Below are 72,089 nucleotides of genomic sequence, written 5' to 3' on the forward strand. Positions count from 1 at the left end.
TGTGAAATCACTTTGTATGCATACCCAACAATTTTACCCATAGTTATATACCCAGGAGAAAGAAGTTCATGTGCCTATAAAAAAGAAATATGTAAGAATGTTTATATCAGTTTTATTCAAAATAGCTAAAAATTGAAGTAATCCAATATCCATCAATAGTAAAACGGGTAAAAAATAAATTGATATATATATATTCATGTAATGGAATGCTACACTAAAAAAAGTGAAATATTACTTCATGCAAGTTCATGGATGAAGCTCACAGACATAATGATTATCAAAAGAAGTCAGACACTAAAGAGTTCATACTGTATGATTTCAATGCATGTGAAGCTAAAGAACAGGAAAAATTAATCTATGGTGATAGACATTGGAATAACAGTTACCTCTGAGTAAGAGAGGGAACTGACTGGAAAGGGGCATGAGGGATCATTCTCAGGTGTTGAAAAAGTTGCGCCTCTTCATCAGAGTGGTGGTTACACAGGAGTATGTACATGCAAACATTCACTTGCCTAAGATTTAGGCATTTTATCCTGTGTAAATTATAATTCAATAAAAATTTTAAATATCTGTAAAATCCCTTATTTTGGCATTAATAAATACAAATTGTCACATCTGAGGGGAACTGATGAGCATCTGGCTTCATGTGTATGGTACTTCCTCTCTATAAAAAGCAAAAATGAGCTAGTTTTTAAGTAGGTAAAGCACTTTCTCCACCTCTACGGAGGTATCCAGAGCGTGAATGCAGTGCTGTATTCCCACTTCATATTCACTCACTTCCTAACTCCCCCAGATTCATTATCTAAGCTAATCATCCAGACTGCGTCCTCAAAGAAATTCAGTTGGGCCTAAAGGAAGTCAGTTTATAAGGAAAGATGAATCTGTCTAAAGTTAACATTTTAAAATACACAGAGAAAGAGAGAAAAGATAGAAAATGAGATTGGTGAAGATGAGTAAAAAGGCCTCCCTCTCTCAAAATAACACCTTTTTGCTGGTCTACCTGCAAAGCAGTAGAGTAGAGCAGTAGAAGCAGTAAGTAGTTCTTAAATTTGGGGGGATTATGGGCTCTTTTGATAATCTGGCAACAGCTCTCTGCTCACATACACTTATAAGGCACTTCCACAAAGTGTTGTGCCTACAATTTCAAGTGATTCATGGAACCCTTGAAACGAATCCATGTTCTCTGGCCCTCAGGTTCTAGTCTAGAGGTTTAGCATAGAGGGTGTTTTCCCAGCCTGCTTAAATTCAAAAACAGAATTCTAATTTTGAATAAAAACCCAAAAGAAAAGATACATTATTTCATTGAGGGATTCAAATACTTGTGACAGAAGAATTTTAAAAATAGCCATAGAAGAGCAAAGCCAAGATATATGGTGTTTATTTTGAAATAAAATTTTTAAATAAAGAGCTTATGCTTTACACATTTTTCATGATTTTTTTGGTAAATGTGAATTGGAGCAAAAAATAACTATTTTATTTTAAATAGACAAAATGTAGAAATGTAAAATATAAGAAAAAAAAGAGTCCATGGAATTATAAAAGTATAGAATTCTTTGGGAGTTAGGAAAGCACTTAGAAAAGATTTAGGCAAGTCATTTTATTTTATAGGTGAGGAAAAGGGAAAGTCAAAGAGCTTAAGAGCCTTGCCTAAAGTTACATAGCTAACAAGTATGGCATATATTATGGTTTGTTTACTTTTACATCTTAACCTTTTAAATCCTATAACTATCTTCCAAAATAAAAAATAAAAAAACTGCAATAAAGCTGAGTTTTTGATTTTTAGAAAAATTATTATTTGAAAAAAGCTACCAGAGCAAGACATGGGTCCTCTGAACCCTTGGGTGCCCTGTTTGTGTTGACATTCAGAGCCGTCTAAGCTGGGAAGACACTGTGTGAGTAGGCCTCAGGTCTATCCTCCCTCTGTCAGAAAGATATTCACCATGATGAAGGTCGTCTTTAGCATATGTTAAGGGCAATCAAATACAAAAATAGAATGAGAGGAAACTCATGAGGTTTCAAGAAGGCCTCAAGGGCACAATTAAGTCAGTGGCCAAGTGGGAGTTATCCCTCATCACATAATACAGGCTCTGGCCTTACAGGCCACTGTCACACAAAGTTAATTACAGCTACAGTAAGCTGTTTCGATTGCAACTTCACAATTCTAATCTTGAAATGGATTTTATTTTCTTAAGATTATTGAAATGGGATAGGTCTGCTGTGTAAGAACTTTTTATTAAAAGTCCCATTAAGCTGCTATAACTTGGAAGGAAAAACAAGCACTAGATGTTTGCCCACTTTGAGAAATGTTATGCTTGAAGGTGTCTGGTTTCTAATATATTTTTTTTAATGTTTGAGTTAACTTAACAAAAAAACCCAGCTCTTTATGTCTGTCTGCCTCACTAGAATGTAGACTCTTTAATAGCAGGAGGCATTTTTGTCTTGTTCACTGCTATATCCCCAGGACATAATACAGTAGCTTGTGTCAAGTACATGCTCAACAAAACTCTTTACATATTTGTAGAAGAAATATTTATAGTAGTTAACATCTATTAAATATCTGCTATAATGCATCACTCATTTAGTACCTACTAGGTACTAGGCACTTTAAATGTGCTATTCATAATTCTCACAATTTTGTGAAGAATTTTTATCCCACTTTACAGGTAACAATACTAAGGTTCAAAAGCAGGAGGCATAACCTTTCCAGACTTCAGACAGTACTACAAAGCTACAGTAATCAAAACAGCATGGTACTGGCATACGGACAGACTGTAAGGAGCAATGGAACAGAAAAGAGAGCCCAGAAATAAACCCACACACCTATGGTCCATTAATCTTCAACAAAGGAGGCAAGAATATACAATGGGAAAAATTCTCTTCAGTGAGTGGTGTTGGGAAACTTGGACAGCTGCATGTGAATCAATGAAGTTAGAACACACCCTCATACCATACACAAAAATAAACTCAAAACGGCCTAAAGACTTAAATATAAAACATGACACCATTAAACTTCTGGAAGAGAACACAGGCAAAACATTCTCTGACATAAATTGTACCAATGTTTTCTTAAGTCAGTCTCCCAAGACAAAAGAAATAAAAGCAAAAATAAACAAATGGGACCTAATCAAACTTAAAAGCTTCTGCTCAGCAAAAGAAACCATAAACAAAACAAAAAGACAACCTATGGAATGGAAGGAAATATTTGCAAATGATGCGACCAACAAGGGCTTAATTTCCAAAATATACAAACAACTCATACAACTCAACAACAAAAAAACTAACCCAATGGAAAAATGGGCAGAAGACCTAGATAGACATTTCTCCAAAAGAGACATAAGATGGCCAATGGGCACCTGAAAAGATGCTCAATATTGCTAATTATTAGAGAAATGCAAATCAAAACTACAATGAGATACCACATCACACCAGTCAGAATGGCCATCATGAAAGAGTCTACAAATAATAAATGTTGGAAGGGTGTGGAGAAAAGGGAACTCTCCTACACTATTGGTAGGAATGTAAGTCGGTGTAGCCACTATGGAGAACAGTATGGAGGTTCCTCAAAAAACTAAAAACAGAGTTGCCATATGATCCAGCAATCCTACTCCTGTGCATATATCCAGAGAGAACCATAATTTGAAAAGATACATGCACCCCAATGTTCATTGCAACACTGTTTACAATAGCCAAGACATGGAAGCAACCTAAATGCCCATCGACAGATGAATGGATAAAGAAGATGTGGTATATATATATATATATATATATATATATATATATATATATATATATAAAGGAATACTACTCAGCCATAAAAAAGAATGAAATAAGGCCATTTACAGTGGCATGGATGGACCTAGAGATTATCATACTAAGTGAACTAAGTCACAAAGAGAAAGACAAATACCATATGCTATCACTTATACGTCGAATCTAAAATATGACGCAAATGAACTTATCTACGAAACAGAAACAGACTCACAGACATAGAGAACAGAGTTGTGGTTGCCAAGAGGGAGGAGGTGGGGGAGGGATGGAGTGGGAGTTTGGAGTTAGTAGATGCAAACTAGTATATATAGAATGGATAAACAATAAGGTCCTACTGTATAGCACAGGGAACTATATTCAATATCCTGTGACAAATCATAATGGAAAAGAATATAAAAAAGAATGTATATACGTGTATAACTGAATCACTTTGCTGTACAGCAGAAATTAATACAACATTGTAAATCAGCCATCCTTCAAATAAAAAAAATTTATTTTTTAAAGAGCACTAAGGTTCGGAGAGGTCAAGATATTTTCCTAGTCTCACACACAAGAATATTAGATCCGGATTTCTGATTCAAACCTGCTTAATGCCACATTCCACATCATTTCAGTACACCCCACTGCCTTCTTAGGAAACATTTAATAAATATTTATCCATTTAATGTTTTTTAACCATTTCAGCTGATAATGAGTGTGAACATCTTGCTGAAATGTATCTACTTTTAAATATAGGTTCTATTTTTTCAAATATGTCTGGTACAATGAACTAATCTTCATTTAACAAAAAATGCATTACTATCTAAATGCTTTATACCCAAGATTCTCATGTTTCAAGGCAACTTTTTCAAAACTTTTATGTGGCATTTTAATGAAATATAGAAGCAAAGGTTGTGTTATTTTTGTAATCTGTTTGTCAAAGTAAATCATACTCATTGCTCTTAGGAAAAATCTTACCAGGTTGCATCTTTTAGATAATTTTGAAAAAATAGTTCTTCTTCTCCTCCCCCCTCCCAACTCCAGCAGTTTATTCAGAATTAATGTTAATTTCTCTTTTTTAAAGTAACTACCAACATTGGAAACAGTGATTATTATTTCACTAAGTTATTTCTATCAAACATTTCAAAGAATACCTTGACCTGATGAAACTGACACTCAAGATAAATCCATTACCAACTGAAATCAAGGCAATGCATGGTGTGCTTTATTTTAGAGTCAGGAAACTGAAATCTCAGGGTCACACAGTGAGTTATGGAAAGAGTCCAGATACTCAGACGCTTTCAACATCCATCCAAGAATGCTGTGGCTAATTCCATGTTGCTAATTCCATTCTTAGTTATTCCATTGCTTCAAGAGTGTTAGCTGTATAGTTTAGTGTATCAGTTAGTGTACAATTCATTCCTCAGCTCCCTTCCCAAGGCAGTTTCCCAATGAGATAACACTACATTAACATACCCAGATGATATAAGCATTGGTCTGAGACTCAGAAAACTCCAGAGTGGTTTGCCTTTTTTTTGATGACCTAAAATAACTGTCCTCATTTCTGGAGCTGCACCATTCCAAGATGTTTTTCTTTTACCTTGTACCTCTGAACACAAATTTTTAAAGTAACCAAAATAAGTACAATTAAGTGAAAAAAGTCAGAAATCCCTTCATATCATTCTTTATACTTAAAGAAGTGTAAAATTAGATATGCACTTTGGTATAATTTAGTATTGGGATTTAATAGTGACTGAGAATTAGATCAATAATTTGTATCCTGAGGTTAATGCCTGATAACCTCAATTGTTAATGCCACAATTCATTTTTCTAAATTGTGAACTGCTTGTTTATCTTGAAAGAACAAAAATCTATACACAAAAAGCATAAAATGTTTTCATATTTCTAACACCTCTCAAGTAAAAGATGTTGCAGAAAATCAATAAGGCAAAGGAAAAACTCAGTTAATCAGAAAGACTGCAGTCTCTAATTTGAAACAAAAAGGGGGTTGGATATTTGTTACTTCATTTCTCATTAGAAACATCGGACTTTTTTACAACATTAAATTTTGAAAGACACTCTTTGGATACTTCTCAAGTTTCTAAAAATGCATAAATCAGAAAAATTCTTATAATAAAATTGAAATTCCCTTTTCAAATCATTCAAATCTCATTTATCTCTAGAGAGTCCGCCAGGGCTGTCATGCTTAAACAGTTTGGCCCGTGCTATTTCACTTGTCAAAAGCCATCAAGACCTTAATGAACTGATTCCCAACTACATCAACAGACTCACCTCTCAAGCACATCCCACCAAGTACCCTACCTTCCTATCATGACAGTTTGCCCACACCCCCATTCTCTAACAAATTCCTTTCAGGAGTCAAAGCTCAGCTCAACTTCCTTGATAAAACATTCTCCTAATCAAAATTAAATAGTCCTTTCCCCACACCAGCAAAACACAATACCACTTCTTAAGAATTTGTTTCCTTCTGCCTTGATTGAATGCTTTTTCCCCCTTTCTGAGTTGCAAGTACCTTGAGATCAAAGATCATACTAATCTATCTACATACCCGCCCTGTACCTATCATTATGGTTATAACCTAAAAGCTAAAAATTCCCTAAACTCTGAATTGCTATGAAAAAGATTTAACATAGTTCAATTATTTTCAGACAATTTTTTAATTTACATTATACTTAACACTAAGATATGTAAAAGAAAGAAACTGTCCCTGTGTCAACAAATGAAATCAACTGATATTTACTGAAGATGTATTATTATTGTACCTGTTCAGTACCAGATGCTGGGAGGAAGCATACAAAGAAATATTAAAATGATTCCCGCATCCAAAGGATACTCAGTAACAGGCTCTTAAGGAAGGAAGACAAATTACACTTAAAGCGATCTGAGAAGGCTTTATGGAAGAGTGAGGTTTGATCTGGGATCTTGATAATGTAATTTTCTGACTACAGGAAACGCTATATTCAAGTAAAATGAACTATGTCAGCAGAGGTGTGGAGACCTCAAGAGAAATAACAGATAATTTTTGCAAAACTAAGAAAGAGAAATTAGGTTGGACCAGACTGTAGAAACGCTTGCAGATAGAGTTAATTTTGTGACCTTGATTATTATCTGAAAGCAAAGTTAATAGGGGAGTAAACCTAGCCAAGAGCAGAAAGTGCTCAAAACTTGAAAGACAGGAAGAACTGAGGGTATCAAAGATTCCAATACCCCTGCCTCATTCATTCTGGAATGGCTGAACAACTCAAAACAAGAGGACTTCTAGACCAGCAAATTGTTCAACCTAACAAACAAGGGAAAGGAAATTTTCTTCCCTTCATATCCAATGCCTAGAGCATAGAAAATACTCAATAAGTACTTATGGAAAGAAGGAGGAAAGGTAGGGAGGGATAGGGGAGGGAGGGAGGGAAGACTGGAAACAGCAACTTGAAAGGTGGTTTCTCAGAAAAAGAGATACTGTGAAAGACCCTAGAGTCTGAAACAATAATAATGTTATTTATCACTCTGTGCCAGGCACAGTTATAAACACTTTATATGTAATAATTCTTTTAATCCTCACCACAACCCAAGAAGTAGGTACAATTATTATAACAAATTTACGGATACAAGAACTGAGGATCAGAGCAACAGCAAGATGCATACAGACTGTAAGCAGTACAACCAGAATTTTAACTCAGACCTTTTGACTCCAGGCCCTGCACTTATAACCCTGAAAAGGAGGTCATTTTCCTCAGCCTTTGGAGAGTATATCAAACCACACCTTCAGAATGAGTCTAGTCAGTTTCACTGAGTCACCCAGTTGAAGACCTGTGTGGGTAATCTAAATTATGACTCACCACACTACTATTTTACAGAGTGACAGCAACAATGAGCATGTGTTGCCTCATCCTGAAAGTACAAATAAGAGTAACATACTTTCCTCTGCCTACTCTGGAGGAATAGTGAGGGTTAATCACATTTTAAAATATCAACTGTGCCTTATATTTATATATCACATGATATACTTATTACAAATTTAATACTATAAAAGGTACCCATCATTATAAAATGAGCTCTAAATCCAAGTGTGTTATTCACATTAGCCTTGCATATAACAGGAGCTGTGTACCAAATTAATTGCACCAAAAGTAACCATGCCACATTTAACTGTCAAATTAACCTGCTTAGACGTGAAAAGGAGCAATCCAAAAAACACTAATCTGTATTTTTCAAAATATATAATCTCAAATAAGTGAAGCAGACCAAGTGCCTTTTCACTCAGATACATCTTTCAGTGTTTCTAAATAGGAAATGTTTGTCTACAAAAGCCACAAATCCTACCCAGTCCCATAATCCTAATTTGGTAGCAAAGACATTGAATTTAGCTTGTTTCTCCACGAAAAAATAAGAGAGTCGGCCTAGTGGGCTGAAAACAAATTGTTTCATCTGCTATAATGGAAACTGTTTTATAGTCATATAGCTTGTATCTAGTATTTCAAATTATATTCAGACTCTATCACAAATACTGACAGAAAGCAAGCTTCAACATGAAGCAGATACAAACTGATTCACTCAAAAGTGGGGAAAGAACTTCTACACAAAATTCTTAGCATAAACCATGAAAAACTGGAATTTGATAGCATGACACAATGCTTTATTTAATGAAATATGGCATCTTGAGGAACATTCAAAGTGAAACAAATTGAAAGGTGAAAATGCAGTCTTATTTCCCTGTGCACAAACTTAAGATAGAGAACCAGGAATAAGGATAAATTAATCCTAGAAATCTTCTATAAAAGACTCCTCTAAAAAGGGGGAAACTATACATATCCATATTCTCTGGGGATAAAAGAAAACAAAATCAAGTAATGCATTCCAAAAGACTATCTTATAACCTGAATATATTCCAAGATATGAGAATTGAAATGCATGTAAAGAAAGTTGTGGATTGATTCCTTACACCAGTAAAATCTATTTTGGAAAAGAAAATCTTCAGCTGTAATAGATAGAATCACAGGGTTGACAAAACACTACCATCTAATATTTCAATTCCCCCCAACAAAATAATTATTTGATCATGTGTTCTCTACTTGAATACTTCTACTGATGAGGAACTCACTCCTTCTGAAGGTGCCTCTTCCAGTGAAGATAAACTGTTTCTCTGTAACAAGCACTCCCTGGCTCTAGTTGCATTCTCTAGCCCACACTGAATAAATCTAATTCTTCTACATGAAAGCCTTTCAGATAATTTCAAACAGTTATCATATCCTCTCTGAATTCTCCCCCATCTAGGCCAAATTTTCTTGATTCCTTCACCCATTCCTTAGTGGCATATTCAAGTTTCTTCCCCTCCTCCTCAACCCCTGCTGCTCTCCTCTTAAATACAAAACTCTAAGTACATAGACTAGAAGGGGGCTCGTGAAAATCTGATATTCCTTACTCTAACTAGTAGAATATTTAAAAGTTTGTAATCAGAATCATTTATTAGTCAACTAATGTATACATACTGTAACTACAAAGTTCCTGTTACCGAAGCAACATGTACCAGCATTGCTGCTCCAGTGCAGCATATTTTAATAATACCTCTTTTGAAACTGCCTTTAGAGTCAGTATACAAGTATAGAAGAAAACTAAACTCATTGCCTCATAGTCACACTTTTGTTTGACTGTTGTATCTGTTATTTTATGATTATTTTTAAACAAAAATAATTTTGCACTGTTATTTAACTACTGTATTTGACATATTTTGTTCTGGATAATTTCTGGTTCTTTTGGAAAACCAAATCTACCCTCAAAGTATGACAATCTGCTACTACAGTCAAAACAGTTTGCCATAGGCTCTGAACACAAGTCAAAAAGAAGAGCAGAAATAGTTTGAATGACGGCAATATTACTTGAATGTATTTTTTTCTTAAAGTAACTGACATCAAGTCATTGTAATAGTTATATTTTGATATGTTAAAAAATCCATATTAGCTTACGGTTATAGATTATACTGAACATATGCTGAAATAATAAGTAGGGATGTCACAATGTCTTCCTGTTCCACTTTGTGCAATGTCAAATTAGACATTTCTTTTTGTTGCTAAATCATAAATGGCTAAGTGTATGTACATAATATACATATTGGGTATTGCAATTATCTGTTAACTTGTCTTCTGCATTAGAGTCTAAGCTCCTTGAGGGCAGAGATGCTAATTTTCATCACTGTTTCACTAGCTCCTAGAACAGAACCTGGAACACAGTAATACTTGCTAATATTCTTAACATTTTCAAAAAATCATAAAATTAGACAACTTATCCATATTTTTCCACCTCTCTTTTTTTCAGTAGGTTGAAGAAAATGGGACGAAAATAGATCCTAGCATCCAGATATTACCTTAAGACAGGGTACTTAAAATTCTCAGGCCTATTATACCCCCAAATATAATGGTAAATGAAATGCTGCACATATATATGAATCCACAAACTATATGTCCATACAAATCAATAAAAATTATTATGAATACTCTTTCCAACTTCAACAGTTCAAAAAGTCTATTTTCTTAATGAAAGAAACATATTATTCACATCACAAAACTAAAAGACTTTGCAAACCAACCCAATAGTGTCAAAGTAACCAACTCTATTTACAGACTATAACTTATAAGCAGTTTTACTATTAAATGGTTCATTGAATTTTAAAAATCATTAGCATGAACAGACATATATTTACATAAATTACACTGTTTCTTTCAATCTATTATTAACTAGAACATGCATTTCAATAGATGCTGAAAAGAATTATATTCAAGTAAGTATATAGCAAATCTTTAAGAACTCCTTCCATATTAAATGTTTTGTATTCTTTATTATTTGTTATTTGAGAAATACTAGCTCATGAATTATTCATAATATCTAGCCAGATCTGTTACATCAGGTGTCAGATTAATCTAGGAGGTAGAAAGAGCTGAGTTTTACATGAAGTATTCATTAAACTTGGTGAACTCATTAAAGTATGTTAATTAGGTAGTAGACAAAGGAACTTGGTATTTGGTAGAGATTGGGCACTGTTAATACCTTGCTTTGTGTTAATACCTTGGCTGCAGTTTTTTCCCCCTTAATGAGCACAGGGAAAAGCTGATTATTCCAAATGCAGAAAAAAACATCACATGTGTTACGTGTTGGAAAAATTGCCCCAGGTGACAAAAGGAAACACATACCAAAGGAACTGGCACTCTGACAAAGAGAGTATCATTTCAAAGCTTCTAAAATTTTCTTTGGTACAATATTTGTCATGACAAAACTACATGTTAATTTTGATATTCTCAAAAATATTTCATTGTTAGCAACTATTATTTGACTAACACAGCTTTTATCTCAATTCAGATCTGCCAATAACACAAGGATATAATGCCTGCCCTTGTTTTATTACTTTGGATTTTTTTTCTTACACTGAAATTTAAAATATCTGAGAGACTGTGTGTTTATTTATAGGTAAGGACAAAAAAAAATCACAAATAGTGTCACTTCAATAGAATAATTTCCTATTAAATGATAGCATTTTGAAGGATATATTAAAAGTTCTCCAAAGAAAGACCTGAATTTGAACAAAGAAAGAGAAAATATTTGGATGCTCATGACACACCAACACATAAACTGTATGAAAAGATGGCCTCTGGGCTCTTTCTACTTTTTAACCTAGCTACCTCAAATATGACCATTTAAATTACAAAACCAATGTTCTTGGCTCAGTGTTATATGTGAAGGTTTGTGCATAATCCTTATTTTTTATACTAAAGTGAAGCTTATTCATGAAAATAAAAATTAATGTTTCTTTCCATCTGTTAAAGACCTTTGGATTTGGCCCTTTTTTGAGAAATAAGTGGTCCAAAGTGTCTACTACTATATATTTAGCCTTTAATTGAAATCCCCAGAGCCCAACATGAAAGGTGAAACCAATATTCACTTTTTCACAGGACATAACCTATCTTGTTTCATCTATTTCTTCTTTCTGTGAAAATCATTGCCACCTTACATACAGAATTTAACTACATAAAACAAAATGATTCAACTAAGATTAGAACATATGTGTCATACCTAGCTAGTGATAACAGAACACAACAGCTGGCTCCATTCAAAATATGAGTCTATCTAAAGGCAAAACAAAGAAGTAAACAAAACAAAATGAAAACAAGACTCATAGATACAGAGAAAAAAACGGCTGGTTGCCAGAGGGGAGGTAGGTGGAAGGTTGGGAAAAATAGGCAAAGGGGATTAAGAGGTACCAGCTTTCAGATATAAAATAACTAAGCCACAGGGATGTAATATACAAGCATAAAGAATATGGTCAATAATATTTGTATGTGGATATATGCTTACTAGACTCATCATGGTGATCATTAAATAATGTATGTAAATGTCAAATCACTATGCAGTACACCTGAAACTAATGTAATATTGTGAATCAACTATATTTCAATAAAAAATGACTCTATCCATGCCATAGGCCAGGCTAAAATATTAATCTTCTACCTTTGTCATCATTATACCACACAGCCTCTCAGACATAGGACCCTGAAAAGTAAAAGAAGATAAAATAAAATAACTTCACTGGAAAGGGGGAAATGTCCTCATTCTAAGGAATTACCACAGTAGCATTTATCAAAAGCTACTACTATTTTTAGATTAAACCTGTGTTTTGTAGGATATTTCAGTTACACTCCTGCAATTCTGTTTACAGAAATACACTCTTCAGTTTCTGAAATAATCTGCATATGAAATGTCATACAAGACTTTTCTAGGAATATATTTCAAACTTTAATTGTAGTATATTCATTTAAATGAAATAAATGGCAAGATATTAAATAGAATTTTTTGGTGCTGCCACTTCTTCTTAGACAATTTCTCAAAATTTCAAATTCTCAAACAAAAAAGTGTCCACTAAGAAAACCATATGTATATATAAAACCAAATGAATATGAAAAGCAGGTTAGCTAAGGCACCTAACTTTGCCCATAAAAGCAAGTATGGTACTATATAATTTTCTGATGTCATATTAACTCACTCCTCTAAAAAGTAGAAAGAGCAAAGGGAAAAAAATCCCTACTAAATTTAGATAATAAGATGTCCATGTTTCCCATTTATATTTTTATTCTCTTTTTAAATCCTTAATGTTCTACATAGTTCATTGTTAAAAGAGCAATATTGTTGGAAAAGGCTGTATTCAAAGATGACCTGCATATCTAAGTAATTTAATTTGGTCTAGCAATGGATATACTACCTTCTAAATGTACTAGAGAGAGTTTGTTTACACAAAGCCACTGTAATGGAATCTATAATAGCTCCTGTGTGGGTCATTATCTCTGATTACACTTCTAAAAATGCTTTCCTATTGGTTCATTCATTAGATATCAAATATCCAATTTATCAACATTCTACAATTTACCAAGGTTTAAACACAAATGCTGTTCTGATTATTTGCTAGCCCAGGTAACTTTTAAGTATTATTTCAATAACGCTGCACAAAAGTTTCAACTATTCTGTTCATTGCTTCATATCAACTTTTGTAACATGGTCATTGCAATAGACTGAATGTTTGTGTTCCCTCAAAATTCATATGTTAAAACCTAATCTTCAATGGCAGGGTATTTGGATGTGGCCTTTTTGGAGGCTATTAGGTCATGAAGGCAAAACACTCATGAATGGAATTCAGTGCTTTTGTAAACGATACTCTAGAGAGCTCTTTGCCCTCCTCCCCAAGTGAGGACACAGCAAAAAGCAGCGCTCTGTGAACTGTGAAATGGGCTCTCACCAGACACTGAATGTGCCAGCGCCTTGATCCTAGACTTCCTGGCCTACAGAACTGTGAGAAATAAATTCGTGTTGTTTATAAATGCCCAGTCTATGGTACTTTTGTTATAGCAGCCCAAATGGATTAAGACAGTCATAGATGCAGCCAGAACTCTGATATTTTATTAAGAAAATAGTATTACATATAAGATCAAAAAGGAAGAGTCAGAGTTAGAATCCCAGAGCTTCTTGCTTTCAGTTTCCCTAGTCCAACAATCAACAGCAACAATTAAAAATATTTCCTAATTGAAGCCTAACATTTCACTAGTGCAATAAAGCAAATCTAACTGCAAAATGCTCCCCAAGATCATGTTCCTTTGCTTCAGAGATTTTCTTGGTAGGTTGAAAAAAGTTATAAATATCTATTAACAGAAAACTCATTCAGTTGTGAAATACACAACTCCACATTTCTACATAAATATCAAGGTCTCTTACTAAACCAACAGCTATCAAGAAAATTCGTATTATAGAATAGAAATAATTTGAAAAATAATTTTAAATAGAAATAATTTGTTTTATCAACATCTCTGGAAACAACCTGAAACAAAAATAATGTACAGATAAAACAAATTTTTATTACTGCCCCAACTTTGTAATACCTTGCAACAGAGATAATGCAATCATATATTCAAAGAGAGTTTTCTGTTTCTCCTTCTATATCACCACCCTCACCCCACAGTTCACTGGTCTCCATCTTCTTTAACTAAATAGTTTTATAATTTACATTTTCCTCCACTTTATATCTTCTTTCTCCATTTCCTAAGGATTAAGTCTAGATTCAAATATGTTAAAAGGAAGTACTAGATAATATTACATTCTAATGGGATGCAATAATTACAATATCATATCAAAACTTAACATACAGTCTCTAAAAGGTAAATGAAGGACTCAAAGGACAAAAATGGTGGGAAATAGTGACCTAAAATAATTGTGTAGAGAAAATGGAACTCTAACACCAAGTCACCAAAGAAAAAGATGAGTGACTATAAGCACAAAATAAGCAAAGATAAACTTCTCATTCTTCACTTCAGTTTTCTGGGGGTTCTTTTGTGGAGGGGGGAATACTCCTATTTCTCTTAAATTGGTTTACTATGTGGGTGTTTTCCTCTGGAAAACTTAGCTCCAGTATTGTAAAACATTTTTTTAGTACCTTCAGAAATGAAATGAGATATAAATAAACTGACTTATAGAGAGATTTCTAAAAGGCAAATGAGGTACTGTGAGCAGTAGCATGATATTGTAGTCCTCATCTAATTTGCAACAGCAAATTATCAGATTAGCTACAGGAACCCCAACAAGGCCAGGTAGCTGAGCAGAGGAAGAAACACACTCTACCAAAACTACCAGGTTCCCACCTATCTTTCCTCTTGATTGGAAGTTAAAGAGAAATGTGTAGTCAACCTAAAAATAACAATCATCCTCACAACAAGTTACTTTTTCATAAATATCCACTTCAAGACACAATAGACACTTTCAAGAAGTTTTATTTAGAACATAAACAGGTAACAGTAGTTTGTCAGTTTAGGGACCAATAAGTTACTGTTACTGAGCATATATTCAACTGGTTCAGTTCCTGGGTAGAGACACCAGAATATAGAACAAATAATCCTAAAACTTATATGGAACCACAAAAGACCAAGAATTGCCAAAGCAGTCCTGAGGAAAAAGAACAAAGCTGGAGGCATAACCCTCCCAGACTTCAGACAATACTACAAAGCTACAGTAATCAAAAGAGCATGGTATTAGCATAAAAACAGACATAAGGATCAACGGAACAGAATAGACAGCCCAGAAAAACCCACACAACTATGGTCCATTAATCTTCAACAAAGGAGGCAAGAATATACAGTGGAGAAAAGACAGTCTCTTCAGCAGGTAGTGTTAGAAAAGTTGGACAGCTACATAAAATCAATAAATTAGAACACTCCCTCACACCTTCATACCATATACAAAAATAAACTCAAAATGGTTTAAAGACCTAAATATAAGACATGCCACCATAAAACTCCTAGAAGATAACATAGGCAAACCACTCTCTGAAATAAATCATAGCAATATTCCCTTAGACCAGTCTCCCAAGGCAATAGAAATAAAGCAAAAATAAACAAATGGGGAATTATCAAACTTAAAACTTTTGCACAGCGAAGGAAACCATAAACAAAATGAAAAGACAATCTATGGGCTGGGAGAAAATATTTGCAAATGATGCAACTGACAAGGGGCTAATTTCCAAACTATACAAACAGCTCATATAACTCAATATCAAAAAACCAAACAACCCAATTAAAAAATGGGCAAACCCTCCACTGATGGTGGGAATGTAAGCTGCTGCAGTCACTATGGGAAACATACAGAGGTTCCTTAAGAAATTTAAAATATAGCTACCATATGATCCTGCAATCCCACTCCTGGGCATATATCCAGAGAAAACTATAATTCAAAAAGATACATGCACCCCAATGTGCAATGCATAACTATTTACAATAGCCAAGACATAGAAGCAACCTAAATGACCATTGACAGATAAATGGATAAAGAAGATGTGGTACATGTGTATAATGGAATACTACTCAGGCATAAAAAGAATGAAATAATGCCATTTGCAGCAACATGGATGGACCTAGAGATTATCATACTAAGTGAAGTCAGAAAGAGAAAGACAAATACCGTATGACATCAATTATATGTGGAATCTAAAACAATGATACAAATGAACTTACTTACAAAACAGAAACAGACTCACAGACATAGAAAAAAAATTTAAGGTTACCAAAGGGGAAATGTAGGGGGGAGGGATAAATTAGGAGTTTGGGATTAACATATACACAGAATTATATATAAAATAGATAATCAACAAGGACCTACTATATAGCACAGGGAGCTCAATATTCTGTAATAACCTATATGAGAAAAGAATCTGAAAAAGAATAGATATATGTATATGTATAACTGAATCACTTTGCTGTACACCTGAAACTAACACAACATTGTAAATCAACTATACTCCAATAAAATTTTTTTTTAAAGATGTGGTATATATACACAATGGAATATTACTCAGCCATAAAAATGAATGAAATAATACCATTTGCAACAACATGGATGGACCTAGAGAATATCATACAAGTGAAGTCAGACAGGGAAAGACAAGTATTATATAATATTACTTATATATGGAATCTAAAAAATAGTACAAAACAGAAACAGTCTCACAGACAGAAAACAAACTTATGGTTACCAAAGGGGAAAGGCGTGGGGGGGGGGGGGGATAAATTAGAAATATGGGATTAACAGATACAAACTACAACAGAAAACAAACTTATGGTTACCAAAGGGGAAAGGCGTGGGGGGGGGGGAGATAAATTAGAAATATGGGATTAACAGATACATACTACTCTATATAAAATAGATAAACAACAAGGATTTACTATATAGCAAGGGAGCTATATTCACTATCATGTAATAACCTATAATGGAAAAGAATCTGAAAATAATATATATATAACTGAATCACTTTGCTGTATATCTGAAACTAACACACTATTGTAAATCAACTATACTTCAATTAAAAAAAAAAAAGAAACCAGAATATGGGTGTACTAAGGCCTAGAGCTAAATTTTTTTAATGCATTATGGCTTTGAAAGGTCCCACTGTGGCCAAGGCTGAAATGTACTGGTTTCAATATTAACTGTACAGATCTTCACCTGAGTAACAAATCATATGGAAATCTGATTAACCATGGGTCAAGATATCTGAGGGGCACAATGCAGGGAAACAACAAGGAAATTTGGAACAAGTGTAAAATAGTTGGTTTTTATTACTACTGTTATTGTTGTATTATGTTTTTAATACAGGCTAACTATTTCGATAGGATACAATAATTTCTAGTCACAGGGATTATTGGCAGATAATTTTTTTTTTAATTGCATCTCCTTTTAACTACAAACTAATTATAATAAATTATAATTTTAAAGAGGCTAGAGGGCCATTATTTGCCTCCTCAAAACAATGAATAAAGAGGTTTGGTTATTTCAGATACGGTTTTAAAAATGAACGCATCAGCAACGTTTTCTACTATAGAAAAAACAGTCTCTAAAACAATTGACGTAACCTACCAAGAGATAAGAAAAGAGCCTAGATGATCTCTCAGGGTCTCTTTAGCACTTGTCTATGATATCAAGAATGTACACACCACTTATCACACCATATTAGGTCATAGCATTGGGAAGAAATTAAAGACTCCATAGAGTCAAGATATTATTCACTTTAAAAATCATTATTAACAAGTAAAATATCTCCATAAAGTCTTCTTAAGACTACTATTTTTACTTTTTAAAAGTAACCGATATGAAGTCTTGGGTTTAGCTTAAGAATATTACAAGTTGAAATGAAATTCTGTTGCCTGAAGTAAAGTATCCTAATGTACTAAAATATGCATTTATAGTGAAAACACATAATTTGTTGCTGAAAGCTTATGTTTCAACACTTCTACTACCTACGCAATTTTGGACAAATCATTTTAACTATGCAGTTTGAATAATTCAATCTGCAAAATGGGAGTGAAACCAGGAAATAGAAAGCCTAAAAATATTATTGAATTCTTCAGAGATCCATAAACAAACAATGCTAAGAGGCAAAGCAGTACATTTCAGAGGCATTCTAAGAATATCTCTAAGAAATTTTCATAAAGCATTTACAAACAGAAGCTAAGTATCCAGACTGTCTTGAAGACTTCTACTCTGAATATAATCAGAAGAAAGACTTCCACCCATTCTGTTTCACCTATATTGTCATTAAACATTATTCTTGTTTGACTTTCTATGATTACACTAGTAGACAAACAAACTAAAGTATCCTACTGAGCAGCAGTGAGAAAAGAAAACTATACAATATAAATTAAAAACTGTTAAGACTACAATTTTAAATTGACAACATGTGATCTGGGGTATTCCTGAAATCTTATTCATATAATCAGAGCTTATATCTAAATTTAGTAGACATAGGTACTGAAGTATTTAATGAATATACAATGTAATGTTGTCCTTTATTTTCATCTAAGTGGATTGTACACTGATTTTGAGAAAATATGGTAAAAGTCCTGGACAACAATAATGCTCTCACATACTTCCACTGCTTCTTACTGAAAATTTGTTAATACAGAATTACATTTTTCCATTTTGTATACTCATGTCTTAGCAGATTGAACTTGCCACATAATAAAAGGCTCAGAACAAAGTCAGGAGAGGTAAAGATAGCATTAAATAATTTGGTTGCATCAAAATGCTAGAATGCCATGCAATTCCATGTTCTTTAGAGTTTTATTGAGACATAATTCACATACAGTACAATCCACACACTTAAGGTGTACAATCCAATAGTCTTTAGTATGTTCACAGAGTTGGGCAATGAACATCACAATTGATTTCAAAACCCTTTCATCACCTCAAAAAGAAACGCTGTGCCCATTATCAGTCACTTTTCTTCCCCTGCCAACCCTCTTCCCCTCACCAACCCTACCCCTCACCAAAACACTACCATGTTTTATTCTAAATGTTTTTATTCATCTGGATTTTTCTTTAAATTGATTTTTTTTTTTTTGCTTCTGGGCCAAGGTATCTAAAAGGTAATAGATTCAGTCTAAGCAACCAAACGATACTAATGCAAAAGTTTAATTGATTCACAAAGTAGAACTTCTCAAGTCATAGAAGTTATTGTTTGTTTATTAGCATTATTTACAACCAGAGACACAAATTTATATAACACTGCGGTAAGCAGAATTCTAAGATGGCCCTCATAATCCACACCCCCTGGTATTTACATCTTTGTGTAATCCCCTACCCTTGAGTGTTGGCAGGACCTATAATTGCTTCTAACCCTAAGAATATGGCAAAAATGAAGGTATGTAACTCCCAGAATTGTGTTACGTTATGTGGCAAAGGTGAAGGGATTTTGTACATATAATTAAGGTCCCTAATTAATAGTAAGTTAATCAAAAAGGAGGTTTTTCTGGGAAGGCCTGACCTAATCAAATGAAGCCTCTAAGAGGATCTAGAGATGACAGTCTTTTTTTTTTTTAATAAATGTATTTATTTATTTTTGGCTGCGTTGGGTCTTCATTGCTGTGAGCGGGCTTTCTCTAGTTGTGGCGAGTGGGGGCTACTCTTCTTTGCAGTGCGTAGGCTTCTCATTGCAGTGGCTTATTGCTCTCAGGCTTCAGTAGTTGTGGCTCACAGGCTCTAGAGCACAGGCTCAGTAGTTGTGGCACATGGGCTTAGTTGCTCCGCAGCATGTGGGATCTTCCCGGGCCAGGGCTCGAACCCATGTCCCCTGCATTGTAGGTGGATTCTTAACCACTGTGCCACCAGGGAAGTCCCAAGATGACAGTCTTGATGTAGTAACATTACAAAGATGCCCAGCAGCTACTCAAGTGTCAACTGAAGACAACTGCTTACATGTATGTGTATGAGGACAAAATCCAAAAGTAGATAAATAAATAAATGGTTGAATTTCTAAATAATCATCCTTATGTATTATAGTGTTAATCATTCTTCAGAGTCAAAGTGAAGACACTATCGAGCACAGAAGCTTCATTCGGAACCTAATAGTGACCCTTCCAATATAGAACATTTATTGACAAATTGCCTATGATTTATGTATGATGAAGAATATAAAGTGAACAAGATGGGTTCCCATCCTTCAGCAGCTTAGCATTTATTGGCAGAGTCAGAAATATACAGATAACTATATATAGTACATGGCATATAAGCTACAAGGAACATAAAAACAAAATACATCATAGTGTAAATGAGGTAGGTATAAATAATGAGTAAAGAAACAGAACCACACAAATTGACCAAAGGTCATGGAGCAAATGTCTAATGTCACTATGTAAAGGAAGGGGCTCACATTCATCACCTACTGTGTGCCAGGTACCCCACTAGATCCTTCACAAATAATGCCATATTTAAGTCTCACAATCTTGTAAGGTGGAGTTATTGTATCTATATTGCATAAATAAGAATATTTCTAATCAGAGAGATTAAATAACTAGACCAAAGGGGAGAAGGGAGTGTCAGGATTTACACTTAGGTCTCTAAGGTTCCCTAACATAATGCTTCCTTATACTAAAACACCGTAAGAGAGTAGTATAATTGTTATTATTATTTCCACTTTATAGCTATAGAAGCTACCATTCAGAGGTTGACTTGTCACTCAATTAGAGAAGAAGGACTAGATCTTGGCCTTCTGATGCCTGGCCTCCTACCTTTTTCACAATAATCTTTTCCACAATACTTCAGAGAGAAACCAAGGGCAGAAAAGGAAAATTAAATGTGCAGCTCCGATTGTAGCTGTCCTCTAACAGCGATGAAGCCCTATTTTCTACAATCAAGCATCTAGTTACTTCCATCAGCCACTAAATGCTCTCTATTCACAGTCTATGCTGTCCTTTCTTTTTTTTATAATCCTGAAAAAGTAGATTCACAGATACAGTGTCAACTAAAGGATCTACTGGCATATTCCTTTGCCTTTGTTATTCTTTATTCTGCAAAGATGACACACAAACCTGACTGCCATAGTTCCTCCACTCTCCTTATCCTTTCATATGCTGTTGCTAATTCCTGTACTATCCACAGCTGTCTTTAAACACTTCTTCTTCCTATTTGCTACACATTTCCCTCTAACTCCTCCTTCAAACCTCCTAAACCATTATCTTCTCCTTTTTCCCTATAGAGATTTAGATTGCTCTGTTATACTGCCTAGTTCTAGAAGTCCTCCTCAGATCTCTAGAAATTATATTATCTGTAATATAAGATTGAAATTTTTTTAACTGAATATTTTTTCTAAACCAAAAGGAGAAAGAAAAAGAAAGCAAAAGAGGCAAATGTTTTGATATTAAAAGCTAAATGGGTTTTAGGATGTTTCAAATTGAAATGATGTTTTTTTGATGCCTAAGTATCTACCAACTAAGATTTTATCAAATTATAATCATTTGCTAATCTTTTCTTTGTATGCCCTACTTGGTTCCCTACTTATTGGTCTCCATTGTAAGTACATAATGTACAGAAGTACTATGAGCAAGGCAACTGAAGCAATACTGAAACCCCTTCCTACCCAAAATACTGCTCACTAGCTTGCCTCTGCCGTATATAATCATGCGTAGAATCACTTCTGCTAATGAAAATAAGTGTTGCACTCAACACAAAATCCCACTGAAATCTAAATATATGCTAACCATGTGACCCAGGAGAGGGAACAAAGGAGCACAATGCTTGGCATTAAATGATGAAGTTATATTTAAAGATACTTTCCTTCTAAAAGCTAATGAATAGGATTCTCTCAAACATCAACTAAGGAAATATTTCCTTCACTCTTACTTATTGTTCCTATACCTACAAAAATTATAAAGTAAATAATAAGTTTTTTAATTTAAAAACTTAAATACACAACTAAATACATCTTTTCATAGCACTTTATCATAACTGACATTTTATTTACAATGTACATGGATGATTTCAGTCAAATGGAAGATGTAAAATCAAATTTTACACATTAGACAAGAACTAACCATTTAAATCTACTTACTAGACATAATCTAATTACTGTAATGTTATTCCCTGACACAACATTATTTCATCTTTTAAAAGTTTCAGAGCAAAAGAGATTTCAAATCTAACCCAAACTTTTGAACATGTGTTATAAATTTCATTTCTATCAAAACAGCATGGCCATCTACATACTCACTAATGCTTTACCTTAAAAGTTAATTATTGGGCTTCCCTGGTGGCGCAGTGGTTGAGAACCTGCCTGCCAATGCAGGGGACACGGGTTCGAGCCCTGGTCTGGGAAGATCCCACATGCCACGGAGCAACTGGGCCCGTGAGCCACAACTACTGAGCCTGCGCGTCTGGAGCCTGTGCTCTGCAACAAGAGAGGCTGCGATAGTGAGAGGCCCGCGCACCGCGATGAAGAGTGGCCCCAGCTCGCCACAACTAGAGAAAGCCCTCGGACAGAAACGAAGACCCAACGCAGCCAAAAAATAAATTAATTAATTAATTAAAAAAAAAAAAAGTTAATTATTTATCAGAAATATAGATTCCTGTAAAGCTTTAAATTTACATGTAGTCATCTACTCAGACATTCTGAGTAAGAATAGATCTCAAGTAGGACTGGCAAACAAGCAGCAAAAAACAGTCATGAGTACTTGTTTTTAATTTTCAATATAGAATAAAATTGTAATTCTATGTCCATACTTTCCTGCAAAGAGCGACCTACAGATATATTTTCAATTTCAATGTATACAGGCCTTACAGAGGGACTTGCACTTCTGGTAATAGTAGACTAGGTAATTCAAACCAACCCTCCCACTGATAACTGTAAAATCCTTTAAACAAACTTTAAAAAAATCCTTTTCAGCAAGGAACTAAAACTATAAAAAGGAGCGTTGCATTTTTATGAAAGAATCAACTAGAAAGAACTAAATATAGAACTAAAGCCTATCATAAATGAAACTAAGACCTCAATGACTGAGAGATAGGTCAGAAGAAAATATCTAGAAAAAAAAGAAGAAAGAGGCAAGAGATGGTCTAACTTAAATTGAACTGAAATTCCAGGAGGACAGGAGATAAAAATAAGAGAGGCAATATTCAAAAATATAGCTGCTAAGAATTTCCCAAAGCTAATGAAAAGCATCAAGTCACAGATTTAAGAAGCCCAGTTGACTTTGAATAAGAAAAAAAGAGCAAACAGCTAAGAACTGTAAATTCTTAGTTGCAGAGATGGTAAAGGAATCTGTAAACATATGTTGAAAACTGAAAAACAATAGAAAAGATCAACAATACTAACAGCTGGCTTTTTGAAAAGATAAACAAATTGACAAAACTTTAGCTAGACTAAGAAAAAAAGAGAAGACTCAAAAAAAATCAGAAATAAAACAACAGACATTACAACTGATACTACATAAATACATAGGATCATAAGACACTACTATAAATAATTATATGTCAACAAATCAGATAACCTAAAAGAAATGTAAACATATGTTGAGGACAGTGACCATCTCCTAAACTAACAAGTCAGTTAACATCTAAAAGCCACACATTGCTTGCAGGGAAAGAAAAAATATAATTATGGCATGAGCTCACCATAAATAGAAAAAAAAAAAGGAATGTTATTAACAAGTAAAATACTCTGTCACTTACTGTCATTGCCCAGAGGATTGCATCTTGGTCCCATGTCTATTATAATTTCCTATTTTAGTTTTTTAAGCTTGCTCTTTAATTTCATGGAAAAATCTTATTTGCTTCCCATGGTAATAATCTCCTAATAACAGAAAGTGCTTTAATAAATTTATCAAATCTACCATAAATGCCTATCTTCATATTGTCAACTGAGGAAAAAAATAAAACACACAACATGAGAGCTATGAGTTCAGTTTTATTTGGGGCTTACTGAGGACTATAGCCTGGGAGACAGCCTTTCATTTAGGCTGTTTCTCTGAGGAACTGCTCCAAAGAGGCAGTGGGGGAGGTCAGTGCACATATGATTTTGGTGAAGGGAATACGTGCAGTCAAGCACACATCTCAGTAGAAGGTTGCTGCTAGTCATGAGGAGCAGATGTCTCCATTACTGAGTTTTTCTAGTTATGAGAAGACATAAGAAATTGGGTTCATAAAATTTTCTCCCGAAAATATCTAACAATCTAAATGCCTGTTCTGCCAGCTTTTCCCAGAGCACAGAGTGCCTCATCCCTGATCTCCACCCTAAACTCCTTTCAGGGTGTGTTAAAGGTCAGCTCCTGCAGTGGCTAATGACCTAATCCTTGTAGAGCTGGATGGTGAGTGACATTCTTTAGTTGGCAATATCTTATTTAACAAAAAGTGGTTGTTATAATTTCTTGATAAAACATGTTCCCAGCCAATTATGAACATCTGCCCCATTGTAAAAAAAAAATAATAGCCTATAAAATTTTTGTTTTTATTGATTCATTGTAAGTATCCATAGTGATCTAAATAGATCAAATATAAGCAATATATTATAAATAACTTTACTCAACTAATAGCTTAACTCTCAAAAAAATCTGGATCAACAGACTATAAAACATTTTATTTTTATAAATTTTGTATGGTATAGCAGAAAAGGAAGGAATTAACATTTGTGGATCTATTTTTATGTGCCAGTCTTAATGCCAGATGTTTCTAATACATTATCTCATTAATACCTACAAAACCCATGCAAAATAGTTGTTATTAGATCTCTATTTTTCAGATAGATATACTGAGGTTCAGAGTAAGCTAAAACAGAGTCCTTTATCTTCCCACCCAGTGACCATATAGATTAATTAATAACAAAAAATATTCAGAGGGTAACATCATTAACTCTATATGCTGCAAATTTATTGTTGTTTTTATTATTATAGCTTGCAACACTTATTAGATAACATTTAATAATGATAGATTTACTGTTTGAAGTAGAAAGAGAGATCATCAAATACTTCTTGAATATCATGTGAAATGTTATATCTTAGAATCCAGAATATTATAAGTCTTTGTAAATTTGATCACACTATATGTATTTTTCATGTTCAGGTTACCAATTTTTAAGCCCATACCATTCTCAATTTTTATTTTAAATGAATTTTGGTTTTCATCATATGAAATAGACACCCATATTAACTAAGAATACGTATGCATTTCACAATATATTTATAAAGCAAATTATATTTTTAAAAAATTCTTACAAAAGAATGTTCTAATTCTGAGGTCTAAGTTCTATTGGCTTGAATATTAGCATCAAGTTAGGAATTTTTGAATGACAGGTGACTCATGCACCAAACAGTATTTTAAAGTCACCACTTTTATGTAAAAATATGTTATTTAATTTTATGTGTTATACTCTTATTTTATACTTATTATTAGAATGCAGTTTCAAAGATAAGACATTTTCAAAAAATTCTTAATAAGTAATTGTTAGGTAGCGGTCAGTTTTGTTTTAACATATTCTATACACCTTCACTTATTTAAAAACAACATTTTGCAATTGATAGGCAAAATTGTTTCCTATATTTCTTGTTTGTGAATATTTTAAATTTTTGTTTTTTTTTTTTTTTGCATTACGCGGGCTTCTCACTGCTGTGGCCTTACCCATTGCAGAGCACAGGCTCCGGACGCGCAGGCTCAGCGGCCGTGGCTCACAGGCCTAGACGCTCCGCGGCATGTGGGATCTTCCCGGACCAGGGCACGAAACCGTGTCCCCTGCATCGCCAGGCGGACTCTCAACCACCGCGCCACCAGGGAAACCCAATATTTTAATTTACCCACCTTTATATATAGTGGACAAGTCTTTCACTATTTAATACTCTGCCACTAAAATATAATTAGACAGTAATAAGTTGAAACAACTTTATAAAGAGGCATCAAAATACAAAAGAACCATGAGAAATGAAATGTCCTATATCACTTTAAGTCCTAGGTATTTTCAAAGCAAAAGATCAATATGTTGGAAAAATAAGTATATTTGTTTATATTATTATTTTTGAGGTTTTTTTAATCCATGCCATGTATATGTCTTTTCCCTTTAATTCAACATGATCCCTCAAAAGAACAATAAAAAATAGTTATTAGGTGCCAAACTGAAAATTCCCAATAGCCAAAGCTGGAACAATTTGCACAAAAAAATAAATAACATAGTATTGGATTATAATCCAATGAATAAAATAACTATGCGTGAGTCCATATTGATATAAATAAATGATTGGATAAGTAGATAAATGGGAGAGAAGGATAAATCTTTCTTACAGAAGAATTTCAAGTAATGTATGTAAATACTTACTCCCTTCCAGAGGGTAGAACTTCCTCTCTCCTTGAATGTGGACTGGACTTAATGACTTGCTTCCAAAGAATAGAGTATGGAAAGAATAAGGCAGTAACTTTACAATGAAGAAAACCTGGCAGATATTACTTTAATCAAGTGATCAAGGTTAACATCAACAGTGATAACTCAAGTTGATATCATGTACCACCTGTATGATGTAATGAGAAAAGCACTTCACTTCTGTGGTAACGTTCCCAAAACCACATTAACCCCAGTCTAATTACAAGAAAAACATCAGACAAAGCAAACTGAAGGGCATTCTAGAAAATACGTGTTTAATTTTCTTCAAAACTATCAAGGTCATGAAAAATGAGGAAAGAGAGAAACTATCACAGACAGAAGAGACTAAGGAGACATGAATAGTAAATGCAATGTGGTATCCTGGATGAGATCCCAGAACAGAAAAAGAGCATAAGTGGATAAAATGGTGAAACTTGAATAGAGTTTGAAGTATAGTTGAAATGAATATGCCGATGTTAATTTATTAGTTTTGACAAATGTACCACTTATGATGTTAATATTAGAGGAAACTGGGTAAAGGGTATATGGGGACTCCGCATCTCTGCATCTTTCCTATAAATCTCAATTTATTCCAAAATAAAATGGCTACTTTTTAAAATTCATTAGGTTTTGAATCACTACCAAAAAAGTCTACTTAAGTTAAAGATCAAAAACTAATTTTAAATAATATATATATAGGAAAATATACTTATGAACTTGAGTAAAATACAAAAAGAAAAAGTTGACACATGAAAAGATTAATCAATTTGACTACCTCACAATGAAACACTTCTATGGAAAGAATACCACAAATAAACAGGCAAAACCTGAAAAATAAAATGTATAATGTAATTAACAGACAAATATTAGACTCCATAAGAATTCTATGAAAATCTACATGAAAAAAACGGGCTTTTTTTCTTAACATCTTTATTGGAGTATAATTGCTTTACAATGGTGTGTTAGTTTCTGCTTTATAACAAAATCAATCAGCTATACGTACACATATATCCCCATATCCCCTCCCTCTTGCTTCTCCAGCTTTGAATAGTAGAGTCATTTTCACAATGTTGATTCTCCCATCCAAGAACATGGTATATCTCTCCATCTATTTGTATCACCTTTAATTTCTTTCATCAGTGTCTTATAGTTTTCTGCATACAGGTCTTTTGTCTCCTTAGGTAGGTTTCTTCCTAGGTATTTTATTCTTTTTGTTGCAATGGTAAATGGAAGTGTTTCCTTAATTTCACTTTCAGATTTTTCATCATTAGTGTATAGTAATGCAAGAGATTTCTGTGCATTAATTTTGTATCCTGCTGCTTTACCAAATTCATTGATTAGCTCTAGTAGTTTTCTGGTAGCATCTTTAGGATTCTCTATGTATAGTATCATGTCATCTGCAAACAGTGACAGAAGATAGTCTTTTTTTAAGAGGACAAACAATATGAATAGGTAATTCATAGAAGAAGAAATGGACAATAAACTTGAAAATATATTCAAAGGAAATATTTTTTAAATAATCAGGTATTGTTTTTTATTCATTAGATTGGCAAAATAATTTTTTTATAATATCATGTTTGAAAGAAGGTGAGGGTTAACAAAAATATCTCATAGGCTGGATAAAAATATTCTAAGGAAATGAAAATATTTTACTTTATCACAAATTGTTTTTCATCCATTAGCTTAGCAAAAAACAACTTTTTATACAATATCGCATTTGGGAGAAGGCATGGGTTAACAAAAAAATTTCAAAGTCTACCTAAGAATTGGATCAGCCAATTTGGAGGGTAATTTTCTCAGCATCTGTTAAAAATTTTAATGCTATCAGGCATCTCCATATCTACTCTAGCGTACATGTACTCTAGAGTACATATATAAATATTTTACTGTGGCATTGTTTATAAAGGGAAGATAAATTGAAAACAACCTGTATGCCCATAATAGGAAATGGTTACCTAGACTATGAAATATGCAACAGATAAACAATGTAGTAGGTCAATTATCTAACATGTATAGATTTCCAAAACATACTGCTTAAATTTTTAAAAAGCAGTTTACAAAACAAGAGTATGATGCCATTTTTAGAAACACTCACAATGTCATATATTATCTATGGGTACATGCCATGTCTGGAAGCATACTCACCAAACTGAAAACAGAGGTTAATTCTGTGAAGAATGGAGGGGGACAAGCATTCAGGGTGGTGATCAACTGAAACCTTAGCCTCTATATTTTTTAAAGGAAATTACATTAATTTTTGAAGCTTTAGGAATTTCTTGTTTTTAAGAACATTTTAGTCCTACTTATCAATTATTAGAGTCTCAGCAATAACAGTACTCCAATAAATATCACAATCATCCCTTCAAAGTTCTTACCAAGGAAGCACCAAGCTTAATGGAAAACTGAAATCAGCTGAGCCAAGTCCTTACCATTCAATGGTACATACCATATGTCTTCAATAAATATCTGAATGAAATAGTGAATTAGTGAGTGAGGTACTACAGAAGAAAACTGTTTTGGAAAATACACTTGCAGCTTCACCTGAGGAAATTATAAGGGAATTCTGCCATTTCACAAAGTAACAGAAAATTGACCAAGTTAAGATTTAAGCCATCTGAATTCTAGTCCTGCTTTTGCCACTAACTTATTGCATGATGGTCAAATGCCCACCTGAGATTGAATTTGATTATATTTTCTGGAAAATAATGCTACCTGCTCTACTAACCTCATAGAGATTGTGGGGAGGAGACAGAAATGAGATTATAGATACAATAATATTTTGAAAAATGCATGGATGCTATACTAGCACAAGAACTTTTGGAGAGCTTTTAAAAACCCGTCATCATGCTCTTTGATTGGGTTGGTATCATTGCTCTGCCACAAGTGCTCTTAGTGAAGAACTGGCCCGTGACACTAGACCTACCCCCTAACCCAAATTGTTTGCTCTATATGACATCTGGATGATGGAAAGAAGTTTTGTAATGTATAAAATCCAGAAATAGAAATTACCTATATTCTAATTTTAAAGAAACTGAATCTAGAAAAAGAACAAGTTTTCAAGAGAATTATTATAAATTTCAATAATGTTATACTAATACTTTCATTTTAGCTCAATCAACGTAGGTTTCCTTTTTTCTCTAATAGGAACATATTATATAACTAATCACTCCCATAGTTATGTTGTGCTTAAGATATATTCCAAGAGGTTTTTTCTTAGACAAAATAATTTATACATTTACTCTAAGTTGGTTTTGAAATTAATTTCAAATTTTGGTGGATGTCTATACTAGTTGAAAAATACAAATTACTTTGTGTTAAATGCTCTAAAATATTGATCAAACACAACATCAAAAATTTACTTTACAATCATGTACATAAAAATAAGACTTGTATGTTGATTTGGACCTATCTTCTTGATTATCAATTAATATTTCAAATTCTTCATGGTTTAATCACCTCTAATTTGGACATGAAAATAAGTATGTTCCTTGACGATCGCCCTGACAGATGTTAAAATACCTGAAATTATTTTGTTCAATTGTTTGAAGAATTACAACACTATTAAACATGATAGTCATGTAAATATTGCTTACTACTTGGTTACAAGGACATTTAAGGAACCAGTTAAATCAGGGTAATTTGATTTCTCCAAATGAGAGAACAACCACAGTAGATTTTGTTAATCGTCTTCAATTAATAAGATTCTGTATAATTGTTACAGAAAAAGTGAATTTTTAAAAGTCTGTTCTAAAATTTTTGAGCATAAAAGATATGCAACCCTATAAGAATAGTACCTATTTTAGAATTATGAATAAATGAGGAAAAAGTTATAAATTATGCTGTCATAAAATTCTGCTTACCAAAGATAATGAAAATTCCAGAAATAATACATATAAAAACTAGACAAAAGGAAGGATTTCAACAAATGTGAAATGTTTTTATATCATAGTAGCTAGGCTTTCCATAAGCTTCTGTCAATATATCAAGGATAAAAATATCTGTGGCATAGGTTATGTCCAATTTTGACACAACTAATTTAATTTACAAGGGAGAAATCCTGGTTAAAATTTTAGAGCATTATCAGCAGTGCTGATTACAAAATATATACTTACTTATTTAGACATCTGGAAACACGTCCTCAATCTCTTTTGATTCCCACATAGAAATTCCAAATCAGTTAGTGGTCTGTACAAGAATGAATCTGAGCTCTAATGTGTAGCTATAAAGACTTCCACACTATCTGGAATTACAGTATGAAAATTATTAATTTAGTCTGATGTTTTTTGCTTCACGGCATCAAAATAGTCCCCATATATTTGTGATGCCAAATTTAAGCTGGTAAAAACGAGTTGAAGAGAAATTTTTGCATCCTAAGAGTCAATTTGGTTTAAAGGAATTTTTTAAACAAATTTTAACTGCTCAAATTGAAGAATATCAAAAATAAGTGTAGCTAGTCTTCAATGGGATTAAGCCAAGGGGTCTAAACAGAGAGTCATTTAAATTATGAGCCATAACCATATTTTACTTTTATGCATTGCTACCCTGATTCAGAACCTGTTTCTTATGGAAATTTAATCAATTTATCTGTTTAGCTTCATTACAAATAGATCACAGAATACCACGGACTTTCAAAAAAAAACCTGTCACTAGCACTAGAAGCTAAAATTGTCAAAGAAAACTTTGGGCAATTACTAAATTCTGTATGTAGTTAGTTAACTATTACATTCAGTGGTAATGTAAGCTTCTGTCAAACTTTTTTAAAAGCTTGATTTAATTCATAGAACAGTCACGTGCAGCAGAGAAGTTGTCTGTAATGACAACTTAGTCTCTTTCCCTCATCCATAGGTAAATGCTTACTAATATTAAATGGATTTTTGTATATAATTCAGGTGAACAAAAATGAACAAGATTCAAAAAGTTTCCAAACACATTCTCAGCATTTGACAAATGTTCATTGATCTTTATTTTAACTGGCCCTCAGACTTACGTAAAATTCCTTTACTTGGTTTTCATTTTGAATGTTCAGCCAACACTAAATTCTTTGGGAGTATTACATTTTTAAAAAAAATCTTAGCTTCTTGAAAATATATCAAAGTCCAAACAATACAATGTGTTTTCTTATGCAGGCTTTATCCAAAATAATCAAAGGTGAACTCCTGTATCTTTACTCACGTAATATAAAACCACTGTAATGGCTTATCAGAAAGGAATATGTAATTAGAAAGTCAGATCAACATTAAATAATCACTAATCCACTTGTGAAAGGGTAGGGAGAAAAATCAGTGTGAGGCTAATGAGAATTATATGTTGTCTTTCCTATATATTTCTCTTTGTTGATGTTATATATACGTATGCATACATACACATACACACACGTACATTAGCTATGGGCAAATATCACGAGATTATGTAATATAAAAATATATTACTGATATATCTGCAATTTTTACTAAAATTTCCATCAAAGTCCATAGTTTCATTGGAGTATATAAAACCAAGAGAGAAAAACTTATTGGGGGAATTCCCAAAATCCTTCCCACAAATGGATGTATCAGTAGATAAAGTGGGTTGGTCACACCTGGCCTGACAGGTACTTTTTTAATTTTATTTTTAAAGAGAATTTATAGATTAATACAGGATATCCATTTGTTCTGTGTTTTCTTAGATTCTGTATTTATCTATTTGACATCCATTCATTACAGAACCAATTATGGTAACTTTAGTTTCTGTATTGTTTGTACCTTACAGACCGAGGGAAAGACTGCTCCTTCCAGGGCTAGCTAAATTCTAAAGAAAATTAAGAACTTAAGAACATATGAAACATGACTTTCATATGCAACCAACCAATCCCAAGTCTATACCCTCAACTTCCTCCTTATCTAACTCACACAGCCAAGCCAATATTTCTCTTGCCCTATATCATCCTAGGGACAGGTAACCAGACAACTAGAGACCACCCCTATAGCCAAAGCCTGCCAGAAGTATTCAAACTGGACAGTTCCCCACTGCTTACCCTGACTTGCCTTTCCTGCAGAAACCCCAATAAAGGCTCTGGCCTCAACTTTTTCCTTGCTCTTGTCTTCTGCCACTTGACTAAAACCTGGTGCTTCCCCTTGACCCTGGATAACATGCAGCAAGTCCCTCTCTACGGCCTGTGAGTATAATATACATGGTTTTCCTAAGCCTCTCCTATATCTCTTCCACAGCTGAGTGACCATAAAACATAGAAGAAAACTCTACTTTTAGAGATAAAAGTCCCTTCCAATTCTCAATTGCTTCAATAGACAGACATGATATAGATATGTATATATCTTCTGTTTCTTTAATGTTTAAACAGCTTGATAGCCCAAAGAGATACACAGATCAACACACCTATTTCTACAATGTTTAATCTGGAGTTTAGTCAGAAGTAAGTAAAAATAAGAATCTGAACTTAATTTCCAAAATAGTGACGTGTCCTAGCATCACTTATTTAATAATCTTTCTTTATCTCATTATTTTGCTGTGTCACTTGCAATCATATTGTTCCAGACACATACATAATTTGGCTTGATATATTTATCAGTACTTGATCAATTGACATATAGTTTCAATCATCATATCTTTTGTTCAATATTGACAAAATTTGTATAGAAGTGCTCCCACCTTATTATTTTTATATATTCTGTTCATTTTTTTTACAGTAGATCTCCAGAAAGTATTTATTCTCTGTAACTGAAATTTTGTACCCTTTGACCAACACCTCCCCATTTCCCTTTCTCCCCAAACCCTGGTGATCACTCTCCTATTCTCTGCTTCTATGTGACTATTTCAGATTCCACATATAAGTGAGATCATGCAGTATTTGTATTTCTGCGTCTGGTTTATTTCACTTAGCATAATGTCCTCCTCGATTGCTTCTGATTATTAAATTATTACCTCTGAAAATCAAATGGTCTCTACTCTCTCATGCCTAATCACTTATTGTGAAGCGTTAGATGGATTAAGATCCATCCATACTTAATCTTAATCTAGCCTTATGGTCATTTCAAATTGTAGTCCAGAAAGTCCTCAAAATGTTTTAACAAATGTTGTTTTTGTTTTTGTTTTTTTCAGTTTGTGTGTTTGTTTTTCTTTGAAGAATACTGGATAAGGATGGAAAATTTTATTTTCCTCAGCCTCTACTCTGTTTCTTCTTGTGGCCGCACTTGACTGACGGTCTCATAAACGAACACAGAACACTGAAACTATTGACTTAAAAAGATCATTTTAATTATCTTTGAGCCTTATTTATTTGTTCTGATCTTATTCTCCCTTTATCATAGATCACATGCACAAAGACATCATGATCAAAGCAGTGCAAAATATTTCTTAAGCCCATGATTGGAACATTTCACAATACCTCCCTGAGGACGTAGAATCCTCGCTTCATTTCTTAAAAGACAGTAAAGCTACTTTTACCCCCTCCATTCTTACCCAATATAAGGGCTACTATAAATGTAATTAATGTAAATTAATTAATTGAAATTTCAGATTAAACAATATGAACTATTTATATATTAACGCTTGTATTAAAGTTCAATTGCATTTTGTCAAGTGCTCTTGCTTCTTGCTTTCTATATATGCAGGTACTTTTAAGATAAATATAAACATGCATCTATAAATTATTGAAACATCATCATCAAATTATTATTTTATGGAAGAATCTGAGATTCAATAAGCTTTTTAAGGCTTTCAATTCCCTCTTCAAGATATCTTCTGAACCAAGAAAAACATCAGGAAAGTATATTTTTCCAAGAAAAACTGATTCTAATGTCAAAAGCTTCAATGCAACCATTAAATTAGGTGGTAAAATTCATTCGAAAATATTTGGTCTATTTGAAATCAAGAGAACTATTGAGCTAACTAGATACTTTGAATCAAGATATATCACTATTCTAGGGAATCAGAGGTATAAGCCTATTTTGCCCTATGCCAGACCATGCAACCATCTACAAAAATGGGAGAAATCTGTTTAGATGAGGAAGGCTAGGAGTACTGAATGATATAGCTAAGAGAGATAGTGAAGCTTAGGATGTGAAAGCAAGTGAAATAACATTTTTAAATCATAAAAGAGAACAAGTGAAATTATAAGCTACTAAAATTAAGTTTGTGAAAGGCTGATCTTTTTAAAGCTGGGTTCAAGGCTGACTCAATGTTTTAAGTGAATATACTATGGTTAGAATTCCCTGAATTACGAGAAAGCATCACTGATTTTTGAATGGACAAAGTCAATACTAAGTTCACCATTTCTGCATTTTTGTTCTTATAAAGATTTGGAAAAATATTTTGTTACCTTACATTACAGAAATGGTCTGTACTGGAGATTCCAACTTCTTTTATTAGACTGACACTGGTATCTAAACAGCTTCTAATATCAGGCTAAGAGAACTGATATTCAGGAATTGTTATTATTTAGCTTTTATGATAACCATTTATAATGGAAATTTATGTTAAAGACCTAAACAGAAAGTACTTTCTTACTCACAATGTCAAGACAAATATAAAACAATTACTGTTGTATATCTGTCACTAAATTACTTGATTTTAAATAGATTAATCCTAATCCCAGTTTCTAAAAACTAATTTTTTTTCAAACCACATAAAGATAAAAAGAATTATTAAATCAGAGAATTATGCACAGGGTCCAAATCATGTTTTATTTAAGTAAAAATATATAGGAAGTTCTAGAAATTTTACTTCTGTCAAGTTTGCCATCTATCAGGATCTTCAAGTACTTCTTCAACACGGTTTTGATGACAAAAATGTTCTAAATGGCTCAAATAAGAATGATAGTCTCATCTTAAGGACTGAAAAAATTGAAAGTACTGTATATAAGAATCATCTTAATACAACTAATAATATCTGAGTGTGTATATCTAGTCCATCATAGACTAATAGTAAGGCTGAGGAAAAGGATAAGACCCTGTAACACCTTATTAATTGGACTGATCTTTTTTTTTTTTTTAAGTTTTTGGCCGCACCCCATGGCATGTGGGATCTTAGTTCCCCAACCAGGGATTGAACCCACACCTCCTGCATTGGAAGGCAGAGTCTTAACCACTGGACCGCCGGGGAAGTCCCTGGACTGATCTTAACTTCATTCTTTAAAAAAAATTTTTTTAAATAATGTCTGTGGCTTTTGAGGAAGTAGAGGAACCATTTCATTCATTCAAAGAAGACTGAAAATTCTCATGGCCAAAATGGTATCTAGTACTGATCTGTAATAACGGGCTTGAGGCTCAAACCTTCCCTGTACAAGGGAGCCATGTATAAAAGAGATGTTAGTAATTGTCTTATGCAGCATTTCAGTAATACCTTAAGCAAGATGAACTAAACTGAGGAATTTTTCAAATAGTTCAATGTTTCTTCTGAACTTTGATTTTTAAAAGAAACCTACCTCACAGAAAAACACTACCTAATGGTAAACAAAGTTAGAAATGGAACACAAAAGAAAGTGTTAGTAAAATGTTTACCAGGCGAATTGTCACCATTTTTAAAACGCTAGTGAAACTTCAAGTGAAAGTGAAAACTGGTTATACAATCTTTTTGGGAAAAAAAGTTAGCAATATTTATAAATAGCCTCAAAACTTAGCCTAGTAGCTCCTTAAAGAAATAGCTGATTCCAGGGCTGAGGCAGGGTAAATACAAGATGACCCTGGAAAATCTTATGGCCCCAGATACTAAGAAAGTGCTCAAAAAAAGAATGGGAACATATTGAAATGATGAGAGCCAGTTGAAAGGAGTTCCTAATGTCCAAAGATGAAACCATTTGAGCAACAAAGTGAATTCTGAGAGTATTGTGTTATGGCCCATAAAATAAAATAAATATCTTCGAGTCCATATGAGATAAGCAATTGAATAAATAAATAAATGGAGGAGAAGTGACAGCTCTTCCCTAGAGGAAAAAATTCTAATTTCTAAATGCAAAAAGAATGAGAGAAATAACAAGTCATTATTAAGCAAATACCACAGTAATAAATAGGTAATAAGCAGGAAATATTCATTGATGAATGCTAAAATTAGTAGGCAAAAGTTTGAAGAGAAACAAGATATTTGCATAGTCTCAAAGTATCTCCCCTAAGATATCATTACGAAGGGAAATGTTTTAACTTTACAGTGGAAAATCCAACTGTAATCAAGGTTAATATCCCTGAAAATAAGATATTATCTATCCCCTGATATGATGCACTGAGAAGGGTTCATTTCATTTTGGTCATATTCTTGACAAAAAAAATGCATAACCTCAATCTAATTAGGAGAACTTCAGACAAGCACAAATTGAGAGATAATCTACAAAAAAACTGACTGTACACCTCAAGAGTGTCAAAGTTATGAAAGATAAGGGAAGACTGAGTAACTCACAAATTGGAGATGATTAAAGAGACATGATATCTGAGCACAAAATGGGATCCTGAAACAGAAAAAGGACATTAGTGGAAAAACCGGTGATACCCTAAAAGATATTTGGTTTAGTTAACAGAATTGTATCAATGTTAATTTCCTGGATTTAATTACTAACTATAGTTATGTAAGATATTAACATGGCAAGGTGGACAAAAGGTATACAGGAACTCTTCGTACTGTTTTTGCAATTATTCTTTAGGTACAAAATTATCTCAAAATAAAGAGCTAAAAAATAGCAAAATGAATGTTTTCTTTTATATTTATTTTTCTATGCTTTCTAAGCTACCCTAAAAAATAAGTATTAATTTTATAATTAGGAAAAATATACTTACCAGATTATATTATTATTCATCTTATTACTGTCAGATGAATAAATAAAGTTATTGAATAAGCATTATTGAGTCAATGATCGAATGAATTATGCATATTAGGTATAAAAATCTTTGATGTAATTATTTTCAATCAAAAGGAAAAATATTAAGCCAATAATAACAATAATTGCTATTATTTTTGTCATTAATCCAAAAAGTATAACATATATATAAATGCATGGGTACATAATTATGTAAGTAATATATACATAATTCACTGATTCTCACAAACCCATGAGGTAGATGCTATTATTATTATCATCCCTATTTTATAGTTAAGAAAAGTGAGGCTTTGAACCGCTAGGCAACTTGCCAAAGTTGGCATACCCACTAATTAGAACAGTTAGAACTGTATGACTTCAGAGTTTCAGTTCTTGACAACTGGTGTCTACTAGTGTTGCTGCCTAATAACCCATGATATGTATAAAAAGGACTTTCCATGCCCTTGACTCTGTGAGAGCAGCACAAAATTGTCTGAAGTAGACTCTACTTTTAAGAATCTAGCACTCTAATTGAGCAAACAAGTTACATATGTGTGTATTTATATATAAGTAAAAATAGTTTTGTATACATATATAAATTGCAAAGTGATATGTAATATGTAATAAATGCTAAATGAGTAAAACAGGCAGTAAGAACTTAATTTTCTAATCCATTATGATTTATTTAAAAAAAGGTCACTTTATTTTATTGCAAAATTTGGTCTCCTAGCATTCCCACAGGTAAAATAATTCAAAGACATAATTTTTATTTTGTTATTTTTTTAAGGTAAAGATTCTCAAACTTTCATGATCATAAGAATCACCTAGGGGCTTCCCTGGTGGTGCAATGGTTGAGAGTCCGCCTGCCGATGCAGGGGACACAGCTTTGTGCCCCGGCCCGGGAAGATCCCACGTGCCGCGGAGCGGCTGGTCCTGTGAGCCATGGCCGCTGAGCCTGCACGTCCGGAGCCTGTGCTCCGCAACGGGAGAGGCCACAACAGTGAGAGGCCCGCATACCGCAAAAAAAAAAAGAAAAAAAAAGAATCACCTAGAGAGTTCTTTAAATTGCTTGTTTATTGGCACCACCCCTTTGATATTCTAAGCCTATAAGCTTGAGTAAGACCCAGAACTTGGGTTTTTAATGAGTTCTCCTGTTGATTCTGATGCAAGTGGTCTTTGAGTTTAAGGTTTTAAGGTTTGGGGGGAAAAAATACCAATATTTTGTATCTACTAGAGATGCTCTGTAAAATTACATAAAAATCAGATTTTTTTTTACAGGCATTTATACTATGAAGTTACGTGTTAATGAAACATGAAGTGCATAGTATGCACTCAAATCACAAATCATATTATATATTAGGTCTGTGTCTTGCTGTCTGCATTTCTTTTTCATTTTTTAACTATATTCTTGTTCCTGAGAAAATCAAAAAGAGTTTGAAGAGGGTTATTACCAGAGCAGCTTAAATATCAACCACTGTATTTATGAAAGAAGCAGTATGAATCTAATCATAATTAAATGTGCTTCATAAGCAGAGCTGTGTTTTACAGTAGTTGATATATATCTAACTACTTTTTATGGCACTTGCTTTCTGGAATTTGACTAGGTCATCACCTCTGATATCAAACCCTCATTGTCAAAAAGAAAAAAATAGTCATTAGGAAGCAATAGCCTTCTCTGAATAATTTTGGTTTTGCAGGATAAGCAAGAAGAAGCAGAGGTACAAATAAATGTTGGAGGAACCCCAGCAACCTAACACATTCAATATGGAATGGGAAAATTCTTTAAAAACTTGCTTATTAGATCCTTAGAGCATAATTTTCAAGATGAATGAGCAATTCTTGATGATACTGATAATATAAGAACTTTATCACTAAATCAAAACTATACAGAGTCCTTGGCTATTATACATTCTCACTCTATCCCACCGAGTCTGTAGATTAAACTCCATTTTTGCCATCTGAGAAAACCTCTGGAGTTCTGAACGATTTGGAATTGGGCCTAAGCTTAATATAGAAACTTCTATACAAATGGCACCTCAGGAATTTTTGTGTCATCCTTGATACAGTACATAGAAGTCCTAACTAAAACAAATAAAACTAGAAAACACTACTACAAGAAATTAAAGATCTAAATATATGGAGAGACAGTTCACATATACGTTTGGAAGACCCAATATTGTCAAGAAGGTAATTCTCCCCAAATTGATCTATAAATTCAAAGCAATCAGTTGCTATTAAGACCCTTGTAGGCTTTTCATAGCAATCAACAAGTGGGCCCTAAAATTTATATGGAAATGTAGGACCTAGAATAGCCAAAACAACTTTGAAAAAGAAGAACAAAGTTGAAGGATTTATACTACCTGATTTCAAATTTTACTATAAAGCTTCAATAATCAGACAGTGTGGTATTAGGGTAAGGATATTGACATAGATGAACAGACAGAATTCAGCATCCAAAAAAATAACCTTATATTTATAGTCGATTTAATTTCAACAAAGCTGCCAAGAAAATTCAATAGAGAAAGGTGGTCTTTTCAACAAATGGTGCTAGGACAATTGGATATCTATATATTTTTTTAAAAAAGCAGAAACAATAAAGAGGACTTAACTCTTATCTCACACCATACACAAAAATTAACTCAGAATGGATCATTCATCTACATGTAGGAGCTGAAACTATAAAACTTCTAGAAAAAAACATACAAAAAAATGTTGTGACCTTGGTCTAGGCAAAGTTCTTAAATTCAACACCAAAAGCACAATCAGTGAAAGAAAAAATTAATACATTGCATATCATCAAAATTAATAAAACTTTTGTGTTTCAAAGGTCACCATTAAGAAAGTTAAAAGACAAGGCCGGACAGTGAGAAAACATTTGAAAATCATATTTCTAACAAGAATCCTTTATCCAAAATATATTTTTTAAAAAAACTCTTACAAGTCAAGAAGATGATAACCAATTTTTTAAATGGGCAAAAGATTTAATAGACATTTCATCAAAGAAGAGATACAAATGGCTAATAAGCACATAAAAAGTTAGTGCTATAGACTATTTGTGTTCCCAAAAAATTCAGATGTTGAAACCTAATCTCCAATGTGATGGTGTTAGAAGATAAGGCCTTTGGGATTAGTACCCTTATGAAAGAGGCCCAGACAGCTCTCTTCCCACCTCCACAGTGAGAACATGCTAAAAGATGGCTATCTATGAACCAGGAAAGGGCTCTCACCAGGTATCAAATCTGCCAATTCTTGGTCTTGGACTTCCCAGTCTCCAGAATTGTGCCAAATAAATTTCTGTTGTTAGTAAACCACCCAGTTTATGGTGTTTTGTTACAGTAACCCCAATGGACTAAGACAATTAGTCACTATGAAAATGCAAATCGAAATCACAGCAGCATACTTCACACTCAGAACGGATTTACTAAAAACAAAACAAAACAAAACAAAACCAGAAAATACCAAGTGTTGGCAAAAATGTGCAAAACCAAAACCCTTATACAGCTAATTGTAAAATGGCACAATTTTGGGACTTCCCTGGTGGTGTAGTGGTTAAGAATCTGCCTGCCAATGCAGGGGACACTGGTTCACTCCCTGGTCTGGGAAGATCCCATATGCCTGGAGCAACTAAGCCCGTGAGCCACAACTACTGAGCCCGTGTGCTGCAATTATTAAAGCCTGCGTGCCTAGAGCCTGTGCTCCACAACAAGAGAAGCCACCACAATGAGAAGCCCATGCACCACAAAGAAGAGTCACCCCCGCTCGCCGCAACTAGAGAAAGCTGCCGTGCAGCAAGGAAGACCCAATACAGCCAAAAAATAAAAAACAAATAAATTTTTTTTAAAAAGGTTTAAAAAAATGTTAATAATTGATGTTTTCTTTGTAGTTAGACTTACTATACCATACAGTAACATAATATTTTATGAAGCTAGGCCAACAATGACTTTAAAAAATGTTAGTAACACAAAATAAGCTTTAACGCTTCTTAGAAACTTAGTTGCTTTGATTTTCCTTATGTTAAAGTTTAAAGAGTATCAAGAGAAATTTATAAAGGTGATTCAGAGAAGAAATAACAACTTGACCCAAGTTAAATAGTTCTCTTCCTCTCTTACACATAACATGTGCCATACACTCTATTAATTCAGATTTGAAGATATATTTTCAAAAGACCTCTGGGTCTACAGATAGTTTGCTGAAACCCTGGCCAACCTCAGCATTATTATCGCAAAGAGAATAAATTCTGTGGAAGAGACTATCTCGGCGTGTGTTTGTGTGTGTGTGTGAAGTTATTTTTAACTTTTATGAGTATTTTTTTTGCCCTTTCCTTGATTTATATAAATATGAATGATACAAGCATTGTTTAGATCCTCAACTTTCTCCCTGTTAGTGCTAATGGCTAAATAATAACTTACTTTTTCTTACATAAAGTTGATCATTTTGCAGTGCACAATTCAGTGGTGTTTAGTACTTTCACAATGTTGTGCGACCATCACCACTATCTACTTCCAGAGCATTTCCATCACTCCAAAAAGAAACCCCATAGCTGTTAGAAGTCATTCTCAATTCTCCACTACACCCCAAGCCCCGGCAACCATTAATCTACTTTAGTCTCCAAGAATTTGCCTATTATGGACATTTCAATAAATGGAATCATGCAATATGTGGCCTACAGTGCCTTACATTTTATAGCACCTTGTTTCACAGTACTTTCATTTTTGAAGAGGTAGATATGAAAGCCCACTTTATAATGTGATTCCTATTTATTTTCTAATTGGCTTTAATTTAAAAGAATCAAGCCACTTTTTAGTTAGATGCAATATTTTTAAATCCTAGCTCAGTATTTATTAGCTGTGTGAACCTGGGTAACTTATCCAGTCCTCTGAGCATCAGTTTCTCATCTGTCAAGGCTAGATAATATTAGCAACCTTTCAGGATTATCATAAAGACTAGAGATATTTGTGCTTAGCACAAGTCTGAGGCAATACCTATTACTACTTCACAAAGACTGTCTAATTACCATCATTATTTTAATTCAGTACTCATCTGTTTACTCTATGCTAGAATAGGACAGTGGAAAGAATGATGAACTGGGAATCAAGATGGGGACTCTAGACCAAGCTCTTCCATTAACTAGTATAAGTGCCTGCCGTTAAATACATGTCCTTATCTCTTTGATGTTCAGTTTCATCATCTGTAAATTAAGAAGTCAGTCTAAAATCTAGTCTCCAATTGATTGCTACAGTCCTTCTCTGACCAAAACATATATGATTGTACAAAATAGATGCATTATATACTAGTTATTCCCTTTTCCTTAATAAGAGCAACACACCCCCAAGGAGTATCTGAGACAACTGTTTCAACTGGAAGAATATATTAGAACTTTAATTTACATTTATCTAACAATAAATAAAACTTAACTACTATTTACTATACAGATTGAAAGTAGTATCTTCACAGAAAGCCAAATGATCAAGTGTCATGTATCCTATGAGATATGAGAAGGGAAGAGTGGCAGCTTCTCTACATAGAGAAATGGGTTGAGAGTGGCACCCACATGTCTCCATTCACTTGAAGCATCTTGCAATGCACTGTAGTCTATCTATACCCAGTTTAGACTTCCGAAACAACTCATTCCAAGGTTAGAAAGAAATGACACATTGGAAGTGTGATTATTTTTCTGACCATGCTCTCTGACTATTTGAGTTCTTTTTTTTTTTTTGCCAAAAATTTTTTTAAATTAAATATATTTGAGTTCTTGACCTTAGTTCAGACATTTTGTAACCCTCCATCATAAACTATCCCACTTCCTTATCTGACCCCAATATTTTCAGCATAAAATTAACACTTTAGGCTTCTAGATTCTACCACTCATTACCAACCTTACATCCTATGCATGTAATTTATTTCTATATTCACTCACCGTTGTGGAATAACAATTCAAGTCATGAAAGTGGAAATGAGAACTGATTTCTTATACTGAATTTTGCTTCCTATGTATTACCATGTGTCATGAGTATGAGTTTAAATTCATTTTATAATCTAAATTATAATAAAATAGAAATACCAATATGACTTAATTAGCCTGTGTGCTCTTTTTGTTACTTTGACATTTTAGTCTCATTTTTTTTCTTTTCCTTAATACAATACTATAAAAAATTTCATGACTTTTTTTCACAAATAAAACAATTCAATAACCTGGGCCATTTGGAAATCTGGAATTAGCATTCTAAACAGTACTAAATTCTACCATCTATGCTATACTACATTTTTAACCTACTTTTTAACCTTTAAAAAGCGATCTTTACTCTTGTTCCATACCTCAGGGCAGTTTTATAAGTAAGTTCGACGTAACATAAGTTCCTTTTGGGACATCTGAATTTTAGAAGGGATCCAACATGGACCACTGCATATCACCCAAGATTAAAGGTATAAAATAGAAATATTTGTTTTAAAAATATTCTCCTAGAAGCCTCTTCCATGGCCTAGTAATTTAAAGATTGACCGATTATGTACTCATAGAAGCAAATTCAACACTGACCGTCAACAGAAAATTTGAAGTCATATGCAATATCCTAAATTCCTGGCTCACACTTTTAAAAGATTAATTCCATCCTTACTAAAGGTTGTAAGGATGTCACCATCATTACTATTACATATAGTCTCCATATATACCCATCTCAAAGAGCTTATAACAATGATTAAATATTTGAAGAGAAAATAGCAGTCTCTCAAAGAGTTAAATGGACCCCTATCTCTAGATTAGCTAGATTGTGAGGTCCATGTGGACAGGGCTTTTCTCTGTCTTATTCATTGCTGTAACCCCATCACCAAGAACATGTTTGGCCAACAGCAGGCATTTAATAAGTGAATGAATCTTCTGAACCTTGCTTGTTCCATTGCTTCAGACATAACAGTTAGGTGCTACCAGGCTGTACTCTGAGCCTAGAAGAATTGAATGTCCTAACCCTTAGAGTGACTAGGGCCTACAAATGCAATGAGGCCTTGTCCAGCAAAAGAAAATAACCTCCGAAGCTCCCTAAAAAGGACTGAGAGAAAAAGGAACATGTCAGGGCCTCCTTCACACAAACTCTTAAGATGTACTTTAGGTATATTAAATTAAGGTAAACATTGGAGGCTTAAAAAGAATCTATTCCACCCTACCACTTAGGTCAGGATTAATACATTCACTCATTTGGCATACTTATCCATTCTTATAATTTTTATTTCTCTCTTACTCCTCTCTTTACCTACCTCTGACTGCTTCTGTCCCATATCTAATCTTGGTTTTTAATGCCTTTCTAAATGGCTTTCCAACCATACCACAAAGTTTCCATAGCTATAATTAATCCCACCTTCCACCTCCACTGTACAGTGTTTTCCAGTGTTCCATTTACCCACTTTTCCTTCTTAGCAAATAGTACTGATAAGCCATCTTTCATAAAAGCCTGAAACTTAGAATTTATCTCAATGCCTGTATTTCCATCAACAATTATAATAGCAGCTAACTTTATTGAGAACTTACTAAATACCAGCTACTTCCCATAGATTATTTTATTTACTCATCACAAAACACAAGAGATAAGTACCATCTCCTTCCCATTTTTCAGTTGAAGAAACTAAGGCTTAATCACCCACCCAAGACTATACAGCATGTAAATAGCAGTGCTGGAACCTACAAGACTTTGTCTTAAAATGTTATGCCATAGCGCCTTTCACATTATTACTTGCAAAGTCATCTGATTAATTTTCTAAGAAAGACCCCTAAACTATTTCTTCCTTTCTCTTCCAAGCATAGAAACTCCAGCCGAGGAGCTGATTATGATAGGCCTGGTTAATAATGCAATGTTAAAAAAATACTGCTTTTTTTTCTGAACTAGTTTTAGAAGACCTATATTGTAGTTCTGGCTTCATCACTTAGACATGTTATTCAAACTCCCTGTGCCTCCATTCCTTATACTTAAAATTAAGACAATAAAATCTGCTTCACTCAACATGATTTTTTTGAGGGGGAAAAAAAAAGGCCATAAAAGCAATTGGGGGAGTTGAAAATACTATACAAGTATAAAAATAGGCCAGTAATTCAACAACCTTTCTAGCCTCTCAGGTTTATTTTCCTTATAATGAACTGCTAACATGATTCTCTCTTGCCATTAAACTATGTAATTATTTTGTGCTGGCCATTGTCCACATGAATTGCACAGTTTTGACTCTCCAAAAATGTCCATCCAACTTACTGCAGACCTTTTCCAGCCAAACTTGTATTTTCTCTACTCTTTTAAGCCACAAACTGATTGCCCATCTAGCCCAATAATGTCATCATCTTCTAAATCTTTCCAGTTAATCCTCATTTGGTCCTAAACCCTTTAAATATTCCCCACAAGGGGCAATTCATATGCCACATCAAACTGACTTCAGCCTGCTTTTCTAGGACAACTTCCAAACCCCTTCCCCATAAAAATGAGTTTTTTCTTATATCCTAATCTTCCTTAAATCTCCATTCCCCAATTCCTGTGTATGTAGTTCCTCTCTCTCATCTAGGGTACAATAATACTCTGACATTCTTGACACTCTTTATTCTGAGTACCCACAGAATCCTAATCTATGTTTCTATCCAAGTTTGGGAATACAGACAAATCTTTTTGTCTCATTTTTGTAAAATAACTCCACTTTGATCTGTAAAGAAATGTCTCTACTTTTAAGCAGGCAAGCTAAGTGGCATGCTTTCCTTTTTTCCCCCTCTCTGACACTGCCCCTGCCTTTTATTTAGGCTCCATTCTTGGTGGTGACTCCTGCATTATTCTCATCTCCCTGCTTCCCTCCCTGCCCAAGACTGGCGTCCTGAGGAGAACTGGGCATGCTCAGTAGCCACAGCCAATTCCGGGACGCAAACTGGAATCTTTTACAGATTTTGAGCCCAGCAGGAGAGGTAAGGCCCTAAAAATACAGTGGCCCAGAATTTGCTCACACCCCCTGGGGAATGATTTGATTGAAAGATGTGTTCAAAGCCTAGGAGTGGACTCAGAAACGGACAGCTTGCCGCCAGTCTCTAGTCTGCAAGGTGGGTCACCAACCTGAGTAACAGAGAGCTGAGAACAGCCCCTTGGCCTGGTTTGGTGCAGGGAGGAGATTTCTGCTGTCCTGAGCTGTGACAGCGCTGATAGATGGCTGGAAGCTAGCGTGTGGCATCTCTTTTGCATCAAGAAAATGTTGTTGTTGTTGTTTTCTTTTTTTCCATGAATACAGCAACATCAGCTGCTCTAGGCTGAGAAAGGATGTGTCTGAAGAACTACAAAGTCTGTGAGCCAGTCGGAGATTGTGGAGAGGAGAGGCAAATCAACTACTCGCCCAAGAACTCACCCTAGATCTAGGGAGGCAGCTTATGACCCAGAGATAAACAGGCTATTTCTAAATGACAGTTCAGGAACATTTCAGATATTCAAAACTGAATTGTGTGCCTGCCCCCCAAAATACATACCTTCTTTGTATGTGAGCCATGACAACATTTCTCTTTGAGAGAAACTGACAGCACACACACACACACACACACACACACACACACACACACACACACACAAATGGTCCTTCAGTTCTCCTTTCCCCTGGTTTCTGCAGAGACTAAATCTCTAGAGCTGCAACAGCAGCAGATTCCCTTACCTCACTGTCAGGGGGATGAGGCACGGGGAGGAAATTTACCACAGAAGAAACATGATAAAAAGGGGGCTTCTTTGCAGGGGCTTGACTGCATAGCCCAACAGAGAGACAGGCAGTAACAGACAGGGAAAGAGACACACAGCTGTCCCTGCTGCTAAACCTAGCCCTCTCTTCAAACAGCAGCAAACATGAGACATTTCATCATGGTAGTGCATCCATATTGAGAAGGGGGAAAAAAAATCATGTGCTTTGCGTTATGCATTTCAGTCACCCGAGATGGGAGGAGACCCCTGTCCGTATGTCGTGGGAGCTATCCACCACCCCAAAAGTACACTCGCTGAACCTGGCTAGCAGACCACTTGCCTGACAGGCTTTGCTGCAAACGCTGTTAATCTACGTGACAGCAGGTTGTCTCTTACCGTAGGCAGCAGCGGCTCCATTTGGGCTCCCTGGTCTTTAATCTCCATGCTTTGTAATGCCTCTGGAATAAGCACCTTTCTCTGCAGTGTCTTCAGTACCTTACACTCAGCCCGGCACTCGCTCTGCTTAGTATTCGGATCAGGTAGCTCTGAAGCAGGAGGCAATTGCACACTCCAGCTCACCAGAGTCACATGGCTCCTACTCACTCGGGCGGCTGGCCAGGTTTTGCACTGAACGCTTTGGATCCCTGGGCCGGTAAGAGAGATTTCCCAAGCCCGGTATCACTGCCCACACCTGGCTACTTGTGTAAAGTACAGTCTGCAATGCTGCAAGTCTGATGGACACTAAGAATCTCTCATAAGATGCTAACCTCTTATATAGACTAGTCCAACGTGGACTCCAACCAGATCAGCCAGATTTTGACACTTTGAGACAATTCACTTTATTCCCAGAAACCCACAGGAGACAAAATTCAAACAAGATGACGTCAGTAGGCTTACTAGGTATACTGCTCTGAGTACCTGGGGTGTTTAAAGACACATGAGATGACATCAAAATTGATATGTCTTAGTGAGACTGAACTATGCACTAACAAAAAAAAAATCAGCATTTAAGTCATTGTTGACAATAAGAATTTGGCACACAGATACTTTCAATATTTTAATTGTGAGAAACTTAGATAAGTCACACACTATTACAAATAAAATATATTTTTCTACGATTTCCCAACAAAAATAACAGGGAAAGAAAAGTATTTTGAGAGTAGCAATGAATTTTTTTAACTTCTTTATTGGAGTATAATTGCTTTACAATGGTGTGTTAGTTTATAACAAAGTGAATCAGCTATATGTATACATATATGGTCATATCTCCTCCCTCTTGCGTCTTCCTCCCCCCCTCCCTATCCCACCCCTCTAGGTGGTCACAAAGCACCGAGCTGATCTCCCTGTGCTATGCGGCTGCTTCCCACTAGCTATCTGTTTTACATTTGGTAGTGTGTATATGTCCATGCCACTCTCTCACTTCGTCCCAGCTTACCCTTCCCCCTCCCCATGTCCTCAAGTCCATTCTCTACATCTGCGTTTTTATTCCTGTCCTGCCACCAGGTTCATCAGAACCTTTTTTTTTTAGATTCCATATGTATGCGTTAGCATACAATATTAGTTTTTCTCTTTCTGACTTACTTCACTCTGTATGACAGACTCTACATCCATCCACCTCACTACAAATAACTCAATTTCGTTTCTTTTAATGGCTGAGTAATATTTCATTGTATATATATGCCACATGTTCTTTACCCATTCATCTGTCGATGGACACTTAGGTTGCATCCATGTCCTGGCTATTGTAAATAAAGCTGCAATGAACATTGTGGTACATGACTCTTTTTGAATTATGGTTTTCTAAGGGTATGTGCCCAGTAGTGGGATTGCTGGGTCATATGGTAGTTCTATTTGTAGTTTTTTAAGGACCCTCCATATTGTTCTCCATAGTGGCTGTATCAATTTACATTCCCACCAACAGTGACAGAGGGTTCCCTTTTCTCCACACCCTCTCCAGCATTTATTGTTTGTAGAGTTTTTGACGATGGCCATTCTGACTGGTGTGAGGTAATACCTCATTGTAGTTTTGACTTGCATTTCTCTAATGATTAGTGATGTTGAGCATCTATGTAGGTAGGTTTCTTCCTAGGTATTTTATTCTTTTTGTTGCAGTGGTAAATGGGAGTGTTTCCTTAATTTCTCTTTCATATTTTTCATCATTAGTGTATAGGAATGCAAAGATACTAAAGAACTTTGAAAAGAATGAATCTGAACAAAAGTGTCCCAAGGACATACCCTTTTGCTTTACAAATCTCAGCAAAAGAGAGGTGGGGGACTCTCTAAGAGAAAAAGTCAGGTCAAGAAGCTCTTTTGTAGGAAAAGTAGTTGATAATGATTTTTGAGTGACTATACATATTTGCTAAGGTAATGAAGCCATATATCACTGGACCCCAGACCAAGAGTATGGAGGTTACAAATGGATAGGGGTTAGAAGATGATGACAAAATTATTAAGATAGCTTATTTTAAATAAGAAAAATTTCACCAGATTTTAAAACCCTTCATCAACAGGAGTGAATATTAAATTATCTTCAGCAACACACAAAAATTTTCCATAATGCTCGTCACAGGTGGAATTATAGACAACTTATACCTGTTTTCCTTCTCAATACAATTCCTTATAATATAAACTGCTATTATTTTATAATAAGAAAATATTTTATTCTTGAAGCCTAATGATTAATATATTTGAGTTACAACTTTGTGCAGAGCACATTGAGATGATACCAAGGACTTAAATAACAAGATGTCTGATTAGGAATTTACTAATTTGGGGCTGAACTTGACTTTCTACCATGAACGGATGAATAAAAGCTCCCTTCTCACTCAAATGACCATAATAGATAATCACATACAACTGATTAGAATAAAAATAACTTCTATCTAGAAAGATTATTTCTATCTCATTAGGAAATCCTAAGTCACCCAGTTTATATTTGTTCAAAAAGAATTTAACTATAACTAGAAAAAAGTCTGATTCTTTCTTCCAAAAGTCAAAATAAAAAATAAGATAGTTTTTAAGTTACTTTTAATCAGTATTTTCCTATAATGTATATTATTAAACCATACAGGCACTTTGTTGAAACAACCATTTCTTGAGTGCCTAATATAAGCTAGAGCTACTATTTCTACCAGTATAATAAGACTTACCCAGAGTTTCAATAGCAGATGTTCTACTTCTAAAGATCAAGAAAGCCTGTATCTCTAAAGGTCTCTGATCCAAGATGTTGAATGCTAACCTAGCAAAAATAGAGAAAGAGAAACTGATCCTCATTTAATCCACTACCTCTATCTTACAACTCCAGGCGTTAAAATTAAGGTCCATAACCTGAGAGAATACATCCAACAAGTTCCAGGAAAGGAGTATTGATAACTTTGAGGACTAAAATCATCACTAGGTAGTAGAATTTTTACTAGCAAAACCATAGAATTTAACAGATAGGCTTTTGTGCATCAACTCCATTGATTTTCAAACTCAAGAGGTAAAGGGAACAGAAGGCAGGGAAGAGGAAATCCAAATTGCATGATCAGCTTTTTTTCAACTACATAAATTCTGCCTTGGAGATGCTGATATGTCCTTAGTGGAAGCTAGAAGAAGTAGCTGGGAATATACTTTTTGAAAAATACTCCCATGTAGCTCATATTTCTCCAAGTCCAGAGCTCTATCCACTATAGTCAAGTTTCCTTGGATCCTAGGTGATTAAAAATGCATTCCTATTTAGGCTGTTCTTATTTAGAATTCCAATGAGATTTTATTAGAAGAATTTGACAGCCACAACTTCAAACACCAAATTAAATATTGCAAGGCTGAATTTGTCCAAGGAACTGAATGTTCCAGACATTCTACTGGAATGAGACAATAGTCTGATTTTCATTCAATCAGTCCTACTATGTGTGTGGCACTGTGCTACTGATGCTATTTCCTATTATACCCAGCAATATTAAAGTGGAATTTTCCTCTCTGAGAAATGAAATAAAAGTAGTGATCGGCCAGAAGCCAACCGTACAGAGAGGAATTACAGAAAACACTAAACACAAGGGCCACCTTCCTCTCCAGCTGCTCATGTTGTGGCCAGTAAGAAAGGAACACAACCACCATGGTGTGCTTCCTTCCTTGATCTGTCCTGCATCCTGGGACTCTTGCTGACCTCAATTTTTATTAATCTCCCAAGTATGCAAGTCAGCATGCATCCAATGTCCTTTCAGAGCCTACTTCCTTTTGCTATTTTAAGCCTGGGGGTTAAGATATGCACATTAATGCAATGTTTATCTTAGAGAAGAAGCCATCTAATAGTAGTTGTATTGGAAGAAGACACTGGATTCTAAAGATTACTGCCAACACTAGTATTTCAAGAAAATAATTTTCAGTTCTGGTAGTATTGGGTTTCTGGCTTAGATCTCAAAGTCCTTTGCTTCAACCCTTTTTGTATAAAAGAGCTGAACTTTAGGTAGGCAACAAGATCAGAAATATATTCTGAACATTAATACTATGTTGGTGATAATATTACTAGCTTAAGATGAATATTTTGAAAGCTTACTGTTTTTCACATATGTAAAAGTATCATAGCACTATTTATATCTTTTACTTATGTTTATCCCTTTGTACTTCTATCTTTTGGAACCTATACAAATATTCTGAATAACTTAAAGCACATTATGTAGATCTGGCCAATTTATCAATCTAAAAGTATTTAGTTGAATTTAACCAGCTCAAGAAATAACAAAAATGCTCTTTCTTGACAGCTTTAAAATAATGACATTTGACCAATTAGGAAAAGGGTAAGAATTCCCACTCCCAAATCTGCCATACAATAAGGAAATTCATGTATAATACTAGAGTTTAAAGGCGTCAAATATTACTCCTTTTTACAGATGTTCTTGGCCACCAACCAATAGTCATGATTCTAGCTATCAACTATCAGAAAAGGAATATATGAAATAATTAGGAAGCTCATTCCAACGACAGGCGAATGTCCAGATTTAAGAGATCCTCCAAGTCCCACTTCTCTTAGTTCATGACTGGTTTTTCCAGTCCCAAAGATTGGTACAAAGACTTGATTTTCATTCTTTGCCCCAATTTAGCCATACAGGGGAATGGATGCAAGGCCTACTCTCTAAATTGAGTACTAGAGGGTAGCATCTTAATCCAATTTAACTCAATTCAGTAAACATTTGAGTACCTATCATGTGCTAGCAACGATGCAGGAACAAACAAGAATCCTGTACTTAAAGAGGTCATAGTTTAGAAAAGAAGAAATAAAATATCATTTGACAAATTTTTATATGTGCAAAATACAGAGGCAGACCAGAAGACAAAATGATTAACTTTTAATAGCATTTTTCTCACCGTTACTGAAGAGATTTTAAATTCTTAGGGAATTTCTTTTTGTGGAAAAACATCTAATTTTCCTTTACTTGTTATGTAAACAAGAAGTATATGCATGCCTCAACTTATTACCTCTCCAATTATCAGCCTTTAAGCCTAATTATCACTGTCTCTGTTAAATGGTCCTGAATGTATCATTTCTATTCCTAACTTGAAAATAATCACTATCACACTTATTACAGAGATAATCTTGTAGCTAAATAATCCTTAACTTGTCCTTTTTCTATACCAAGTTATGAAGAATTACACTAAAATAATCATTATTCACAGTGTCTCACATGTGAATTTTACTATACATTTTCAAATTATGACGAACAAGAAAAATATCTCAGTGTTTATTGCTGAGTTTACACTGTCAAAAAAAAAAAAAGATGACAAATGCCATACAGGAAAAAGGGAAGAAAAACTATCAAAACTCTTTCTCACAGCAATTTCTCAGCTTCATCACAAGCAACCAGACTATTAGTGAAGACAGTATTCAGATATATCTTATACATGATTTTCAGATACATTATATACATGGTCTTATATTAACTAAGAACCTGAACTTGTATCCTAATTTTACTATAATTTTCAGAGTTCCACAATTCATATCTTTCCATATTACTCACTTGTAAACAGTTTTTTTTCCTAATGGAGAGAAACCCTTATCTGAAACTGTAATTTGGGCAATACATAAAATAATTTTTGTTGAATTGAATTTTTATTAGTCACTTCAACAAAAAGATTTATGAAACATCTATTTTGTAATATACGTTGGTGAAAAGATAAATATTATCCCTGCCTCTCTAGAAAAGGAAACAGATGATTATTTCAAAGTACTATAGTGATAGGAGAATGAGATGTCCAGAATATTAAAGTAGTATCAACTAGGGATACACTGCCCAACTGAGGATTAAGGGGGAAGATAAGACACAAACTAAAGGATGAATACTGTTTAACCAAGCAAACCAACGTGAAATCACAAGCCCTTCCATTCTGGAAGTTTTTCAAAATTCAGAGCAGTATAAAGATAAAAACGACAGACATTCATAATCCTACCACCCAGAGATAATCACTGTTAACATTTCAGCATGTTTTATTTATAGATTCCTTTTTAAAATTAGGGGGTGGGATGGCAATTACTTTTTTTTTCCTAACTGGTAAATACTTTTTTTTAATTTTTTAAAATTATATACAATTTTTAAAGGTTACTTTCTATTTACAGTTATTAAAAAATATTTGCTATATTCCCCGTGTTATACAACACATCCTTGAGCCTACGAGCCTATCTTACACCCAATAGTTTGTACCTCCCACTCCCTGACCCCTATATTGCCCTTCACCCCTCCCAACTGGTAACCACTAGTTCATTCTCTATATCTGTGAGTCTGCCTCTTTTTTGTTATATTCACTATTTGTTGTATTTTTTAGATTCCACATATAAGTGATATCATACAGTATTTGTTCTTCTCTGATTTGTTTCACTTAGCATAATACCCTCCAAGTCCATCTATGTTGTTGTAAATGGCAAAATTTCATTCTTTTTTATGGCTGAGTAGTATTCCATTGTGTGGGGGTGTGTGTATACCATATCTTCTTTATTCACTCATCTGTTGATGGACACTTAGGGTGCTTCCATATCTTGGCTATTGTAAATAAAGCTGCTATGAACATTAGGGTGCATATATCTTTTCAAATTAGTGTTTTTGGTTTTTTTGGATATATACCCAGGAGTGGAATTGCTAGGTCATATGGTAGTCCTTTTTAGTTTTTTGAAAAACCTCCGTACCATTTTCCACAGTGGCTACACCAACTTACATTCTCACCAACAGTGTACAAGGTTTTCCTTTTCTCCACATCCTTGCCAACATTTGTTATTTGTGTTCTTTTTGATGATAGCCATTCCAGCAGGTGTGAAGTGAAATCTCATTGTGATTTTGATTTGCATTTCCCTGATGATTAGTGATACTGAGTATCTTTTCATGTGCCTGTTGGCCATCGGCACATTCTCTTTGAAGAAATGTCTATTCAGTTCTTCTGATCATTTTTTAATTGGGTTGTCTGTTTTTTTGATGTTGAGTTGTATGAGCTGTTCATACATGTTGGATATTAATCCCTTGTCAGTCATATCATTTGCAAATACTTTCTACCATTCAGTAGGTTGTCTTTTTGTTTTGTCAATGGTTTCCTTTGCTGTGCAAAAGCTTTTAAGTTTAATTAGGTCCCATTTGTTTCTTTTTGCTTTTATTTCCTTTGCTTTAGAAAACAGATCCAAAAAAATATTGCTGCGTTTTATGTCAGAGTGTTCTACCTATGTTCTCCTCTGGGAATTTTTATGGTATCCAGCCTTATATTTAGGTCGTTAATTCATTTTGAGTTTATTTTTGTATATGGTATTAGAAAATGTTCTAATTTTATTCTTTCATGCATAGCTATCCCATTTTCCCAGCACCACTTATTGAAGATACTGTCTTTTCTCCATTGTATATTCTTGTCTCCTTTGTCATAGATTAATTACCATTAGTGTATGGGTTTATTTCCAGGCTCTCTATCCTGTTCCATTGAGCTATGTGTCTGTTTTGTGCCAGTACCATACTGTTTTGATTACTGTAGATTTGTAGTATAGTCTGAAGTCAGGGAGCGTGATTCCTCCAGCTCTGTTTATTTTTTATTTCCATCACATTTTAAAAAATGGAATTATCTATTATACATAAGGAACAGAAGTCCTTATCAGGAAAAACATAATATCCAAATAACCTTTAAATTTGATCCTTTATTAGTATAAAAATATATCTGTCCTATTCTCCCATGTTGCATCTGGAATTAGAGAAACTTTCAAAGCCTCTACTTGGGAATGGGACACAGTTCTACTTTCAAATACTACAAACCTATCTGAATTATCTTCCATTTTCTCTCTCTCCTCCAACCCCAAACAAAGGCTCAACTATTGGAGAAAGAATACCTGGCCCTCTCTCATTGATATACACTGGCAACTAAAGCTCTTGTTCCTTTCCAATTCCTCCCCTCCTCCACTCCAGAGAATCTTCTGCTATGGACAGCCTAGCTCTTTATCTTTTCTAACAATGCTGTTATTGGGAAAGTGTGTCCACTTGGGTTTAGGCTTCTGAAACTTAATATTGACTTTTCTATTGCATCATTCATTCCTGAGACATTAAATGCCAGTGACTAAATTAAAAATATATAAGGCAGTTAAGTAAACGTAGAGGAAAAAAACTTGACTAAGATAAAGAAAGATTATCTTTCTTCAATATTAATAAAACAAGGCAAAATTGAACTGAAAATTCTGCTTTTATTTGTGATAAGAAAATTAACTTTAAGCATTTAAATTTAATGCCACTTCTCAGGAACACAATCACCTAATAAATCAAGAGAAATATATTAAAAATTGATTTACTCATTTAATAGACATTTACTAAGTACCTACTATGGGGCAATATTGTGCTAGGAACTGGAAATCCAAAGTCCCTGACACAAGGAGCTCACAGTCTGGAAGGGAGACAAACATTCAGACATTTCCAGTGACAGTGTGACAGATATATGAAAGAAATAGAAAGGGCACCTAATCCAGATGAGCATAGGCAGGGGAAATTAGGTAAGACTTCCCAAAGGAGATTATCTCTGAGATAAATTGTGAAGCATATGAAAGGGTTTGCCATATTAAAAAAAAAAATAGTTAGGATACCATTCCTAGTAGACATAGCAGCGTATACAAAAGCATAGGAAGCATTACTATGTCCACATGCTATACAAATAAAGTTGTAACTGTTGCTCAGTGCAGGATTCAGGAGAAAGGGTAGGTTGGAGTTTGTTTCTAGGTTTGTTTTTATTTTTGCTTTTGTTTTGGTGTTTAAAGTTGATAGTCTCTAAACCAAGATCAAATAATTAACACAGGCAAAGAAACCAAATACTCGACTTGATTTATTGAAAATGTTATTTTAAATTGGACATTAAACTATGATCAGAAGCATGTTTTTTAAATAAAATTGATAATAGAGTTAATAGAAGAATTAATACAATTCACATGACCTTGAAATTCTACCTAGAAAATACAGATGCTATAACCTCAGATGCTCACAAATTAAGAAGTTTTCCATTTACTACATCATCAATGTTAGAGACTAAATAAACTCAGTAGAAATAACTTCATATAAGAATGAAATATTTAACTCAGTTAACAATTCTCAAGAAAGAACATCTCTTATAGGCAAGTATTTCTTAAAGCTTATCCATGGGCAATTTACATCAGAATAACTTTGGGTGCTTCTGAAAATATTTGATTCCTAGGTCCCATCTCCAAAGATTCTGGCCCAGTAAGTTGGGTTGAGGACACGGAATCTGTATTTTTAACAAGAGACTGATACAGGTGATCTGTGCATCACCTATTTCAAAATTGATTCCCATACTTTATGTTATTCTAACTATAGTCCTTATCTTTCCTAAAAGAAAAACATCTTAACGTTTTTATGTTATTGATTTTTAATATTTAATGGCTTAAATATCTATAATTATTTAGCAAACAATACATAGCACTATATTAGGATAGATCCTAAATGAACAAACATGACATCCACTGTTTAAAAACAAAAACCTACCATTTATTTAGTGTTTACTACATATCAGATACTATGCCAAGTATTTTATATAATTATTTAATTTACTCCTCATATCAACTCTGAGATATGTGCATTTAACCTCTATTTACATATGAAAACACTGCAGCAAAGTGAAGTTAAATAACACTGAAATTTACACAGCTATTAAGCAGCAGAGTCAGAATTCTAACCCAGGCTATCTCTCCAAAGCATTTTCTTTTTGCATCCTGCTATAACCCATCTCTAATTTGTCCAGGTTGCCAAATGAAATGTTTGCCCCAATTCTAATTACCACAAAAAAGAATAAGAGCACCATATCCAAACTCAAAATTGGTACTATAGACAGAAAATTTTAAGAGTAAACCTGATCAAGCCAAAAATGAAGTATTTGTGTCACCAACAATACATGCAAATTCTGCTTCATATTTAGGCTTCTTTAAGTTCATTCAGAAAAGACTGAGTAGGTAGCATGTGATTCTATGTCTGACAGAAAATAGCTGGGGCGATAGCTACTGTGTCAGGGTGAGAATTCCTGCACTGGCAATGCCCTAAGCCAGGTGGTTTAAGTCTTTCTCTGGCCAAGTAACAAATAGCATGCTTTCTCCATGCTCTCTCTTCTACAGACCTGATAACTCACAAATTTCCAACAAATTCTGTTTTAGTGTTAAAGACAGGGAAATATTTATCCAGTTTCTATTTTCTAAGCATAAAAAAGTTCATTCGTTTTTTTAAAAATATATTTATTAAATGCCTCGAGTGCTAGAGACTTGACTAGAGCAAGATCTCTATCCTTAAACATCTCACAGTCTAGAGGGGGTACAGACATAAGAATAATTGCAATACAGTATGACAGATCTTACAATGTAGACTCAGTGGGAACACAGTGGAGGAGAAAGCATTATTACTGCACTTTTTTGATCAAAAAGCGATGGGTAATATCTTCATAGGTCTTACTATGTCGCAGATACTCACTGAGGGCTTTCCCGTATTAACTTATTTAACCTTCACATTAGCCCTATGACGTGGATACCTTCCCCATTTTACAGATAAGGATACCGAATTTTCCCAAATCACAAAGCTAGTAAATGGCAGGGCTGGGATTTAAGTCCAGGCAGGTTGGCTTCCTGTGCTTCTTGACCACTACATTATACTGCGTCTTACAATGGGCAAGGCGTGGAATTGTAAATCTCTGTCCCTTAGCAGTTATGGAACCATGGACAGATTACTCACCCTGGTACTTCCTTTAATTTCTTTATTATTTAAATAAGAGGCTGGACTAAATGTGTTGTATTCTGCACCAGCATAATACTAAAATAGGTAATACTGAGGACTCTGACTCAAATTCAAGCCCAGCAACTAATTGGTTGAAAAAGCTTTAAGCAAGTCAGTCAACACTCCAAGCCTAAGTATCCAAACCATTCTGAATGCTAACACTAAAAATTTCTGGGTTTCTAAATATGCCATATACTCATAAATTTCCAAAGAACATCTAAAAGGAAACTCTTCCAACTCCATACCTCACTGTTAACCAGACCAATCAGATAGCTGTCTCTCTTACTTCCCTCAACTACTCAGTCTTTGAAGAGTATTCCCTCATTGGCAAAACCAGATAAAAACCGACTAATGTTCACTTATATATTCGTCCATTTATTTATTCATTGATTCATGGTTTATAAATCAGTAGGTACATTATATGCTATAAAAATTATAAATTACATTATGTGCTAAATAAATAAAACTGTATAAAGATATAAAGAATATAAAGAAAAATAAGGCATAAAGCAAACCCTCAGAGAGCTAACAGTGTACTTGGAAGTGGGAAAGATAAATGTTCACATAACATTCCATGTGACAACTTATGTAATAAATTATGGAATGGGTTCTAGGGGAGAAGAGAGTAAAAGTATTCCAGACAAGAGGAATACCATGGTGTTCCAGAACTCAAGGAAGATCTGTATGGCTAAAACATGGAACGTATGAAGGAAGTAGCAGGAAAGAAGGAAGAAAGTGAAGACACAGACCAGATTATAAAAGGCCTTTGTTGCCATTCTCAAAAGATTGGACTTTATCCTACAGACGATAGGAAGCTCTTTAAGGATCTTAGGCAGAAAAGGATCTTAGGCAGAAAAATGATATGATAAGACAAGCAGTTAAAAAAATCTGTAACGTGGAAGATGCTGGGGCAAGACTGGTGGCAGAGAGCCTAGTTATCTTAGCTGATAAGAGGTGATAAGAGCCTGAATTATGATAGCTGCAGTAATGATGGATAAAAGGAAACAGTTCCAAGAGATATATAAGAGAAAAAATACATTGACTTACTAATTATTCTGAGGCAGAGAATGAAGAAGATAAATATGTGTAGGACTCTGGCTTGATGGATAGTGGCAACATTCAACAATATATGGAAAACAGTAAAAAGAAGCAGGCTGAGAGAATACCTAAAGAATTTTATTTTGAAAATAATAACAGTGGTTAAGAATGTAACTTTGTACTCAGAAGTGTCATTTAATATGTGTGGCCTTGGGCAAATTTCTTAAATTCCCTAAAGTCTCAGTTTCCCCATCTATAAAACTAAGATAATAAAAGAACCAACTCAAAATTTGAATTGTTCCAAGGTTTAAATCAGCTAACACATATAAAGCACTTAGAATAGCGGTAAGTAATTCCTCAACAAATGGTGGCTATTAAAATAATTTCATTGAATTTGAAGTGGTGGGAGGATGTCTGAAGGCAGATAAATCAGAAAAGAGTTGGCAATATAGGCTTGGGACCAGGCGAAAGTCTGATTAAGGATTGTGTTTCTTTAAAAGGTTATGTAGAGTTAGAAGAACACAATCAATAGCTCTCTAAAGAAATATCAATATTTCAAAGTCTTCCAGACTTTTCACTGATCCACTTATTACCCTATATGTGCTTCAACTATTACTGAGTCCCAGTTTATAACTCTAGAAACCTTTTTTCCAATACATCAAACCATTTCCCAACTCTTTTGAAGTATCCTTATATTCAATACATTCTTGAAACTGTTTTTATTTGTATAAATCTGTGTTGATGTTTTGTCTATTTCAGTTCCCCTAGAAAACTGTAATACCCTAAAAGACCCTATAGGGGTCTACATATAAACTAAAATGTTTCTTCACTGACACCCAAATACCACCCAGTCATAATGGAAAAGTTATTGATGATTTCTATGTTCATGTATAATCTTGACTCCTGTTTAGGAGCTATTAGGACCCATGAGCAGTATTAGTCCCAGGAAAACCTGACCCAAAATGGGTTTTGAAAAAGACCATGTCCCATGGCTTCTGTCTGGTGGCACTGCTTGCCACAATCTCTGTCAGAGTCCTCCTACATGATAATCTAACAGTCTACTGTTTAGCTTTAAGGTTCTCACTTATTTAAATTGTCAAAATGTTCTTCTCTTATTAATATTTCCTTTCCACTTTACAGAGAATTAGAGGATGCCAGAGCTTCTTCAGGAAACACAATGATGCTTTTCAGGCCTGAGGCAAGGGCAATCACAAAGACAGAGATGCTTGTCCTCAAAAAAATCATAATGATGATGCAATATTCAACAAATGTGAAATGAAGATGATGAGAAAAGACTGAGGAGCAGCTAGGTTAACAAGTGAGTAGTTATCATACCCCAAGATGTCACTGCTCTAACTCTACTTTGATGCCTGCTGAAACATTTGTAAGATAAGGAGCTTGATCTGCACTGTGCCATTCCAAAACAATTCTCACATTAATAAAAAGATCTAAAAATGAAACTTGTGCTATTCAAATCCAAGTAAATTAAAATCACACAAAGCAAAGAGTATTTGTGAGATTAACACGGTGTTTTAATGTATAGTTCTTATTTTAAAATTAGTTGAACACAAAAGCAAAATATTCTCCCTGTCTGCAAAAACTATGTCTATAGAAAAAAAAAACTGATTCAGACTCTTTCTGACCTAATGGAAAATTATCCTAGTTATAACAAAATTTATTCCTTTTCAACAAATAATTATTTGAGTACTTTTATGTGCCAGATACTGAATAATCGCTGTCCTAGGAACTGGGGATATAGCAGGCAAATAAAAAATTCAGAAATACTGATTGGTGTAAAGGGATTGAGAAGACAAAGAGTAAACAGGTATATGAGTAAACATACAGTATGTGAGATGATGATAAGTGCGATGAAGAAATAGAAAGCAGGAAAGGAGAATAAGACATATCTGGATTTCCAATGTTAATTAGGTAGCCAGAGAAGACCTCATGAAGAAGGTGACATGTGAATAAAGACCTGAAGGAAGTGAGGTAGTGGACCATGAAGCTATTTGGGTGAATCAGTTTTCCAGACAAAGAGAACGAGTGCAAAGAATAGACAGGTAAGCAAAGGAGGAAGTGTAGAAACCGGTAAGAAGCTATTGTAATAAGCCAAGCAAGAGATGATAATGGCTGAACTAGATGAGAAATGGTGGAATTCTGGATGTGTTGTGAATGTAGAGTCAACAGAATTTGCTGAAGGATGGAATGTGGGATGTAAGAGAAAAAGAGAAGTTGAGGATGATGCCAAGGTTTTTAGCCTGAGCAACTGGAAGGACAGCATTTCCATTACTACTCAAGACAGATGAAAAATGAGAATCCCACTGGTATTTAACAAGGAGGTTACTGAAGACCTTCACAAGAGCAGTTCATAGAGTGGTGGGAGGCGATTTAAGAAACTGTAGCAGGAAAGAAATTGAAGCATAGACAATTATACTCCCGGAGACTGGGAAAGAAAGCAGAGAATTAGAGCAGAAGCTGCAGGGAGAAGTAGGCTGAAAAAAAGAAATCAGTTATTGTTTACCTTGCAGACTAGACTAGTAAAGTGAAAATAAATACCTAATCTTGTCTTTTCAAATTATTTCACCATATCCCATTTGTGAAGTTTGTTGGTTTTGCCTCCTTCCCTATAAGCAGCAAGTTAGTAAAATACTGAAGTAATTGGACTCATTCAAGTCAAATTTCAACAGTATAACAATAATTCCTCAAACAAATTAACTGCAAGAACATGTATAAAATAAGCAACAGATCTTTTTCATCAGAAAGGCAGGTGGAACATTCACTAGGAAAAGAGTTTAGTAGTTTGATCAGCAATAAGAATCATTTCTTTTATTAAAATCTCTGGTTACATAAGAAGTACACAAATATTTTTAAACTGTATCATGGTATCAGTTCTCTCACCATGAAATTTTAATTCCTGTGGTCTGGTAGACATAGATCTGCTGGAGACAGGAAGCAAAGAATTCCATTCAGCTGAATGAATGAATGAATCATTATGGTAAACTAAATATAATTTCCAGAGTCAGGTCAGGACATCAGGGATAACAACAATGCGACTCTCTTCATAAGGGCATGAAGTTTTTTGGGTTTTGTTTTATTTTCCAAGAGTGAAAAAAGATACTGATTTGGGGCTTCATTCAAAATATTCCACTAGAATCTGTTCCATGATAGTATGGAATAAATCTTGTCTTTTTCCCTGTTGTTTTCCCAGGGTCTGTCATTGTGCTGAATGCCTAATATGAATTCAACAAATATTTTTAGTGAATAAGTGAATGAATGAAAGCATGCAATAATTAGTTAAGTGAATAAATGAACAAATAGCACCTTAGTCCTATGAAACATTAGACAATACATCACAGGAAGAGTCTCAACTAATACTTCTACAATAAAAACCACCACACCTAACTCTACTTGTACCACATATAGAACACTTTAAACACTACACATATGCTGTCTATGTTGATTATCCAAACCAAACATTATTACTAACCTCACTGGTAAAGAAAAACATTAATTTGACTCTGTTTTAGAAGCACTAGGGGCTTCCAAAAGTTACTGTTCTTAAGACTACCTTTATTTCAAGAGAATAATCACGAAGAAATCTGTGAAGTAACCATAAATATGAATGCTGGTGTTGAAGACTCAGAGGTGTATCATTTAAACAATATAAATTGGATTAGTCTTTAGACCGATGTGCCCTTCTAGAACAAGAGAAAGATTTTCTACATACATATTAATGTCTCCCACTATTCAATACTATTCAATATTTTTATTTTTTGTCTGAGTAATAGAGACTACACCACACCAGAAGGTAGAGAATTCCCCTAAAAGAAACAGATGATTCTTTCTGTCAGTCATCCTGGGGCAGGCCTGAGATTGGACATGAAATGGAGCTTTTCTGAAATCCAGGATTTCTATAGATTTCTCTATGGTGTGGATTGAGCTTGACCTGCCACATGATGCCACATGGGAACAAACTGATATGGGGAAAAATAGCTTGGAGAACTTCAAGACCACCTTTATTTATCAGCACATCTTTAGAATAACAATAGTTCAGAGTGTGAACAACTAGTAGAGGGCAGAAAGAACCACCAAGACATATTAGCAAAAATAAAAATTCCTTTGGTAGTCCCAGACATTAACTGGGTAAAGGAAACTAGTAGAAAAAAAATTAACCACCCTATCTGTGGAATGGAAGCTTATAGTCATATTTTGGATCTTATATTGGGAATTTATTATTTTTCCTATCTTCTGGAAAATGTCCTATTTAACCTTTTGGCTAGAGTTTTTTGGTCCAGCGATGAGCATCTGACCCAATGTGAACCAATCAGCATCAGTATCTCTCCCCTGGGTTCTTAAACTTGATATATGGGACACATCTAGTTTCCATGTCTCTCTAGTAGAGAAAATTTGAGGCTCTAGAGCTGATGGAGACCATATCTCTCACCGTAAGAAAAATATCTGCAGGAGAATGAGTCAAGAATCACAGAAAATAACCAAGGAGAGATGTAATGAGTGACAAATAATAATTATCCCTCAAATCTATGTATGGTCTAGCACTTCTTGTGGTTTGATTACCAAAGCCAATAACCTTTTCTTTTCCCAAAGTTAGTTTAAACTGTATTTCTGTCTCTTACAATTCTAAAACCAGTGTCCCTTCACTAACCACTACCCTGTGCTGAAATTACTATGTTATGGGCATTTTGACATTTACTGGTATATTTATAAAATATATTCAAAAGAGTCGACAATGAATGGGTTAGGAGTTTGCAGAACTAGCAAATGGGCTAATCTTACATAACTCATAAAGTTTCTATTCAACATAATTTGTTAATAAAGGACTTGTGGTACAACTCATACTTGATCCAGAAGCTTTATCTTCACTTGACAAATACTTATTTGGTGTGACAACTGTGTAAAATAAAACACAATACCAGTGCTCTGTGCATATGAATCACCTGGGGAATCTTGTTAAAATGAAAATTCTAATTCAGTAGGTCTGAAGTGGGGCCCTAGATTCTGCACTTCCCACAAGCTCCCAGGTGATGCCAATGCTGCTGGTCTGCAAACCCCATTTTTGAGTAGCAAAGTACTAAACACTCTGGGAAATAATAAAAGCATATTAATCATTCTTGAGAAGCTTTTAAAGAAGAATGAAATAAATATTAAATGATACCTTAGTGTATATAAAATTTTATAACAACCAAGGAATATGTGCAACAGACACTTGTATCCCATCTTTGAGCCAATCAAAACTTACTTAAGCAGCATTTAGTAAAGAGGAAAAGGATTGGTTAGGTAGGGGTCAGGAATTGGATGGAAACAAGCCACAGGGTAAGGTTCATGCATGGATAAAAGCCAGTCTTGTTGAATACATTACACAAATTCTATAAAGTATTTTTAGGGAATTCCCTAGCAGTTCAGTGGTTAGGACTCTGAGTTTCCACTGCAGGGGGCATGGGTTCGATCCCTGGTTGGGGAACTAGGATCCTGCAAGCTGCACAGCACAGCCAAAAAAAATTTTTTTAAGTATTTTTACAATTTACAAATATCAGAATGGCTACTTCAAATTGGCTATATCAAAACATCCATTTCAGAGAGACATATTCACAAATAAGTAGAATATAAACATTTGTCCAATACACATTTATTAATTTTCTACTCTATGCCAGGAGGTGTTCTAGGCACTAAAGTAGAAAACAAAATACCAACAAAAATCAGACTATAGTAAGTACCAAAATCGGTACTTATTTTAGGTTTAGAACCCTGGGTACAAAAAAATACGTACATTAGGAATTCAGAGGAAAAAATATCATTTCTGACTGAGGTTACCAAGGAAGACCCATGAAGGAGATGGCAACTAGTCTTAGCAAGGGAATAAGATTTCCAGAGGTGGAAATAAAGAATAAGGCATTTTAAGTTGAGGGGATGGCATGAGTGGAGAAAGAAAAGCAGCAGTTTAAATAAGAGATTGAAAAGAACTCAGATTGGCTGAATAATAAGGTCATACATAATAGGGCAATTGCAAATGATGAGGTTAAAAAGATAGGGTTGATTCAAATCATCTGTTCTAGGTTCAGGGCATTTGCACTAGCCAGATTTTTACCCTATGCGAGAATTCTCTTCCCCCAGATCTTTGAATGGCATTCTCCTCATCATTCAGATTTCAGGCTAAAAGTCCATCTTCAAAGAGGTTTTCCCTGAACACACTTTCTAAAGAACCCAATTCTTAATTTACATTAGTCATCTTTTTGTTAATTTATTAACTATCTATTTCCCCTAAAATATAAGCTCCACTTCCACTTTTAGTCATTATGGAACAGTGATTAGATTTACTCTCCTGCATAAAACCTGAACAAAATATGTGAATCCACAGTTTTCGTACATTTGATATAAGGCAATGCAGGACAGTGATCCCTGAGAGAGGGAAACAAAGTGGTCTCCCTAAATGTCCCAGCTTACTGTTTAGAGAATGACTGTAGCGCAGAAAGGGGGACTCCAGGCATAGCTTGCTGGTCTCCTTAAGTTGAACAGATGAAGTTAGGAGTACAGACTACCTTAGGCGGAGCGAGATAGTTAGAGTTGGCAAGGCAGCCCAAAGACGAAAGAGATGCACAGAGAAGGAGATAAGTAGAGGGACCCCTCCAGTCTTTAGCTGTATAATGATTAAGTGTGTAAAAAAAGATGAAGATGTGTAAAGAAACTACCTGAGGCAAAGGGGAGTGGACACCTGAAAGGAGTAGAGAAATAATCCTCAGAAGTCAAACATAGCCAGGAATTCTACATTTTCCCATCAGTTAAGAGTGAAAACCCTCATAATTCACAGGGCATTGGATAGAGTACTCAGAAATGCATTGCCTTGGTGTGGGGCAAGATTAGCCCTAGTTTAAAGGCTGCTTTGTTCCTTAAAAACAAGATTTGGAGGGATCAAACTGTTTCCAAGTAACTTAACTATGTCCTAAAAAAAAGAAAGCTCAAGAATATTTATAGGAATTAAAAAATATCCAGTACTCAACAAGTTAAAATTCACAATGTTTAGCAGCTAATAAAAAATTATAAGGCATGCAATAAAGCAGAAAACTACAACCCATAGTGAAGATTTAAAAATCAATCATGAATAATCATTAGAGAAATGCAAATCAAAACTACAATGAGATATCATCTCACACCCATCAGAATGGCCATTATCAAAAACTCTAGAAACAATAAATGCTGGAGAGTGTGTGGAGAAAAGGGAACCCTCTTGCACTGCTGGTGGGAATGTGAATTGGTACAGCCACTATGGAGAACAGTATGGAGGTTCCTTAAAAAACGAAAAATAGAACTACCATATGACCCAGCAATCCCGCTACTGAGCATATACCCTGAGAAAACCATAACTCAAAAAGAGTCATGTACCAAAATGTTCATTGCAGCTCTATTTACAATAGCCCAGAGATGGAAACAACCTAAGTGTCCATCATCGGATGAATGGATAAAGAAGATGTGGCACATATATACAATGGAATATTACTCAGCCATAAAAAGAAACGAAATTGAGTTATTTGTAATGAGGTGGATAGACCTAGAGTCTGTCATACAGAGTGAAGTCAGAAAGAGAAAGACAAATACCATATGCTAACACATATACATGGAATTTAAGAAAAAATATGTCATGAAGAACCTAGGGGTAAGACAGGAATAAAGACACAGACCTACTAGAGGACGGACTTGAGGATACGGGGAGGGGGAAGGGTAAGCTGTGACAAAGTGAGAGAGAGGCATGGACATATATACACTACCAAACGTAAGGCAGATAGCTAGTAGGAAGCAGCTGCACAGCACAGGGAGATCAGCTCGGTGCTTTGTGACCGCCTGGAGGGGTGAGATAGGGAGGGTGGGAGGGAGGGAGACGCAAGAGGGAAGAGATATGGGAACATATGTATATGTATAACTGATTCACTTTGTTATAAAGCAGAAACTAACACACCATTGTAAAGCAATTATACTCCAATAAAGATGCAAAAAAAAAAAATCAATCATGAAAAACTGACCCAGAAATAAAACAGATAAGCAGAAATAATAGACAAAGACAAAACAATTATTATAACTATATTCCATACTTCAAGAAGGCATAGGAATAAGTAATCATTTTAGAGAGACGCAGACCTCACTACTATCTGTACAGAAGTCTAAAGAATTATAAGGGAATATTATGAATATTATGTTGGAATACTATGCCAACATATTAATAACATACTAAATGGACATATTTCAAGAAAGACATAAATGATTAAAATTGAAACAAGAAGAAATAGAAAATCTGAATAGATATATAACAAGTAAAACAGATTAAATTAGTAATTTTAAATCTTCCTACAAAGAAAAGCCCAGATGCAGATAGCTTCACTATGAATTCCAGGAAACATTTTAAAAAGAGTTAATGTGACTACAGCATAAACTCTTTCAGAAAGCGGAAGGGAACACTTTGCTGCCACTATGGGGGCAAAACCAGCATGGAGGTTTCTCAATAATTAGAAATAGAATTACCATGGGATCCAGCATCCCACTTCTGGGTATATATCTGAAGGAAAACAAATCGCTCTCTTAAAAAGATGTCTGCAGCTCCATGTTCATTGCAGCATTATTCACAACAGCCAAGACATGAAAACAACCTATCTATTTTCTGAATGAGTGCATATAGAAAAGGTGGGGTATATATATAATGGAATATTATTCAGCCATAAAAAGAAGGAAATGCTGCCATTTGTGACAACATGGCTGGACCTTGAGGGCATTATGCTAAGTGTAATAAATCAGACAGATCAAGACCAATACTCACTTATATGTGGAATCTAAAAAACCCTAACCCACAGAAACAGAGGGTAGAACAGTGACTGTCAGGAGATGGGGGTGGGAAAAAAGAGGAGATAATGGTCAAAGTGTATAAACCTCTAGTTATAACATTAATAAGTTCTGAGGAGCTACTATACAGCATAGCGACTATAATTAACAATACTGTATCCTGCTTTCTTGGCTTGGCAAGCCTGTGAGGACGTGAGGTGCCGGGGCCATCTGGCCACCAGGAGCCAAAGCAGGTCTGAGGAGGGCACCAAGGTAGCCCTGGAGACACCTCAGTGCTGGGCAAATGACCACTGCCCTTGGCTCCCAAGTTCCTCCTCCCCCACCTGGGCCCCAGCCCCTGCCCGGCCTGTCCTGTGTGGTGCGCTAGCCCATGCTGAGGTGCGCTGCTGGGCAACACACTCCTTCAGGCTGTGCAGACCAAGATAAAGGTGTTAAGTGGATAAAATTTAAGACAGACATCGCAGAATTGACAGGAGGAGACAATCCGTGTGGCTGAAAGAGTCTTGGTTCTCCGGCCGGGTGTCAGGCCTGAGCCTCAGAGGTAGGAGAGCAGAGTTCAGGACATTGGTCCACCAGAGACTTTCCAGCCCCATGTAATATCAAATGGCGAAAACACTTTGATACTATGCGCTCATTCTCATAATGGAGATGGAGCACAAATCTCCATCTCAATGCTAAGACCCAGCTCCACTCAATGACCAGCAAGATACAGTGCTGGACATCCTATGCCAAACAACTAGCCACACAGGAACACAAACCCAAACATTAGCAGAGACGCTGCCTAAAATGATATTAAGTTCACAGACACCCCAAAACACATCACCAGACGTGGTCCTGCCCACCAGAAAGACAAGATCCAGCCTCATCCACCAGAACACAGGCACCAGTCCTCTACACCAGGAAGCCTACACAACCCACTGAACCAACCTCTCCCACTGGGAGCAGACACCAAAAACAATGGGAACTATGAAACTGAAGCCTATGAAACGGAGACCCCCAAACACAGTAAGTTAAGCAATATGAGAAGACAGAGAAATACATAGCAGATGAAGGAGCAAAGTAAAAACCCACCAGTCCAAACAAATGAAGAGGAAATAGGCAGTCTACTGGAAAAATAATTCAGAATAATCATAGTAAAGATGATCCAAAATTGTGGAAATAGAATGGAGAATATACAACAAATGTTTAACAAGGACCTAGAAGAACTAAACAGCAAACACAGATGAACAAGATAAATGACAATAAAAATTCTCTAGAAGGAATCAATAGCAGAATAACTGAGATAGAAGAATGGATAAATGACCTGGAAGATAAAATAGTGGAAATAACTACTGCAGAGCAGAATAAAGAAAAAAGAATAAAAAGAATTGAGGACAATCTGAGACCTCTGGGACAACGTTAAACACACCAACATTTGAATTATAGAGGTCACAGAAGAAGAAGAGAAAAAAAAGGAACTAAGAAAATATTTTAAGAGATTATAGTTTAAAACTTCCATAATATGGGTAAGGAAAGAGTCAATCAAGCCCAGGAAGCACAGAGTGTCCCATACATGATATATCTAAGAAGAAACATGCCAAAACACATATTAATCAAACTATGAAAAATTAAATACAAAGAAAAAATAAGAAAAGCAGAAGGGAAAAGGAACAATTAACATACAAGGGAATCCCCATAAGGTTAACAGCTGATCTTTCAGCAGAAACTCGTTGAGGCAGAAAGGAGTGACGGGACATATTTAAAGTAATGAAAGGGAAAAACCTACAACCAATATAATAAAATAAAAAGAAAGCTGGAGTAGCAATACTCATATCAGATAAAATAGACTTTAAAATAAAGAATGCTACAAGCGACAAATAAGGACACTATATAATGATCAAGGGAGCAATCCAGGAAGAAGATATAACAATTGTAAATATTTATGCACCCAATATAGGAGCACCTCAATATATAAGGCAAACGCGAGCAGCTATAAAAGAGAAAATCGACAGTAACACAATAATAATGGGGGACTTTAACACCTCACTTACACCAATGGACAGATAAGAAATTTCAGGACTGAATCCTGGGATCCTTTAATGATAAAAGTTTGAGAAGATGAGAAAAAAAATCAGTCATTACTTCTAATTAGCTGCAGGGAGAGCAATATATATAATTAGGAGATCTAGAAGGTGAAGGGAATGTTCAGGAAAGAGATTGAGGATTTTGGAGGTTTTGTTGTTAGTGAATGTTGAATTCCAGAGGCCAGTAAAAGGTTTTCAGGATTTGGGGAGGAGTGTTAGATGGGATAGAAAAGGGCATATGTGGACTTACCTGGTGGTGCAGTGGTTGAGAGTCCGCCTGCCGATGCAAGGGACACAGGTTTGTGCCCCAGTCCAGGAAGATCCCACATGCCGCAAAGTGGCTGGGCCCATGAGCCATGGCCACTGATTCTGTGCATCCGGAGCCTGTGCTCCGCAATGGGAGAGGCCACAGCAGGGAGAGGCCCACGTAGCAGAAAAAAATAAAAAATAAAATAAAATAATCTTCCAACAAACAAAAGTCCAGGACCAGATGGCCTCATAGGTGAATTCTATCAAACATTTAGAGAAGAGCTAACACCCATCCTTCTCAAACACTTCCAAAAAATTACAGAGGAAGGAACAGCCCCAAACCCATTCTATGAGGCCACCATCACCCTGATACCAAAACCAGACAAAGAAACTACAAAAAGAGAAAATTACAGACCAATATCACTGATGAATATAGATGCAAAAATCCTCAACAAAATACTAACATGAGGGAAATGCAAATCAAAACTACAATGAGGTATCACCTCAAACCAGTCAGAATGGCCATCATCAAAAAATCTACAAACAATAAATTCTAGAGAGGATGTGGAGAAAGGGGAACCCTGTTGCACTGTTTGTGGGAAAGTAAATTAATACAGCCACTATGGAGAACAGTACGGAGGTTCCTCAAAAAACTAAAAATAGAACTATCATACGACCCAGCAATCCCACTACTGGGCATATACCCTGAGAAAACCATAATTCAAAAAGAGTCATGTACCACAGTGTTCACTGCAGCTCTATTTACATTAGCCAAGACATGGTGGCAACCTAAGTGTCCATCGGCAAATGAATGGATAAAGAAGATGTGGCACATATATACAATGGAATATTACTCAGCCATAAAAAGAAACGAAATTGAGTTATTTGTAGTGAGGTGGATGGATGTAGAGTCTGTCATACAGAGTGAAGTAAGTCAGAAAGAGAAAAACAAATACCGTATGCTAACACATATATATGGAATCTAAAAAACAAAACAAAACTAAAAGGTTCTGAATATCCCAGGGGTAGGACAGGAATAAAGATGCAGACATAGAGAAGGGACTTGATGACACTGGGAGAGGAAGGGTAAGCTGGGACAAAGTGAGAGAGTGGCATGGACATATATACACGACCAAATTTTAAATAGACAGCTAGTGGAAAGCAGCCACATAGCACAAGGAGATCAGCTCAGTGCTTTGTGGCCACCTACAGGGGTGGGATAGGGAAGGTGGGAGGGAGATGCAAGAGGGAGGAGATATGGGAACATATGTATATTTATAACTGATTCACTTTGTTATAAAGCAGAAACTAACACACCACTGTAAAGCAATTATATTCCAATAAAGGTGTTGCAAAAAAAAAAAAAAAAAGAATCCAACAGCACATTAAAAGGATCATACACCATGATCAAGTGGGTTTTATCCCAGGAATGCAACGATTCTTCAATTCACACAAATCAAATCAATCAGTGTGATAAACCATATTAACAAATTGAAGAAGAAAAACCATACGACCATCTCAGGAGATGCAGAAAAAGCCTTCAACAAAATTCAACACCCATTTATAACCAAAAAAACCCTCCAGAAAGTAGTCATAGAGAGAACTTACCTCAATATAATAAAGGCTATATATGACAAACCCACAGCCAACATCATTCTCAATGGTGAAAAACTGAAACCGTTTCCACTAAGATCAGGAAAAAGACAAGGTTGCCCACTCTCACCACTATTATTCAGCATAGTTTTGGAAGTT

The sequence above is a fragment of the Neophocaena asiaeorientalis genome, unplaced genomic scaffold, assembly GCF_003031525.2.
Source record: "Neophocaena asiaeorientalis asiaeorientalis breed wild unplaced genomic scaffold, Neophocaena_asiaeorientalis_V1.1 scaffold72, whole genome shotgun sequence".
Classification (NCBI taxonomy): domain Eukaryota; kingdom Metazoa; phylum Chordata; class Mammalia; order Artiodactyla; family Phocoenidae; genus Neophocaena; species Neophocaena asiaeorientalis.